Here is a 72,089-nt window from a genome sequence, read left to right on the forward strand (position 1 = left end):
ACATTGAGGTACAGTGCCTTCGGAATGTATTCAGACCCCTTGACTTTTTCCACATTTTGATATGTTACATTGTTATGTTACTCTCTGTGGAGATGGGAGAATCTTCCAGAAGGACAACCATCTCTGCAGCACTCCACCAATCAGGCCTTTATGGAAGAGTGGCCAGATGGAAGCCACTCCTCAGTAAAAGGCACATGACAGCCCGCTTGGAGTTTTCCAAAAGGCACCTAAAGACTCTCAGATCATGAGAAACAAGATTCTCTGGTCTGATGAAACCAAGATTGAACTCTTTGGCCTGAATGCCAAGCGTGACGTCAGGAGGAAACCTGGCACCATCTCTATGGTGAAGCATGGTGGTGGCAGCATCATGCTTTGGGGATGTTTTTCAGCTGCAGGGACTGGGAGACTAGTCAGGATCGAGGCAAAGATGAACGGAGAAAAGTACAGAGAGATCCTTGATGAAAACCTGCTCCAGAGCGCTCAGGACCTCAGACTGGGGAGAAGGTTCACCTTCCAACAGGACAACGACCCTAAGCACACAGTCAAGACAATGCAGGAATGGCTTCGGGGCAAGTCTCTGAATGTCCATGAGTGGCCCAGCCAGAGCACGGACTTGAACCCGATCAAACATCTCTGGAGAGATCTGAAAATAGCTGTGCAGCAACGGTCCCCATCCAACCTGACAGAGCTTGAGAAGATCTGCAGAGAAGAATGGGAGAAACTCCCCAAATACACTTGTAGTGTCACACCCAAGAAGGATCGAGGCTGTAATCGCTGCCAAAGTGCTTCAACAAAGTATTGAGTAAAGGGTCTGAATACTTATGTAAATTGAATATTTCTTTTTTTTTTTTTTTTTTTTTTAAATAAATGAGCAAACATTTCTTAAAACCTATTTTTGCTTTGTCATTATGGGGTATTGTGTGAAGATTGAGGGGAAAAAAACAATTTCATACATTTTATAATAAGGCTTGTAGTGGTTATTTCTGTATTATCAAATGAGGAGAGACAAACTTATCACACAAGTCAGAGTTATACTTAAACTAAATCTTCACTCACTTATTAATAACGGAGCAGGTCAATACAACACACACATACAAGGTGAATCGATTGAGTGCTCGAATAATACAGAGACGCAAGGTGTTTATATAGAAACCCAGGAACTGCTTAGTCATGATTGGTTCCACCCCTCCCAGCAGATCAAGGCATCCTAAGCTTCCTTGCTTTCTTCTTGTGGCCAGGTGTATCGGGTCAGAGCAGACAAACAAGTGATGATGGCAGTTCCATTTACTCCCTTCTCCACCAAGATAGCCTCCGTTCTCTTCTATCTCCCCACAGCTGTGCCCTTGGAAGACAGTAAAAGAACAGGACGGGCTGAAGAACTGTGGTCTCTTCTCAGAGGCTCTATGTCTTATGCCGTGTGACCAGGTTACTCAGAAGCAAAGAGACATTGAAACAATACAGGTCTACCTGTTCCTCGAGCTTATCTCTATCTCATGTCCTTGACTACACGCCCAAACCAGCTGCGGGGAGTGAACGTGGAAGAGAGGAACCATCCTTTCTCAGAAGCACAGCATTGACACGGAATAAATGTCTTTACTATTTGTTAAGCATATTCAATTGTTAAGTATTAATATTAAACAAATCAGGTAAATAGTGATTATTCTCTCACAGACTGTAACCTAACAAAATGTGGAAAAAGTCAAGGGGTCTGAATACTTTCCGAAGGCACTGTAGGTTACAGTATCTAGCTCCTGAGTGGCGCAGCGGTCTAAGGCACTGCATCAGTGCTTGAGGTGTCACTACAGACAGATGGTTTGAATCCAGCCTGGTTCGAATCCAGGCTGTACAACAACCGGCCGTGATTGGGAGTCCCATAGGGCGGCGCCCAGCTTCATCCAGGTTTGGCTGGTGTAGGCTGTTATTGTAAATAAGAATTTCTTCTTAATTAACTGACTTGAATAAAGGTTACATTTAAAAAATAATTTTCTGAGATGTTTACAACCTTCTGGATTGACAGCTCCTTTAAGAACCAACATCTCACATTTGGAAAGATTTAATACAAAACCTGAGATTTTGGAGAACTGCTTAACAATATCCAATGCCAATCTAGCCTGTGACACATTTTTCTAAAAAAGTGATGTGTCATCTGTCAGTTGGAATATCTTGAGCGCTCTGGCCTGGAATGTAATGCCTTCAGATTGACTGTGATAAACTAATGAGCATAAGGTTTGAGATACTAAAAAAATAAAAATAAAAGTGAGATTGGACAACTTTGTCGTATTCCTTTGTAAATGTTAAACCTTGAGGATGTTCCATGACAGAGTTTGATACAGCTATTGGCACCATTATGCAGCGTTCTAATAGCATCCACAACAACAACTGCCAAACTTCCAATGCTTAAGACAATCAAAGATAAAACTGTGACTAACGGTATCAAATGCTTTCTGAATATCCAAAAATAAGATAACACGGAAGTCATCCAATAGATCACAATACTTAACCATTGTACATGTCAACTTCAATGCGGTAGGGTCGCCCCAAGGATCCCGAATAGCACGGACCATTTCGCGAACGGCGTTGTAAACTTTCTTTCCCAGCATGCACTTTGACCCAACCCCCGGAAATAGTTGAATGTTTGCTAGTAATTTAACTAGCTAGCAAAAGCTACCTAATCGATTTCACGAAGCGAACAACAGCATTCAGGTAATGTCGTCTTGTTTATAGCTAGCTACTTTTCGTAGGACCAACTATCATTTACAGCTGACTTGTTATACAAAGTTCAAGTTTGGTTATATCGACTAACTTACTAGCTAGCGCTGAACAGAAGCAACATTGGCGAGTTATAATAGCTACTACAATTGCTAACTGGATATTTAGTTTAGCCTCATGACATGTCATGACTCAGGAAAATTGATAATCGACACCTATAATTGGTGAGTGAAAATAAAAACTGAGGTGTATGAGGTTGCTTGTGTTTCTAGTATAACTAACGTTAGGTAGCGAGTATAGTTATCTAACTAGTTAAATTACATTGTCTTAGTTAGTTAGCAAATAACTTGATGTCATGCATGGCTAAATCAAATTAGTGTTTGCAGCTGTGTCAACTTGGCCACAATCTCTGACCACACGTCAGTCAGTGCAGGGCTCTCAACCATGTTCCTGGAGAGCTAACGTTAACCTCCTGTAGATGTTCAATCCAACTCTCGTTTTAACTAACCTGATTCAGTTTATCAACCAGCTAATTATTAGAATCAGGTGCGCTAGATTAGGATTGACGCGAGAACATACGGTAGCTCTCCAGGAACAGGGTTGGAGAGCCTTGCATCAGTGTGGATAGAGGGATGGAGCCAAATAACCTTGGAGGTAACGTGAACTAGCTAGACCAGACATGGGCAAACTACGGCCCGCGGGCCACATACGGCCCGTTAGGCTTTTTAATCCGGCCCGCCGAACTTGTCCAAATTATAGTAAAAACCTCCTTTTTTTCCCCTTTCCCTGCAATGCCCACGTTTCCCCAATAGATGGCGCACTCAAAACACATTGACCGTTGTTGGAGTGGCGCGTATTTCTCTTTATTTCACTTTAATTTTCACTTCGTTTCACGTCACCATTAAGCCCTTCTGTGAAAATGAGCGGACCAAAGAGAAGGAAAGTGGACAGCGAATGCCGAGTGTTTAATAAGGAGTGGACAACAAAATACTTCTTCACTGAAGTCCGATCAACGGCTGTATGTCTGATATGCCAAGAAGCTGTTGCGGTTTTCAAAGAGTACAATATCAGCCGTCACTTTGCCACGAAGCATGCAAACTATGCTAGCAAGCAGTCAACACAAGAACGGGCGGCGAAATAGTATGTAAATGCCATATCTTGCATATTCCTTGAGACAAATTTATTAACTGATAAGGGCTATTTTTCACATTTGAAAGACAGTTAATAAATTGGGTTGTAGTGTTCTTACTGTGCTATGAGGTTTGCACACACTACATTTAATGCTTTAGTATATCCGGCCCAAACACTCCCTCCAAATGCTCCTGGCCCGGCCCCTCTGTCAAATTTTAGAACCCATTGTGGCCCGCGAGTCAAAAAGTTTGCCCACCCCTGAGCTAGACAAAGCAGCCTTTCAGTTGAACAGATTGGTCAAAGTGGCAACTAACTAGTCAATCTACGTATCTGTATGTTTTTGCTGATATAATTGTATACATGAATAGTTTATTTCTGGAAACGCTGTTATTTTCACATTGTTCTTTTTCCACTGAAATGTTTGCTTATGGGTACCTACATGTCTGTAAAATTAATGTTTTCACATTTTTAATTCGTAGATTTTAGATGTGTATTAATTTATTTTTTTTTGCGAAACGTTGTCACTTGTTTAGGTGGGATGGAATGTTCGTATTCTGTATTTGACAATGATATGTGGTTGTCTCCGCTATCTTAAGATCAAAGTGGCTCTTGATAAGATCATCTACTAAATGACCACGTTTACATACAAATATCCAGTTTTTATTCGAGATACTCAAGTATTCTTGTGTTTGATTTGACGCATTTAATGAACATCATATCCCGTTTACAATATCCCGAAAAAGCTTGCATCCCGGTTATGAGAAACTCAGAGAAGATGCCTGGGATATGTTGCTCTTTGATATTAGGTATACTATGGCATGTAAACGTCTTGTTTTTCGTGGTCTGCTCAGGTTCCCCTATCATGTGATGTTTGTCAAACAAGTCACTTCAAAAAGTAGGCTACCTGCTCAGTTTGATCCACCATAAATATTCATTTAGCTGATACTCCCTACTGGACCATGTAGTCTACTGGCTTAGGCTACTTTCACCCCAAATTTAATTTGTTTTTGCTTATTTATTTCATTCGGTAGGCCATTTGTTTAACTATAATTAGAAGAGAAGCTGCGTCTAGGCCTGTCCTAACTTGTTGCCCTGGAAGACTAATAAAGCAGTGCTCACCAGAATAATGTATTACATTGATAGAATGAATGCATTAGCAATCTAGTTAACACCGGTAAAGTTGTCTGTTTTTACTTCTTCTAGGTAGTACTCTCACAGAACAAGGACGTATCTTAGGCAAATGGATCCTCCTCATCAATCCAAGGGAGGCAACAGGCCTCGGGATGGCAAACGTGGACCAAGCCAGTCCACTGTCCCTCATCAGAAAGATGCCTATGCCAGACTCCTCAGCCAGCATCACAGCAGCAAGTTCAGATCCTACCTGGACCAGTATGTCCAACAACAGGGGGAAGAGAGGGGGCCGAGCGAACAGAGGCAGGGATTAGCATACAGCGAAAAACAAGACATACCGCAGAGAAAAAGGGACCAGGCGTTTATCGAGTGCTCTGACTCGAGTGACTTCTCTCCTTCGCCTATGAAAGGTAAGGGAGGCGAAGAGAGCTCTCTGTCCTTGTACATGGACAAGCTGAATAGTCGGGGAGCCCTGCAGGAGCCGGAGAGGAGGCAGGGGGTTTCCGACAAGCAGCGACGCGGGGAGAGGAGGGACACCAACACCAGTCAGGATGGAGATGTGGAGTCCGGAGAGGAGTTTGCCTCCCTCAAACAGAGGGACTCCCAGCACCAACAACAGATAAGAAACAAAGACTACAAAGACCATGCTTACAAAGTGCCCACAAGTAACCAAGGGAACAAGGACATGAGTTATGGGGCATCCCCCCCGAAAGCCTTCTCATCTTTCCCAGCTCAGGCGCAAGAGAAGAAGAAGTCCAAGAAGAAGAATGTGCCAAAGACCAACGCAGATAACAAGAGCGGTGGGCCCATGTATCCTGACTTCAATGCAGACATGTCAACATCCCCCCTTAACAAATCCAAAAACATGCAACCACAAGGTAAAAAATGCTCTTGACTAAGTGAATATACTTTTTGAATTACCTTGACCTCAAAGTTGTCGTATGTGATCAAGCTTTTGCGAACAGTTGCATTTGCTTGTTGAAGATGTAGGTGTTGGATTGTAATCGGACTTGTATTTTCATCCTCAGGTGCCACTACGCCTTCTGACAAGGGTAAGAAGACTAGAGGAAGCCAAGGAGGATCAAAGAAGCAAGTGTTTGAAGCGTACATGACCACAGAGGACGTTTCCCACGGCCTGAAGAGAGGAGAGCTCATTCAGGTGAAACTAGACGTTCTAAGACTAGACCTTCATTAAAAACATATATAGATATATGATTAGTGTGAATTATTGTATCAAACCAAGTAACCACACTAATTTAACCGGTTACTTGTTTACCAAAGATCAGGAAATTCTGACCTAAGGCTTTATCGGTCAAAGATTATGTAACACGATGGCGTGACAAGTTAAGCCTACTAATGGAAACATTTCCGTACTCTTTTCAGGGATCCATAAGAATCAACCCCAAAAAGTACCACGAGGCTTTCATTGCAGCACCGGTGAGTGTGTCAATAGAAATATACACTAGTTTATAGGTGTTGGCAGTAATATTTGTCTAATGGGACTGTGCATCTCTGCAGGATGGCAAGCGGGATATCTTCCTGGATGGAACCGCAGCCCGCAACAGGGCCCTGAACGGGGATGTGGTAGTGGTGCAAGTTTTCCCTCAGGAGCAGTGGAAGGTGAGCTCCATGGAGGAAGATTCCGCCTCAGCATAAATACACTGTGTACACAACGTTAAGAACACCTTCCTAATACTGAGTCGCATCCCCCCTCTTGCCCTCAGAACAGCCTCAATTCGTTGGGGCATGGACTCTACAAGGTGTCTAAAGCGTTCCACAGGGATGCTGGCCCGTGTCGACTCCAGTAATTCCCACAGTTTTGTAAATTTGACTGGATGTCCTTTGGGTGGTGGACCATTCTTGATACACACGGGAAACTGTTGAGCATGAAAAACCCAGCAGCGTTGCAGTTCTTGACATACACTGGTGCACCTACTACCATACCCCGTTCAACGGCACTTAATGGCAGACACACAATCCATGTCTCAATTGTCTCAAAGCATAAAAGTCCTTTAGTGTGTCTCCTCTCCTTCATCTACGTTGGTTGAAGCGGATTTAGCAAGTCCCATCAATAAGCGATCATAGCTTTCACCTGGTCCATCTATGTCATGGAAAGAGCAGGTGTTTTGTACACTTGGTGTAGAGCAGCTATATCATATGCACTGCTATGTAAAGGAGTATCAGTGTTTCCCCTACATTCAAGAATATTCAAGTAGGTTTAGATGGGTTACGACCAACTGTCAGTGGTTATGACCAACGATGTCTATGGTTATGGCACTTAAGTTTGTGAACCACTCATTTATATCCACTAAAGCAATAACTTGTCATGCTCTTCATAATATACCATTTACCCGCTGTTAGGTTCAATCTAGATTTATTCACCTCACTGGATGTTGCACCGGCAAAAGACCCCTACACGTCACACAAGCACATATATTTATATTTTCTGACTAAGCCCCCCCTTCCAGGCCCCCTTTGTACTCCTTCTGCTCAAATACAATGCACATAGATCATTCCATCTAACCCGACGATCACTACTGCCAGGTTAATTACACTGTTACAAACAGACCAACACTGGCTCAAGTCAGATCGTCTCCAACACTGCTGATGCACAGTGGCTATCCTAAAAACAGAACTAAGTGGTTGTGCGTGTACAGGTTGTGAAGTCAGACAGCGAAGGCGTGAGCGAACCAGAGACCCAGTCTGGGAGGAGCCAGACACCAGGAAAGAAGACCAAACGCCCCCCCAGTCCTGATGTCATTGTGGAAGCCGAGACTGAAGCTGAGGAACAACTGGCCAAGAGGGTGGAGAACATCAGCCTCAACGTCACAGGTACAGGCTTTTCCCCTCAGCAGGTTTAATGAAACCACACACTTTTATGGCAAGAGTTCTCAAAACTGTGTAGAGCAAATCCATTTGACAAAAATAGGAAATCGACACCGATTAATAACTTCCAGCACTTTCCCCAATTAATTTTGCTGTTCTGCCTCTGCAGAAGATGGAATTAAAAAAGAGATACTCCAAAGGACTGCTAAGGTAAGCAGTTTTATTTTGAAAATGGATCCTTATGGCTGCTGTGCTATTGCATGAAGAAAGACCTACTCCTAGTCACAAACATTTTAAAAGAAAACGTACTGATTTCCAACAAACATCTCGCTCAATAGAAACAATTGCATTGAGACCTATCCTTCTGTCAAAGGGTTCGCTTCTCTTTGTTTTAGTTGTTTTTCTTCCATTAGTCAAAATCGATGTTCTTGTGTCCTCCATCTGCACCTTCTCTCTCCTAGGTGGTGTACATAGTGGAGCAGAAGCACTCGCGGGCCGCCACAGGCTTCCTCAAGTTCCTCCCGGACAAGCCCTTTGCCATGTTCTCTCCTGTTGACCACCGCGTTCCACGGGTAAATGTTCCCCTGCCAGATTGCCCCCATGACTTTTGCTCCCGCCCGGGAGACTACGCCAACATCCTGTTCATCGTCCGCATCACCAGCTGGCCAGACGACAGCAACTTTGCCGAGGGGTATGTAATGAGTCACTGCCTCACTGTAGGGAATTGTCTGTATCCCTACCCCGTAACATTGTCTCGTTCGTTTATACTTCCCCTCACGCATAAGTGTTTGACTTTATGGCTCGTAAAATAATTCTAGAGTTTATTAGGTACACCCATCTATTACAGGGTCGGACCCCCCCCCTTGCCTCTAAACCAGCCTGAATTCTTCAGGGCATGGAAATGTTGGTATCAAGGGGCCAAAGAAGTACCAGGGAAAACATTCCCCACGCCATTACACCACCGCCACCAGCCTGTACTGTTGACACCAGGCAGGATGGAGCCATGGGCTCATGCTGCTTAGGGCAAATCCTGGTTCTGCCAGCAGCATGACGCAACGGGGAACGGGGATTCGTTGGACCAAGTAATGTTTTTCCACTCCTCAATTGTAAAGTGTTGGTGATCGCGTGCCTCCTGGAGCCGCTTCTTGTTTTTAGCTGATAGGAGTGGAACCCGGTGTGGTCGTCTGCTGCAATAGCCCATCCGTAACAAGGACCGACGAGTTGTGCGTTCCAAGATGCGGTTCTGCACACCACTGTTGTACTGCGCCGTTTGTGGCCCGTCTGTTAGCTTGCACGATTTGTCAGTCTCCTTCGACCTCTCATCATGCTGTTTTCGCCCATAGGACTGCCACTGGTTGGATTTTTTTGAGGGTTTGCCGCACCATTCGCGGTGAACCCTAGACACTGTCGTGCGTGGAAAAGTAGGGCTGACTCCATTTAGTCGACTGATCGATTGTCTGGTCGATAGCTGCTCAAGACGCCTGTCTGCTTCACGCCTGTGAGTGGACTAATCCTTTGCGGAGGCCTTGGGGATGGCACTGTCCATTCTAAGACGTGCTACTGAAATTGCATATGGATAGATTATGTAAGGATGATGGTGCCACACTAATTAAAAATTATATTTTATAACAAATAGCCTTTATCCTACGTTGGATAGCGGTCGCTGTCCGCGGTTCTGAAACATCAGTGTGCTGTTGAATTGGCGCCTTTTCCTAGACCATGTTGCTGTGTGCATAATAGCAAAGTTAACCTGCATATTGGTGTTGAGAACAATGCGGCGGAAGCAGCAGCCGAATGAGGAGATGAGAAAACAGCTCTTGCCTTATTTTTCTAAGAAAAGTGAGGAGCGGGGATACCCCAACTTACTTAGGTCTAATCAATAGCCTAACTGTTAAATGTGCCTGACTTTATAAATCATTCATATATAGCTACAGAAATAAGACAGATCATGCTTCTGTTGCTTGTTTTGAATGTTTGTTTAATAGCCTACTGATTCTGTGAGCTCCAAGCCTCACGCAACCACATGTTTGATAAAGCAATTGCACAATTTTTCTGTTTTTATTCTTTGCCATACTGTAATAAAGGCTTTTCACTTTTTTTGTTGTTGGAACGACCTCTTTGGTATGACTTTTCTCACCACCTGTTTGGCCAATATGCATGCTGCGCTTGCTCCTTAACTTATTTTTCTTGATCCTCAGTTTCCACAACTAGTCAAATTTCTTCCCCACATCGGACTTCCCCTTTCCCTCCTGAGCAACCATTTTGCTGTCGCGTGTTTGAGTTTTATAACCAATTTATTGATGGGCTATATGTTAGGCACCAGTGGTCACGATGCGTACATGTCACGTAAAGAGAGCAAGGGTTGAGCGAACGGGGAATGTTTTTCCTTAAATGAAGGATTTCGGTAAAATAACTTTTCAGTCTGGCTTATGTTGCAGCAACACGGACAGCGCGATTTTTAATATATATTTTTATATATAACACTGCAGCAAATCTGAGCCAGACACAATGAAGTCAATTGCAGTTGGACTCCCTCTAAAGTAATTTGTCTGTCCTAATTATTTAATCAAACAGTGTGATTAAAGCATCCGACAAGCTGAAAAAAATACAATCGATTGGTCAAAAGAACAGACGACGTGCTGTCGACCCACGGTTTTAATTTTCTCATGGACAGCCCTAGTGAAAATCCCATGAGGCCGGACGTTTTAGAGGTACCGGAACCGGCGCACCTGGCACAGACGATCCTACCACGCTCAAAATCTCTTAGGTCACTCGTTTCGCCCATTCTACCTTTCAATGGAAATGTAACTGAATGCCTCTGACTGCCTGCTTTATATCGCACCCACCGCCACATGACTCACTGTCTGTGGGAGCTAACCTTTTTGGTGAATGGGGTGGTATACCTACCCACTGAGTAAGTGCTTGTCTGTGAATTCTAGTAGGGGATGGTGCACTTGTGCTTCTAGAGGATCAGCTCTATGACACTCATTAGCTATGTAATACACTTATATAAAGTTACATCGAAGCACACATCTTGCCCATATCTATCGGATGCTGACAGTCCTCCTTATGTCTTCCCCCCCTCAGTCGACTTGCTAAGACTCTGGGCCAGGCCGGGGAGATTGAGCCGGAGACCGAGGGCATCTTGATAGAGTACGATGTGGACTTCTCCGAGTTCTCTGTCGAGGTGCTGGGCTGCCTGCCCCAGAAGCTGCCCTGGACCATCCCCCCTGAGGAGTTCGGCAACAGGAGAGACCTGAGGTGAGTAGAGGACGCTCACAAATACGGCATCCATATCAGGAAGTCGTCAGTTCTGACAACTCCCTCAGTTGTCATTGACGCCGTACACAAAGGCTCTCGCATGCCCAATTCCAATGGAGCCACTCAATGTACATATGTATTGCGCCATTGTCCTTGCCTTTTTGTAAGTACTAATTTGACGCAACTGAAGAGGTGAAGACAACACTCATATGCGGAGTTATTGTTTTCTATTCAGGAAAGAATGCATATTCACAATTGACCCAGCTACCGCCAGAGACCTGGATGATGCGTTGTCTTGCAAACCACTGCCCGATGGTAAGCCATTTTGTTCCTTTGGAAATAAAGCATTGGGAATGCAATTGTGATTATTTATTAATGCAGCCGTGTTTTGAATTTACTCATGTTTTTATTGACTTGTGGAAATCATCAGTGACAATGTTCTCTCTTTGTTAGGCAACTTTGAGCTGGGCGTCCACATTGCTGACGTGAGCTATTTCATGGAAGAAGGCAATGCGCTGGACTTCATCGCCAGTCGGCGAGCCACCAGTGTCTACATGGTTCAAAAGGTCTTCGTTTGTTATTACTAAATTATTCATGTATTAGTCATTTGATAAGAATGAATGTATTATTGGAGCAAGTAAGTTCTGACTATTATATAATTACCAGCTGGGCATACTGTAAGTTAACTGTTGACGTTGGCCTGTGCCACTCCCAGGTGATCCCCATGTTGCCTCGTCTGCTGTGTGAGGAGCTGTGCAGTCTAAACCCCCTGACTGACAGACTCACCTTCTCAGTCATTTGGAAGATCACCCCTGAGGGCAAGGTACAACACCTTCATACTAAGTATGCTAGTGTGGCCATAGAAACAGGAAGCCGTGGCACTGTTTCTATCAGATGGATGCATTGTGTAATTGTATTGCATGGAATAAAAAAAAAATATATATATATATTATACTATACAGTGTATTCAGACCCTTTCCCGTCTTGCACATTTTGTTACGTTAGTCTTATTCTAAAATGGATTAAAAAATAAATAAAATCCTCAATCTACACAATACCCCATAATGACAAAGTGAAAACAGAAGTTTGCTAATTTATACAAAATAGAAAACACCTTATTTACTTAAGTATTCAGACCCTTGGCTATGAGACTCAATTGAGCTCGGGTAAATCCTGTTTCCATTGATCATCCTTGAAATGTTTCTACAAGTTGATTGGAGTTCACCTGTGGTACATTCAATTGATTGAACATGATTTGGAAAGACGTGTGTGTATTTATAAGTAAGGTCCCACAGTTGACACTGCATGTCAGAGCAAAAACCAAGCCATGAGGTTGAAGAAATTGTCCGTAGAGCTGCGAGACAGGATTCTGTCGAGGCACAGGGGAGGGGAAGGGTACCAAAAAAATGTCTGCAGCATTGAAGGTCCCCAAGAACACAGTGGCCTCCATCATTCTTAAATGGAAGAAGTTTGGAACCACCAAGATTCTTCCTAGAGCTGGCCGCCCGGCCCAACTGATAAATCGGGGGAGAAGGGCCTTGGTCAGGGAGGGGACCAAGAACCCTATGCTTCTGCTGTGGAGATGGGAGAACATTCTGGAGGAAAACTGGCACCATCCCTACGGTGACGCATGATGGTGGCGACAGCAGCAGCATGCTGTGGGGATATTTTTCAGCTGCAGGGACTGGGAGTCTAGTCGGGGTCGAAGGAAAGAACAGAGCAAAGTACAGAGAGATCCTTGATGAAAACCTGCTCCAGAGCACTCAGGACCTCCGACTGGGGAGAAGGTTCACCTTCCAACAGGACAACGACCCTAAGCACTCAGCCAAGACAATGCAGGAGTTGCTTCGGGACAAGTCTCTGAATGTCCTTGGGTGGCCCGGACTTGAACCCAATCGAACATCTCTGGAGAGACCTGTAAATAGCTGTGTAGCAACGCTCCCCATCCAACTTGACAGAGCTTGAGAGGATCTGCAGAGAAGATTGGGAGAAACTCCCCAAATACAGGTGTGCCAAACTTGTAGCTTCATACCCAAAAAGACTCTAAGCTGTAATCACTGCCAAAAGGTGCTTCAACAAAGTACTGAGTAAAGGGTCTGAATACTTGTATAACCTGAAATATCACATTTACATATTTATAAAAAATTCTAGAAACCTGATTTTGTTTTGTCATAATGGGGTATTGTGATGTAGCTTGATTTAAAAACAACCATTTAATACAGTTTTTGATTAAGGCTGTAACATAACAAAATGGGGAAAAAGTCAATGGGTCTGAATACTTCCCAAATGCACTGTATGCAGATGTGTGGCACATTCACCACACTCCATCTCTACCCCTCTAGATCCTGAGTGAGTGGTTCGGTCGCTCGGTGATCCGCTCGTGCATCAAGCTGAGCTATGACCACGCCCAGAGCATGATCGAGGCCCCTGACAAGCTGTTCCAGGCAGATGAGCTGCCCCCCTGTGCCGCCGAGCACCCCATGGATGAGATCCACCAGGCCGTGCTCAACCTGCACTCCATCGCAAAGAGGCTCCGTGCCCAGCGCTTCCAGGGCGGCGCCCTCCGCCTTGACCAGGTCAGAGGGCGCTGCATAGTATAGGACAGCTGTGTCATGCCATTTTTGTGCTGTTGCCAGAAGGTCTCGGAATAGGAGTGCTGATATTGGATCAGTTTAGACTTGTAGATCACAATGAATGAACAGGGGACCTGATCCAAGATCTGCACTGCTACCCTGAGACACTTTTTGAATCTAAAGATTTACAAAACATTTGTCTATTTTTACCATGTGGAATGAGTAGTGAGGATTGTAGTGAAAGGACTGAGAGATCTCAGAATGATGACTATAATCTCCTTTGTTTTTGCAGTTGAAGCTGTCTTTCACTCTAGACAGAGAGACAAGCATGCCCCAGGGCTGCTATGTCTACCAGTACAGGGACAGCAACAAGTAAGTCAACCCCACACAATACACACACACCGAGTGTACGAAACATTAGGAACACCTGCTCCTTCCATGACGTAGACTGACCAGGCGAATCCATGTAAAAGCCGTGATCCCTTATTGATGTCACTTGTTAAACCCACGTCAGAGTAGATGAAGGGGAGGAGACGGTACACCAGTTTGAGTCAAGAACTGCAGCGCTACTGGGTATTTCACTATTAATAGTTTACAGTGTGTATCAAGAATGGTCCACCACGCAAAGGACATCCAGCCAACTTGACACAACTGTGGGAAGCATTGGAGTCAACATTGACCAGCATCCCTGTGGAAAGCTTTCAACGCCTTGTAGAGTCCATGACCAGCGAATTGAGGCTGTTCTGAGGGCCAAAGGGTGTGCAACTCAATATTAGGAAGGTGTTCCTAATGTTTTGTACACTCGGTGTACGTGCATACATACCCAAAGAGTCGGCTCCCTAAGCAAGCTAACGGAATTAAAGTGAGCTTAACGGCGACGGTGCTCTGATGGAGATCCAATCCGATTCTACAGAATGTCTTGCCTGTCAACTTTTTGTTTGAATGCTTTTCTCGCTGTCTTCTCTCCCAGGTTGGTAGAGGAGTTCATGTTGCTGGCCAACATGGCCACGGCCCACCAGATCTACCGCTCCTTCCCCAACAAGGCCCTGCTGCGACGCCACCCCCCGCCCCAGACCAAGATGGTGGACGACCTGCAGGAGTTCTGCGACCAGATGGGCCTCAACATCGACTTCTCCACGGCCGGGACGCTCCATGTGGGTATCTCCAACTCCCAGCATGCACTCTAAAACACAACAAGTCTGTCTATGGGAGGCTTTCTCAAAAATAACAGAAATGCAGAATACAACTTTTTAAAACAAATGTTCACGTATGTTTTAAGTGGGTTTGTTTATTTTTTAACTTGTCCCTTGTCCTTACCATCTCCTCCACATCGCTGCTCATATATTAATACACAATGTACACACTCATTCTCTGACGCACATAAATTCAGCCGGAATGCATTCTACCCCCCCTCCCCCCATAGAAAAGTTTGAATGAGACCCTTGGTGATGACGAGTACACCAGCGCCAGGAAAGAGGTCCTGACCCACATGTGCTCCAGACCAATGCAGGTTAGTGTGTGCCACTACCGTCGTCTCTCTATACTGCTGCCTTAGCAGTCCTATCGCTGGTATCTCTTTCTTGTGTCCCTCCATTGGCTTCCTGTATCGGTTGTATCAGTCCACCGCTAGTCTACTGGGGCTCTAGCTCTATGTATATCTGGATTGTCCCCATGTGTTTTCCTCTTGGGCTGCCCCCAGCTAGCCAAACATGTCCAAAATATTTAGCAAATATATTTGTGTTATACTGGTTAATGTCAATGGGGTCTTGTTGTAGGCTACCTTCTACTCTCTCTCTAACCTATTTTGCTTTTGAGCCAACTTTAGAAATGTCACTGTGACCAATGATATGTGAATGCTTCCCTCCCCAGATGGCGATGTATTTCTGTACGGGGGTGTTGAAGGAGGAACTCCTGTTCCGTCACTACGCCCTCAACGTACCCTTCTACACCCACTTCACCTCGCCCATACGGCGCTACGCTGACGTCATAGTCCACAGGCTGCTGGCCGCCTCTCTGGGTGGGTGGCGAGACACTGTGCTGTGTGTGCGTTTTACCCCATAGAGGACACTGGCTTCGTTGTGTTAAGAGGGGTGGACCGAGGACAGCGGGTCTCTCAGCTGTGTGGTAGCACCCAGAGAAAATGTGGCTCTGGTGGTGGAATAGCAATGTGGTAAAAGACAAAAGCGTCCCTTAGATTCCAAAACACCCTGAATCTGAGCTGATGTTTTTTCTTTGTCCCGGTGTCTGTCTGAGATTCACTACTTTTTGATGGTGTTGTGCTGCCATCTCTGTAAGAGAGAAGTAGTTCAAGTTGACTCCAGTGTGTGTCGTTTTGCCTGTCTTGTCTTTACAATTCTTTGCTTATTTCTGGTTTGTGTAGGCTGTGGTCCTCACCTAGAGTTGAAAGGGGAGGAGGTGCAGAAGCAGTCGTCCCACTGCAACGACAAGAAGACGGCCTCTAAGAGAGTCCAAGAGCTCAGCTCAGAGCTGTTCTTCAGTGTGTTCGTCAAGGTACACCCAAGACCCTGCATAATGTTCCCACTAGAGCAGGCGTGTTGAACTCTCACCTTATCAGGCCCGGAGCCTGCTGGTTTTCTCTTCTACCTGATCATTAATTGCACCCACCTGGTGTCCCAGGTTTAAATCGGTCCCTGATGAGAGAGGAACAATGAGAAAATCCAGTGGAACCGGCTTTGACGTTCGGAGTTGCATTTGAGGGCCCTATACCAAATATGGTTTGAAATACTATTTGTTTTATTTCAAATACTATGAGCATTTAATTGAGCCTGCTTAGTCTTAGATCGGTGGTGTACTTTTGGGGCTGGTCTATTGGTTCCATTAGACCAGGCAACGTTAATCGAGTGCATCTGAACTATTTGAAAGAAAACAAATGCTATTTGAACCCAAAGCTGTAACACACTCATATCTCCAGTTAGGATTTAGCCCCTGGTGTTGCATTCAGCGTGGCACTGTGCAGAATGTTATTTGCCCCCTTCCCCCTGCAGGAGAGTGGTCCTCTGGACTCTGAGGCCATGGTGATGGGAATTCTGGACCAGGCCTTCGACGTCCTCGTGCTGCGCTACGGGGTGCAGAAACGCATCTACTGCAAAGTGAGTGCCACTCGAACAATTGCCGTATTCATTTTGTGTGACGATACCAGATTTGATTTTGAGATTTGTCTACTGCTTGGGTCCGTATAGTGCCAAACACGACGGATGCTGATTTGGGGCACACCGTATCAACTTTTCAAATGTTTCTTTATTTTATTGGACAAGTTCAGAAAGAACCTTTTATTTCTGACAGTTGTCTTCAATTTTGTGCCGTGTGAACACGACCCAGGTTACCATTCATAAGTGACTAATCTTTCCATCAGATACCACATCAAGCTTTATGGTCCTATCTATAGTCATTATCGTGTACTATGATATACATAAGGTCCAACAATGGTTTAGAGAGAGAAGAATTGTTAGGTAAACATTGTTTTGTCGTCATTTCATAACTTTACACCCCAAGACCTTGGCTGACACATACAGCATGATCTCATCCATTTGTCAACTATTGCACTACACAACTACTTAAAAGGAGCTTTAGTCAAATTTGAATGACATTTATGGATACTAAGTTGAATGGAATCGGGTTCATATTCAATAGACATCAAACGGTAGAAAATGGACTGAAACGGGGAGGGACTACCTGAACTAATTTTCTGTTTTCTGTTGCAAAACATTTAATTTAATTTTTGTTACGTGCCCTAATGAACACAACCCAGATCTATGATAGAGTAAATTATTCTCCTGTTTTGAATGAACCGAATGTATGCGGAGGTGTGTAGTTGATGTGTTAAGTTGTGTTGTCATGTTCTTCAGGGTCTACATGGCCTGGAGACGTTCCACTTCCACAAGGTGGGGAAAAAGGGGGAGTTGACTCTGGTGTGGGCTGCAGAGGAACCCGGGAAGCCTAGCGTACGGCAGGTAAGACCTAGGGATCGTGCCAAATGACTTCTTTTTTTCGCTTAAAAAAATTATAATAACCGCCATCTAATAGTTTTCCTATAAAATGATTAGAACATTTCATAAAAATCCAAGTGAAATCCTATTGCGTGGTATGTCTGCTAAGGGGCAATGAAGTTCTACCGCAGTTGTACAGTAGTCTTAGGCATCTTCAATCTGCTTTGTAGCTGCCCGACCGGGCAGGTGACATCTTGTCCCGAAGACAACCGTTGAGTGTTCCTTCCATTTGTTATGTGCATTAGTGACTCACCACAAAAAAGAAACCTAGCCAAGTGATCACAGGTCTTCTCCCTGCATTCTCTTTTCCCTCTGGTACGTCTCACAAAATTTCTATCTGACCGCTCCCTCAACGCAAGATCGCCTCACCCAAGCTCCCATTAGGCTTATGGAAATTACTGCTTACAGAAAGGGATGTAGCCTCCCGAGTGGCGCAACGGTTTAAGGGACTGCATCGCACTGCTAGAGGCCCGGGTTCATTCCTGGGCTGTGCCACAACCGGCTGTGGTCGGGAGTCCCATAGGGCGGTGCATAATTTGGTCCGGGTTAGGGGAGGGTTTGTCTGGGGGGGACTTGGCTCCTTCTGGCGGGCCGTGTTAAGCTGGCAGGTGTTAAGGAGCGCGGTTAGGCGGGTCATGTTTCAGAGGACGAGTGACTCCACCTCTCCCGAGCGCGTTGGGGAGTTACAGCGATGAGACAAAATTTAAAAAGGGGGGGGGTTAGAAAAAATATGGGATACACAAGCAAAACTCTAGATGAGATACAGGTGTGTGTTTTGGTTGGATTGTTTTGAAGGCGCTAGACCGCTAGGACATTTTTAAGCAGATTCTCTTAAACAGTAGAGCATTGAAGCCCAACCCCATATTAAACTATCTGCTGAATGCCAACAGAATGTTATTATTTTGAGTGTCCTCTGTCACTAACAGAGGGTTGTCCTGTTCCGGTCTCTCCTTCTAGGAGATCTCCATCTTTAGTCTGGTGGACGTGCAGCTGAGGGCAGACGGAGCGCCTATGAAATACAGCGCTGTCATCAAGAGGCCTAATGAGACGGCGTGATGAATACTCTCATGTGCCCCGAATAACTAACACACACACACACACCATATCACACATTCTCTGACAAACACACACAGCACTGCCGAAGAAGCTTTGCCAGTATTTTGACATTGACTACACAAACACACAGGTTCTTGCATGTTTTTTTAAAATATGTATTAGAAAAGCAACTTTTTCGTCGTTTAACTTTACAGTTCAGTTACCATTGTTACCACCGAGGCTGGACCGTAGCACTGGTATTGTTGTAGGGCCTGGCTGCTTAACTGTCAAAGCGCCAAGACTGTGAAATTAACTTTTTATTTTGCAGTTTTTACCTTTTTTATGAGGTCATTTTTAGATATTATAATTATATACACAGTCAATCTGTGAAGATGATGGCTTAAACTATTTTTGGTTTAAAATAAGTTTTATTGAAGCTGTGTTCTATTAATGTTAAGTGTACTGTAACTGGTTGTTTCAGTCGCAATGCAGTTGTCGTTGTTTATTTGTAGCTGTAACCTAGCAAGAGCTTGTATGCTTTTCCACTTCAATTCATAGTATGACACTCGTCTCCACATTAATCTACTTTAAAGGCTCGACGAAGCGTTCGTTAACCGTTTTCGGAAGAACTTTGTGGAGGCTGCAGTTATTTTAAAAGTGAATTCACACAATGAATAACGTCTGACTTTTTGCCAAATGCTTTGCCACCCTTTTATGTAGCAAGACATTTTTGTGTGTCTTGTGTAGTTGTTTAAAGTGAGACCTGAAATCCTTGTTGGCGGAACTGTTCCTGAGTAAAAAGATGAACCTACCCCATCCACTAATATACCGCTGTTTATATTTTTATGTCAGTGCATGCTGGTGTTTACAGTGCAGATTCTACGCATGCTAATCCATTGTATCTCAAAGTTGTCAAGCGTGTGACTCGACTTTTATCGTGACAGTTTTGGCAGTGACTCTAAAATAATGGCGTACAATGCTGCTGTGAACTACCGTGTGAACGTGAGGCCTTGACCATTTTGTCTCCCATAAAATCCTTCTAATGGCATGCATGTCCAAAAAAATACTGACACTTTTTCTTTGATGTCTTTCATCTCAAGATCTCAGTATTGTACATGACAGTAATGATTTATAAATCCTTTATTGTTTTGGAGGACAGCCATGTTAGTGGTCTTGCTCCATAAGCAGGTGTGCCTTTTTCCGTGACATTGTTTTACTCTAGAAATAAAAGCAATCTGTATTGGTTTACATTGTACATGCAGTTAAGCAAATATGTATTAAGACCATAAATGTTCTGCAAATTGTAAGGTGCCAGTAGCAAGTAACTCCTTTAAACTCTTGATACCATGTTCAAACTCACAAATCAGATGTTGATAAAGTAGTATATTTCTAACTAGTAGCTGTAACTCACTCCTAAATTTCTGTTTTGTCTTTGTGACCAGATAGGAATTACAATCTGGGTTTAAAAAAGAACAAATGTTTTTTTCTTCAATAACTAATAAGCCTTTTTACTAAGTAAAGATTTTTTTTTGCTTAAAGATGAGCAAAAACAACCCATTTCCAGAGCTTTCTATTTAGAGGGGGCTGTTTTTTTTTGGTGCGTTTTAAAAGCTTGTGATTGTCTTTTGTAATCGGGTCGCCGAGAGCAATTGAGTAGTGGGACTTTAACAGGAAAGGGAGAGCTAGGCGGTCAGTCCACACAATACCTTCTTTCCTTTGCGCTTGTTTTACGTAATATATTCCATTCATTTTGCCCACGTAATCTATGCCTTACATGAAAATAAGTTGAGCTTTAAAAGGGTACTGCCTTTTCTTTTTCAGATGTAAGATTTAGGATTCAAGAATCTTTTCATTGATTAGATTATTTTTATTTTTTTACTGCGCTCCCCGTTCCATTTGTGTAATGAAGGTGTACTTGCATTGCCTGCTCATGGTGATGCCAATGTATAGACTGCAGTGGTTGTCAATGTCTCAAACCTGTATTTACAGGGTCCACGATAACAGGGTTATATTCAATAGGAAGAGAATGTAATGAAACATGGATATACCACAAGAACTTGTCCAATAAGAACATTTTTGTTTACCTTTGCAAAACATTTAGCTTAATTGTGCTCTACTGAACATGATCCAGGTGTTGTCCTGTGGCTTGGGGAGTGGGAGAACTGTGCTGTGTTAACATGTTATACTATCCAACTGGACACAAAATATTAATGTATTAGCAGTGATCACATAGGAATTAGTTTAAAAGTGTACTTGATGTGGCTGGCCCCTGTAAACCAAATAAACATCGGCTTCACTAAATTACTGTCCATTTTGTACCGTACTGAATTTAAAAAATGATTCAACATTTAATAAAGGGTGTACCTATGTGAATTTTTACAAAATCAGTTAGAGGGCTCTTGTGCAATAAAGATGGAGAAATTAGTGTGTCGAAGTTGAAATGGTAAAGCATTGGTATTTGTCATTCGACTTCACAGCAATCCCCACACCCTCCTAATCATCATGACAAGGAAGGAAAGTTATTAGTTACTACAAAGGACTGACTGTGCCCAAAGGGTAGTGACTATTGAGGTTAAAAGCAACAATGACTGATTATGGTTGTCTTACCTAGGCTACCTTAGTTGAATGCACTAAATCGCTTTGGGTAAGAATATCTGCAGAATGACAATGTCATTTTAGAAAACTGACATAAAAATTTGGCTCATTTGTGTTTTGAGATTAGCGGTATGCTGGCATGCCATAGTCGCTAGTGGGAGTCTAACTCTTTCCACAGTCTTCACATTTTGCGGCCTTAAAATTCTAAATGTTTTCTTATTGATCTACACAACCTACTCCACGTTTTCAAAGTGATCCATTTTTTTTATTGTCCAAATTACTAAGAAATACAAAATGAGAATGTTTATTGCGTAGGTCCAGTGCAGCCATTTTTATCTCAATGTCAAATTATGTCTGGGTTACAATTAAGTACCTTACTGTGATTGTTTTCAATTAAAATGGTCAAAAAACACAGCTTCTCAGCGAAGAGCAATTTCTCAACCAATACTTTAGCTAGGACTGTCTGGGAGTGGTCTGAGTTGGGAGGGGAAAACTGAAAACTAGCTTTTATTGGCAGAAAGGTTTGGTGCTCTTATTGGTCTATAAACTAATTTACCTCCTGGTCACCAGACAGTCCAAAACTCCAGCCCACCAAACACCTCTTACACTATAATGGCATTATCATAATTTACTAAATTTCACAGTATTATTCCAACCTCCGTGTGGAGATGTATACAAAACATTAAGAACACCTGCTCTCCATGACATGGACTGACCAGGTAAATCCAGGTGAAAGCTATGATCCCTTATTGATGTCACTTGTTAAATCCACTTCAATCGGAGTAGATGAAGAGGAGACAAATGCGGTTATTTGTATTTTTTAAGCCTTGAGACAATTGAGACATGTATTGTGTATGTGTGCCATTCAGAGGGTGAATGGGCAAGACAACAAATGGAAGTGCCTTTGAACTGGGTATGGTAGTAGATGCCAGGCGCACCGGTTTGTGTCAAGAACTGCGACACTGCTGGGTTTTTCACTCTCACTAGTTTCCTGTGTGTATCAAGAATGGTCCACTACCTAAAGGACATCCAGCCATTTTGACACAACTATGGGAAGCATTTGAATAACATTGTACCAACCTTACACAACGCTTAGGGCAACATATATAAATTGTTCTTTGTCGAAATTGCACTACCTCAGTCAATTTGGTTGGGGATCATTGATGGACAGCAATATTCAAACCTTGTCGCAGATTTATAGAACTTTCCACTCAAAAACCTATATTTTGGTATTTGTTTCACTAGTCCATTGTTGACATATTCCCAAAAATGTTTTGCTTGTCAGTACTCAAGTTTTCAAGGTATGCAACTTTCAAAATACTGAAATCATCCCTGTATGATACATTTTGCATCAGATGATGCAAAACATCGCATTATATGATTACACAAATGTTTGTCAGACACACCAGAATTACTTTCCAAGAGGTGTTGTGGTCTAGTCTTAGTCCTACGTCCTGACTTAAATTTGCTTGAAAATCAGACAAGGTTTGAATATTGCTGTCCATCAGTGATGCCCAACGAAATTTATTGAGCTTGAGCAAATTTGTCAAAAACAATGGATACAGTATGTTTGCACAACGTTGGTAGAATATTACTCAATGATTCCCAGCAGTAATGGCTGCCAAAGGTGCTTCCACCAAATATTAACTCTGGGTTGTGAAGATATACACAATCAAGACCATTAATAATTTGGAAAATGTTTTATATATTTCATTAACTTTGAAAATGTGGAATAGGTTGTGTAGATCCGTAGGAAAAAAATACAAATGAATCCCTTTTTAGATGTAATATTTAGGCAGCAAAATGTGAAGACTGTACAAGGGGTCTGTAGACTTTCACTAAGTATTAATATGACATAACCGTAGCAATCTCTAGAAAGGATGTATTACCCTATGGATACACAGCTCAGTAAAACGATACTGAATTGTGTAAACAATTTATCAAGATGGCAGATTGCCGAAATTGTTTTATCAGGGGTTTCGTAGACAACGGGGCTTTTTAGGAGATAGAAATGTGTTGTACAGAACTTACATGACTCTGAGATCTTTATATTTGACTCTGACATGATTGTGTCAGAAATAGGTATATATATATATACACCTATCTGGAACATTGTCAAGGTTTCACCCTCATGAATCATGAGCCAACAGGGTTCCATGACATCATGGAGGAGGAGACTATCAAATGTAAGTTAATAAATTAAAGATTGTATGTAGCAACTCCCATGTATACACCCAGGTCTATCTGTATCTTTCCTCTGCCCCATTGCTCACACGCACTCATTTACTGACCATATCCACCGTGTACCGCTCCTAGAAACTCCATGCGAAGATGACTATATAAACTAGAGAATCCTCCCTGGAGATAAGCACAATATGAGCCTGATAAGATTATTTAGATTGTAGCCACTGACTGTATATCAAGGTGAAGGTCAATGGCAACAGTGCACTGGATGAACCCATAGCCAAAATGGGTGTGGACTCGATCTTAACGTTGCGGCTTAATATATTGGCGTCTTGCAGTTTTCACAATTTCTTCTCAAATAAGTAGAAATTTGAGAATTTTGGGGGGGGGTCTTCACACCTTGTTATTGGATTTGGAACATTGCAGAGCACATTTTATTTTTTGTTGGGGGGAGGGTGACTTAAAGGGACAATCAGCAGTCATCCATTTTTGGACTGATACATGAATAATACGTACCCATTGATTCTTGAAGAATATAACTTACAAATGCTCAGTTCAACCATCGTACACTGTATCTCCAAACATGGTTAAAACTATCATTTTGATATCATTGATTATCAGTTCTTGCATCTATAACTCTGTCTATGAATTTGAGAGTGGTTACATTTCTCCAGCCACAACCCTCAGCTTTTTTAATTTAGAAAGTGAAAACAAATGGCATTGACAAAGTGAAAATAAATGGCATTGACAAAATGATTGGCACCCAGGAGCTAATGCTTGGTTGCACAGCCTTTGGCTAAGATAACTGCCTACAAACATTTCTTGTAGCCATCAAAGAGCTTGCGCCACCTTTCTACCGGCAATTTGGCCCACTCTCTAGTGGCAAACTGCTCCATATCTTTTCAGACCTCTCCGTAGGTTTTTGATGGGATTCAAATCTGGACTCATCGCTGACAAATTTCTTAAATTTCAATTTATTTGACAAAAAAATTGGGAATTTTTTAAGAAATGTGCGATTGTGCCATATTAGACCGCAACAGTATACTTACAAAGGTGAAAACACTGCATCAATTTGTGTATCAGGTTTTCAGCAGTAAAAAGAAGAACAGCTGACATCATAGCTTACTTACAGTAAACACATTAGCTTACCCTGACCCTTATTCAACCCATGTAAAAAAAAATCAGTTCTTGACCTCTTACAAAGCTAATAGGGTCAGGGCAGTGACTAGAGCCACAGGGAGTTGTTCATTTCGTTTCCTAATTTAATTTCCTTCCAATAAGCAATCCAGGATATTGACATACCTTTATGATGTTCTTATCAGAACTGGTTACATCAACTTCACTCATTTGTATGTAATATGACTCGTCTGGCGCCTCATCAGGTGTATATCACCTGTTTTGTTTTCTAATTCCACAATGAAATCTGCCCTCAATCTGGACCCCATTAGTTTCATATCATTTGTGTTCAGTGAAGAAACAATTACTATTTTACAATCATGGACAAACAATACTAGTTCCAGGGCACCACAGAGTTTAGATGTCAGTCTGGAGTAGTTTGCTGTTGCTCGGTGAGATGTGCTCTTTGAACGGGACACAGTGCTTGTTGTAGGAAATAAATGGTCTGTCAGTGTGTGTGTGGTGACGCACAAGTCTTATTATCTAGAGGGAATTCCTCAACTAATCGTTATCAGAGTGACACAGGCAGGTGTGGGGACCGGTCTCCCTCCTAGTACTGTATTAGATGGCTAACTATCTCAGTGATTTACTACTTAATTCGTGTTGTAATACTGAGACCAGTGTCATCTGACTTCAACCCATAGGTCCAAAGGGCACTCCCATAAGTGGTCCTAGCTCACAAACTCTATCTAACATGTTTTGAAGTTGTAGATTTTTAAATATATTATTATTGTGTTTCCACTATTAATGGTTAGAAGCAGGCCCAGAATTGAAGGGCAAATTGAGCCAAACACATTAGGAGAATGAGTGGGTAGGAGGTGACTTTGCTCCTGTCTTCAGCTGTGAGTCTGCAGCATGACAGATCAAAGTCAAAGTGCCATAAAGGAGATGTGTCAAGGGTGCCACCCACTTCCTTGTTCCTTGTGGTATCCAGGTGGGTTGGAGTGAACGTCAGCTAACAAACAGTTGAGCTCCACAACAACTGCACAGGACTTACTGAAGGACTGGGATTTCAATGAGGACCATCACTTGAGTTGCTATACGTAAGATGGCTGATATGTTTTTTGTGTGTGGTTGTTTTGGTGTAGAGTAACGATGTGCAGTCATTTCAGTCACCCTTATAGAATCGTTAGGCTGAATGGTGTAGAGTAACGATGTGCAGTCATTTCAGTCATGCTTATAGAGAAAGGTAGCAGATTTATTGACTTCAGTTCTGTATTGTTTCCCATGTATAGTATGTTGTTGGTATGGATGATTGTAATTATTGCGCCCCATTGTCACCATATAATCACCATTGGATCTTAAAAATGGAATGACAGCGAAGTCTTTCATACAACATTGAGAAGACACACTGAGATCACACTACGTCCAGACTTATGTAGTCCACAGATATTTTTTTGAAAATGCATGACTTTTGTCTTTCTTGTTTCTTGAATTTAGGGAATAGGAGGGTTGTATTATGGTGATGTTGAGAAAGGTAAGATCCTCAACATAATCTTTGTTGACTATTTGATCAATGTAACCTGAATGCCATGCTTTGATTATGAAGGTTTTTGAAATGTAATGTAATCAACACTTCCATTGCCTAGTCATTCTATGGAGAATCTCTGCCAATTGTGTCTGGAAGTGATCATCTAGGGGTTGGAGTCAATGCCATTGACATTCATTTCAGGAAATGGCTTGAAATGGGAAATCCTTAGTCTTTTCCCATATCTGTTTGCGCTGCACATATAACAAGAGACAGCACAAACAGTGATCTTTAGCACACTTGCAATCTTGATGCTCCACAAATGATTTATTGGCTCTCATACTCGTTTACATTTGAGTCATTTAGCAGACACTCTTACCCAGAGCGACTTAGTTAGTTCATTCGTCTTAAGATACCGTGGCTAGATGGGACAACCACCTATCTCAGTCATAGTAAGTACATTTCTCCTCAATGAAGTAGCTCTCAGCAGTCAGAGCTAGTTAGAGGTGAAAGAAGTCAAGTGCTCGTGTTAGTTCACGAAAGGCTCTTATATTTATCTTTATTTTCACCAGTTTGGTGGAATTACAAGCACGCTACTTTCTTCAACTGAATTAAATGAAGGGTAAAAGCTGCATTCTTTCGATGTATGACCCTGACCCACTGTGCTCCTTGCTTTCAGGGTGAGTGGGTGTGGGTGGACCCTGGTATCGGGGTGCCCATCGGAGCCCGGGTCAAATTGACCGAAACTGGACACCAGCTACTGGTGGATGATGAAGGAAAGGTGACCATGGCATTTCTTTATTACATGTATTGTGTTGAATTGTGTGTCTATTGTGTTTGAATATACTGTTGGTCTCAAATGTAAATGCATGTAACCTTTATTTAACTTGGCAAGTCAGTTAAGAACAAATTCTTATTTGCAATGACGGCCTACCCCGGTCAAACTCGGACGACGCTGGGCGAATTGTGCACCGCCCTATGGGACTCCCAATCAAGGCTGGATGTGATACAGCCTGGATCGAACCAGGGACTGTAGTGACGCCTCTTGCACTAAGATGCAGTGCCTTAGACCGCTTCGCCACTCGGGAGCTCCAAATGAGCTCAAGATCTAAGTCATTACCTGTAGGGAAAACTACTATATCTCATTGACTATAGAAGTTATGCACTCTAGAATGTTGACATCATGTCTTTCTACTGTACTTCCATAGACAATGATCTTGCAATCTGCTTTGGTCAGTCATACGGCAGTATAATGCCAAACCCCCAAACTTAAATGGATGGTTTAAAACCAAAGCCTAAGTTTTCAGACCTTCAGACCTCAAAAAAGTTACGTTATATGTAACCAAAGATTTCTAACAAATCCTACATTGATGTCAATGGAAGATTTGCCAGAAAGTTCACATCGCACCGCCATATAACTTCCTGAATTGTGCTATGTCATTCCAGGAACACAGGCTCTCCCAGAAGGAGGAGGGCTCCATCAGGGTGATGCACCCCACCTCAGTGGAGGGGGTGGACGACATGATCCGCCTGGGGGACCTCAACGAGGCCGGGCTCCTCAGGAACCTGCTGGTCCGACACAGGCAGGGCATCATCTATGTGAGTCCCCTAATGGATTATAATGTACTACACCCACATGACAAAATACGATAGTGCACTATGGTATGAATATTATTGTATTCACTGACAGCAAAAACACTACGTTGAATATTGTAGTATACTGTAGTATAACAGTTACCTATAGTATAATACTGTAGTAAAATCAAACTGTAGTACATACTATAGTAATTCATGTAGTGTTTTTGCAGATTGTAGCATACTGTGAAAACGTGATCACATGTGAAGTGTTCCAAAAACACTATTTTTCACATGGTTTCACGTGAAATCATGGGGTTTTTATGTAATGGTGAACATTTCAATGTGTGCTTGTGAGTGTCTCTGTATGAATGAGCATTCATGTATGATGTGCATGAGTTTGTTTGTGTTGTAATTGGCAGTAGGTGGTGGTATGTACATCAAATTGAGGGAAGTACTACATAAAAAACTATTACATGATTAGTTGATGTTATTACACTATTCATCAAAAAAGTTGTTAAAGTTATTACGTTGACCAATCAACATTGTATTACATCACCCAGCAAGTTATTACATTAACTGGTTTTACTACTTAAAAAATAGAAATTGTATTACAAATAGAAAAGTTATTGCATTAACTAGTGTTATAACATTAGCCGCTGTTACAGGGTGCTCCAAAAGCATGTGGGCGGCACAAGCCTAAATCGCTGTTATTGTGCTGTGTCCAGACCTACACAGGCTCTGTGCTGGTGGCAGTCAACCCCTACCAAGAGCTTCCTCTCTATACAGCCGACCAAGTGAGGCTGTACCACGGGCGTAGGCTGGGTGAGCTGCCCCCGCACGTCTTTGCCATCGCAGATACCTGCTACTTCAACATGCGCCGCCACAACCGAGACCAGTGTTGCATCATTAGGTGAGGCCAAAAGTACATCTATCCCAGATGGGCAACGTTCCGCTTTTGACTCCCAAGTCATTCGGAAACAAAAGGAAACCAAGGCAGAAGCGGCACATATTCCAATGTTGTGGAAGATGCTCTTTGGAGTGGTTCAGTTATACTTTTTATATTGACATTTACACTGGAATTAAACTGAAATCCAAGAATATGACACACTATCTCTTTCTTCCTGTTAGTGGGGAGTCAGGTGCAGGGAAGACAGAGAGCACCAAGCTGGTTCTTCAGTTCCTTGCTGCAGTAAGTGGACAGCACTCCTGGATAGAGCAGCAGATACTGGAGGCTAACCCTATACTGGAAGGTAGCATCTCTTTACTATTAAAATATCTCTCTCTCACATTATCGCAACTGTTGCTACCCATGACACACTTCCCATTTCTGCGTTCCCCCAGCATTTGGGAATGCCAAAACAATTCGCAACGATAACTCCAGCCGCTTTGGGAAATACGTGGAAATCTTCTTCAACAAAGATGGCGCCATAGAAGGGGCTCGCATGGAACAGTACTTACTGGAGAAGTCTCGTGTCTGCCATCAGGTGTGGAAGCACAGGCTGTAAAATCAAAATAATTGGTGAACCAGGACGTTTTGCTGTTGTCCTTATATTTTAATGAAATGTAGAAATCTCATAGCTAATTGCCTGAAAGTGAGTTGATTTCAAAACTATGTAAACTATATCTCACAAACAACAGGTTTATCTCATTTAAGTCTGATTGACATGCTTTGTTCGTACTTGAAAGAGGACCAAATCCATTAATGGATTGTCCAGTAACCAGGCAAAATGGTGTAATGTCAAGAGATGTTGTCTCTCATACTCATTTACATTTTAGTCATTTAGCAGACACTCTTATCCAGAGCGACTTACAGTTAGTTGTAACACTACTGTTCCTTTTTACTAATTAACCCTAGGCCATGGAGGAGCGGAACTACCACATATTCTACTGCATGTTAGCGGGGATGACGGCAGAACAGAAGAAAACACTGTGTTTGGGAAATGCCGCTGAATTCAGCTACCTCAAGAGGGTAATAGCAACGCACTACTAAAACATCATCACTTACAGGTTTTACCACTTAAAGTCATACATCTTCCTCATTAAGGACATTTTTACTGAGTACAACTAAGTTTTACTGACGTCCTCTTTCCTGACGTCCTCTTTACAATGCTCCTAGGAAACTGCCCCAGAGCTGGAAAAACAAACTCATGTATGATTTATGATTTGCTTTAGTATCACCATTGAAGAGAGATTGGGTGATAGTAGCTGTAACTTTGTAGAGTGCTGTAGCCCCTAACAAATATGATTTGCTTTAGGATCACCATTGAAGAGAGAGGTGGGTCGATAGTAGGGCTGTTGTGGTGACCGTATTACCTCCACACCTGCAGTCACAGTCATGAAGGCAGTCAAATTCCACATGACCATTTAGTCACAGTAATTAGGCTTCTCCAAGCTCTGATGCTGCTGATGGTCATTAGTAGCCTACCAAACTTGCCAACTGCCTCGTACTCAGCACTCTATTGTCCCTCTAATCACTCTGGCATCAATTCAAATGTAATCAAAAATTGAATCAAACACTTCATGAGAGCCCATGAGCTAATGTTGCGCAACATTTCTATAGGCTATGCAATTGCGCGAGAAAACAGAGTGATGGCCTCTATTAAAAAGAGGAGGATCCCATCAGTTCTCGAAAGGCTAGGCCTACTATATTTATTTCTCAACTTCCCTAATATTAAGCACATTGCTTCTCTTTACAACAGGAGTATAGCCTACCGTAAAAAATTATAATGAACCACATGAAAAGCGTCCTCCATTCGCTATTTAAGTGCAGAGATGACATGTATTTTTTCCCCTGCCCCTGTTTCGAGACAGGTGCATGATAATGGTCCATTCTAAATCAAAACGAATGTCACACATATATTATTTAGTACATGTAAAGACAAGATTAAATCAAGATTAGTCTGATGGGTGACAATATTAGCCTATCACTTGTGAATTATAAATTATCACTTGTGAATGATGCCCAGCGTCAGGCAAGAAACAATTACTTTTTAAACACTTTTTCAAATCATGTACCCTAGCCCATAGACCTATATGTTTTGATAAGGTTTGTATCACAACTAAAGTGGTCAAATAACATTAAAATTAAGCAGATTAATCCGCTTCTACAAGGGGTGTAGAGCCTAACTGGCATACATAAGCAGAGTTTCAAGTTTGGGCAAGATCATTTTCACCATAAAAATGAAACTTTATAATATAAGCATTACATGCATAATTGCATTTGTGGTCACTTTTGATAATGGTGTTTTCCAGCTAATGGAACATTCGCACTTATAACCTACTGCCGTGTGCACATTGCTGCGCTTATAATTTGAAGAAATAGCCTAATAGTTTATCAACATTTTAAGCTAAACATTCTGATCTGTTGCATCAGCGTCATTGCATAAAAACGTTTTTTTTAAAAATGCTAGTGGTTGTATTAATTTGGGATTTATCGCATCCCACAACTGTCTCAGACTATGTTTGGAATATGTATTTCTCGCACAGAATAGAATAGGTCAACATTGTACTATGAGGGATGGTAGATTGACAGAGGCTAGTGCTTTTGCTGTTCGTTAGGCCTACTCATCTTGTTGGCTGACGAAAAGTAAATGTGGACAGTTCTTCCAATATCTTCAATATGCACCTTGGAATTGGATAAGAACGCACGCAGTTGCGTCCCCAATGTGTCTGTCTTCACTTGTAGCCTGTGAGAAAGACCCAGTCACGTGATGGAGAGCCCGTGTGAGTGAGAGGTGCTTCGGAGCAAGCAGCACTCAGGGTGAAGGGCTTCAAAAGGCATGGATTTTTTTAGGGTGCATTATGGCCACACAAAGGGGATGCCGCCAGACAATTCACGGCATTATCAAGTGCTTGTCAAACTGTGAATGAGAGACTGATGAAGTGTGTACAGCCAGCGCAAAAAACAAAGCAGAGCTGATGCCTTTCAAGCGACTTTTTTCTAATCATCATTAGAGTCGTATCATGCAGCCTTACAATGTATTAAAAATCAAAACATATAGCCCTAAGTTTGTAGAACAACTAAAGTTACATGAATAACTTAAATTAAGCATATAGGAGTACCTATTTCGTTGTTAACCTCTCAACACAGAATAGCCGCATGTGCGCACTCCCTCAAATCGTTTGGAGAAAAGATCCTTTCTATTTTATTCAGCTTTGTTCAATTGTATTCTTCATACTATAAAATAATATAAAATAATGCCAAATCTTGTCTGCTAAATAACTAGTGTAGCCCACAGCCATATGGCATAGCCAGATCAGGGCCTAACATAAAGACAACTCAGAGTATGCTATTCTGTTCTTCTGAAATGGATTACATTTTCTTCATATCATGTTTCTTTAGACCTGTCTAAAATAAATTATGGATTTATTGTGAAGGTGTAGGCTACATGGATGTATTAGACTTTTTAAAATGTAGACGTTCCAAAGGTCCACATCAGTGGCTTGTGTGGAAGCCAGGAGATGCTAAATGTGTTTGTGTTAATTAAAGGTAATTACCGTGATACCGATAGTTATTTGCTTGACAATCACCGGCTGTCGTGACCGCCACAGCCCTTGTCGATAGTAGCTGTAATTAAGTAGAGAGATGGGGCAATAGCTACAACCTACAGTATAACCTCTGACCCTGTGTTCTATAGGGTGACTGTATTGTCTGCGATGGACGTGACGATGCTAAGGACTATATCCGTATCCGCATGGCCCTGAAGATCCTCACTTTCACTGAGACCCACTGCTGGGAGATCCTCAAGCTGCTTGCTGCACTCCTCCACCTGGGCAATGTCAGCTTCGAAGGTGGGGTCCTCTCTGGGTGTATGACTCAGTTAATGTCTGAGTGTATGATCTATGACCGGAGTTCTTATGGAACATGACCTGCGCCTTGTCATCCCCCCCCAACCCCAATGGCCAAATGTATTGAGACCCTAAAATACTTGAATGTTGAAAGGAAAGGGGGATGGATACTTAGTCAGTTGTACAACTGAAATGTTTATGTTGTTGTTTTTTTCTATGTGAAAGCTGTGATTGACCAAGTTTTCTTTTGTTATTTGCCTTGCAGCCGCCATCTTGAATAACATGGAGAGCTCTGATGTCAGTTTGTCGGATCACTTTACCCTTGCTGCCAAATTGCTGGAGGTATGTATGTTTATTGGCATTTTTATTCTTTGCTGGTATGTTCTGTAATAACTTATAAACTGGGATGTTCGAGCCCTGAAAGCTTATTGGCTGAAAGCCGTGGTATATCAGACCATATACCATGGGTGTGACAAAACATGTATTTTTACTGCTCTAATTACTTTGGTAACCAGTTTATAATAGCAATAAGGCACCTCGAGGGTTTGTGACATATGGCCAATATACCACGGCTAAGGGCTGTGTCCTAACGCTCCGCGTTGCATCATGCATAAGAACAGCCCTTAGCCGTGGTGTATTGGCCATATACCATACCCCCTCATGCCTTATTGCTTAAATATACAGTCGTTTATATATTTTTTTAAATTACTTAAGCTTTATTTAACTAGGCAAGTCAGTTAAGAACAAATTCTTATTTGCAATGACGGCCTACTATATACATCGTCTTTGTCTGTTTCCTACAGGTGCAGCCTGCGGCTCTGGCTGTGAGCCTGACCTACCGCTCCTTCATGACCAACAGAGAGCGAGTGTCCAAACCCCTCAACTCTGAACAGGCAGCCGACTCCAGGGACGCCTTCGTCAAGGTAATGAGGCCGCTCCTGTTTGAAGGTACCAAAGCAAGATAGACAATAGGCTATCGCCTGTAACAAGAGAGAAGGCATAAACATAAATATTCACAAAGGCACATAGGTCCGAATCCTAACTTGAGATCCGTGGGCGAATGGACGTAACTCAAGTTTTTCGCACAAGTCTTCCATTGACATCAATACATGATTTATTTGATTGTTGAGTTAAACATGCACATTTCAAGTTAGGATTTGGTCCATATGCTACTCAAGTGTACAGAATGTGTGTTGTTTGTGTCTTCAGGCGATATATGGCAAACTCTTCATCTGGATCGTTGGGAGAATCAACAGTGCCATCCATAAGACTCCCACCAACGGTCCCAAAAACGTCCGTAACTCCCGTAACTCCATCGGATTGCTGGACATCTTTGGTTTCGAGAACTTCGACTCAAACAGGTATGCCAGTCAATGTCAAATACTAATTTCCCTTGTCGTTTGTGTGTGCAACATACTCTTTGTATGTCCTTCATCCTCTCTCCCTGATGGTATATAACCAACCAGTCAATAACACAAACCTTTCCCCCATGCTTTCTCGCAGCTTTGAACAGCTATGCATCAACTTTGCCAATGAGCAGCTGCAGCAGTTTTTTGTGCGTCATGTGTTCAAGCTGGAGCAGGAGGAGTACACCAAGGAGGACATTGTTTGGAAGAACATCACCTTTAGCGACAACACGGACACCCTTGATCTCCTCGCTGTGAAGCCCCTCAACGTGTTGGCCCTGATCGATGAGGAGAGCCACTTTCCCAAGGTAAACAATCTCAAATTCCTCTAGTCAACCATGTTGCGGTGGCAGTCTGAATTGGTGAGGTTTGTGACAACCTTGAATGTTTCTTTCAGGGCACAGATGTCACCATGCTGAACAAGATGAACCGGACTCATGCGAAGTGCAACCGGTACATTCCATCCAAGAACACCCACGACATGGAGTTTGGGATCCGCCATTTTGCTGGGGTTGTTCACTACGACTCAAAAGGTAAACAGAAAAAAAAGGGATCACACCTATACAACATTAGTTGATTCGCTCAAACATAGGAGTGTGATCAATTGGATATTGTCAAGTTTTTGGGGGAGGGGGGCACCATTTGATCCTGTCTGCTTTTCCTTCAGGATTCCTGGAGAAGAACAGAGATGCTCTTAACTCAGACATCCTCAAGTTGATTGACGCATCCACCAACAAGCTGCTGCAACAGCTCTTTGAGAAGGAGCTCTCTGCAAATGTGGTGAAGAACCTTGCAAGCAACAACAGGATCGTTATGACACCCAAGAGTTCTATACGGGTTTGTAGCTGTTGTTACTATTAAGATTCTGACTCTCATGCCAACTCCCATTAGCTACATCCACCAGTTTCTTCACGTAGCTTTCCTGCAGAGATAGTCACTGACAACGGTCCAAAAATCCACGCAGTTGACATTGTGATTTCTCTCCCTGCAGGTGGCCCAGACGGATGGCAGGAGGCAGGTGTCCACGCTGAGCGGTCAGTTCCGTCAGTCCCTGGACTCCCTCATGAATGCCCTGTCCAAATGCCAGCCCCATTTCATCCGCTGCTTCAAACCCAACGACGATAAGAAGTCCATGGTGAATAAGGCAGCCATTTTGTAGCACTGGTCCAGATACAGGAAGACATGATTTATTGTTTTGTAGTACTGGGCCAGATACAGGAAGACATGATTAATCGTTTTGTAGCACTGGGCCAGATACAGAAAGACATGATTAATCGTTTTGTAGCACTGGGCCAGATACAGGAAGACATGATTCATCGTTTTGTAGCACTGGGCCAGATACAGGAAGACATGATTAATCAGTTTGTAGCACTGGGCCAGATACAGGAAGACATGATTCATTGTTTTATAGCACTGGGCCAGATACAGGAAGACATGATTCATTATAAAATTTACGGTGCAATGTCACAATCGGTAGAGGTCAAACTCACACAAAACAGAAACCATATAGGCCGTTATACAGAATGAAAATGGGACAATTCCACGAAAGTCCAATTTGTCCATACTACAGTGCACTCCACTCTACTAGTCAAGCTTAGGAATGTCTCTGTCTTCAGGTTTTTGACAGAAACCTGTGCATACGTCAGCTGCGGTATTCTGGAATGATTGATACCATCAAAATCCGGAAACTGGGATTTCCAATCCGTCACACGTTCAAACAGTTTCTGCAGCGGTACAGAGTGCTTCTGAATACAACCGTCTGTGACCCCAAAACTGTGAGACATATACCTTCATTATTTTGAATATGATGATGATGATGGAGGATGAAGATGACAACAATGATGATGATATTTGTTAGCACAAAAAGCTCCACGGTTACAATTGCTTTTAGTGGGGTGGTTATGGTTCCCAATATCCTTCTCCTTGTCCTAACTCAGGAGTCAGCAGCAGCCTGCTGCAATGCCATCTGCAAGGCCGTGATCACAGGCCAGGATGGCTGGAAGATCGGCACGACTAAGATTTTTCTAAAGGTACAGTTATATCTACCACACTAGACAACCACAAACATTGGCAAGTTGTAACAGTAGTGATGGAATCCCAAATATCTGTCACAAGAAGCAATTCAAAGATGCTGGAATGATGTCGGTAACCCTCCCCCAAAAAGGTCCATATTCATCCTCTATAACCGGTTTTCACTTTCTTCCCACTCAGGATGCCCATGACTCCCTACTAGAGCGGGAGAGAGAGCGAGAGCTCAATAGGAAAGCCCTCATCATCCAGAGGGTCATGCTTGGCCAAAGAGACAGGTAAGGGATGAACACTGAGACACACAGCTTGGGCAGAACACAGGATAGAGAATGGGCGGGCGACGTGTCATACCTGACACAGGTTTGGGATGTTGTGGGACCTTACATAGCACACTGGCAGTGTTCATTGACATGGTGTTCTCTGTTATTCTCTAACACCCCAATCTAAAGCTTTACCCCAGTTACCCAGTTGTTCCTATTGTAATACAGTAGTTGTTAACAGTCAGTGATATTCCAGTTTTGTTTAAATGTATTCCTCTTGTAGGAAGAGCTTTGTGAAGAAAAGGAGAGCTGCCGTGGTTATACAGAAGCGATGGAGAGGTTATAGAGAGAAAAAAGAATACAGAAAAGTAAGTCACTGGCAGTCAAGGTCTAGTAATATCACGTCAACATGAGCACGGTAAGGAGTCAACTCAGATACACTTCTGAAGACAAACTGAGATGATATTGATTCATTGCCGTAGCTTAGGAGTGCACGGTATTGTGCTGATGGAGATTTGCTCATATCTACTTTTTTATAGACTAGATCAACTTTTAACGTGTCTTTCGGTTTACTCTCTTTTGTTCACATTTACCTGCTGCTTCTGGAATAATTTCTACTCCTCTCTGTCTCGTTCAATCAGCTCCAGCTTGGCTTTGAGCGTCTGCAGTCTAAGATCCGTGGCCGTCTGGCCCAAGGGCATTACCTGAAGGAGCTGGCGGCGGCCGTCACAATGCAGTCCCAGGTGCGCGGGTACCTAGCCAGGAAGAGTTATAAGAGCAAGAGAGAAGCTGTGACAGTCCTCCAGGCCCACACCAGAGGCATGCTGGCTAGGAAGACCACCAACAAGATGAAGACCGATGTGAGTTCTGACATTTGAGAAAAGTGGGTTTGTGCACCTGTGTGTGCAATTGTGTGAGTTCAATATAATAATGTGTGTGTGTGTGTTAGTTCTTCCTATCTGCCCAGGAGCGGGAGGCGAGGGAGCGGTCAGCCGCGGAGCTCCAGCAGAGGCTAGAGGACGTCCTCAGCCAATCACAAGAGGCTGCTGCCAAGCCGGAGCCAGTCAGTGAGCAGGAAATGGTGGAAACCATGTTTGGCTTCCTGCCCAACAAAGTGGCAGTAGGAGGACGGGAGGGACCAGCTCCCGAGGGCTTTGAGGTTAGGCTCACAACCAATGGTTGATCTCCACAGTATATCAACATAGGCTTCTTGCTCAATGATTAACACTGCTAATAGAATGACCAAATTCACCAAATCGTTTCTTCTCATTGAAGAAGCATTATACTATTTTACATTCTCTACAACTTAAAGAAAATAAAAGAAATTAACTGAGTATCCAACTGCACTCTCCCTACCCGTCCTCAGGACTTGGAGAGAACGCGGACCGTCCCAGAGGTGATTGAGGAGAGCCGAGAGGAGAGTCCAGTAGAAAGCCCAGCTCCGGTAGTAATACAAGTACCAGTACCAGCACTAGCTCGGACTGTACCAGCTCCAGAACCAGTACCAATCGCAGTACCAGAGGAGCAACCAGTGGTGAACTACGATGATGAGAATGAGGAGTTCTCCTTCACCAAGTTCAGTGCTCTGCACTTCCAGGGCTCTGCTACCCACAGTCACATCACCCAGAGGCTGCGGCAGCCCTTGCTCTACCACGAAGACGAGGGAGACGCACTGGTGAGTACTCAATATCAGGCTTCAGTGTGGTAATCTCAGAGGAATCCAAAGCAAGTATGACATTTGTCTTCCTCAATAACATATTCCATATTATCCTCTCATCTTTTCTCTTTGTGTACCCTACTTTCTCCTCTCCTTATTCCCTTTCCTCTGTTTTCCTTCCTATTATCTTTTATTATTTTTGTCCCTCACCTTTTTTTTTTCTCCCTTTCTTTTTTCTTCCCTTCCCCACTTTCTCATCTGCACCTCTCCTCTCCAGGCCTGTCTGACAGTGTGGTGGATCATACTGAGGTTCATGGGGGACATAGCTGAGCCAAAACTGATCAACCAGGAGCCCTCCGCCCCCACTCCCATCCAGAATAACCTGGGCCAGAGGCAGAACAGGAGGCTCAGCAACCTGGTGGGCCTGGATCAGGTACTGTACATTAGGACTTGACCTCAAATTCAATTCAATTTCGTTCAACATGACTTTATTCATCCCTGATTGTCATTTTACATGCTTCCAATAGGTTACTGTTGTTACTGAGTTTTTGCTGACTGAATTGACCCACTATAACAGTTTGCCAGATGTCTAAATATAATAGATGTCATATCCATTTATCCATCAGAAAATACTAAGGAAAAATAGAAAGAAACAAGGAACGGGGAATAGAAAAGCTTCGACCATTATAGAGGAGGTATGCTACATAAATATTATTTTGTCCTAAGAACAAAAATTAAGCGGAATATCCATGATGCAACAACACAGGATAATTGGCTTTTTGTGCTTTTCACCTCCTCCAGTCAGAGACTATGACGGAGGAGAAAGACATTCTGATTGGAGAGGGGCGCACTTTGGATCGGCCAATATCCGACCTTGAAAAACTGCATATTATTGTTGGATACGCCCTATCCAGACGAGATATAAGGTACCAAACCGAATTACCACATGTAAACAATGTTACCCAGAAATGTCCCAGTTATCAATGTCTAGAAAGGTGATTTGCTTTAATACCAAAACTGTTCAGTTCAGAACTGATTGTAGATTACAGCTACAGTTGCAATGCAAATGAATTGGATCCATCTAAACTGATAGATATCTACTTGAGCCCTGTCTGTCCTTGTTTGTCCATGTAGGGATGAGATCTATTGTCAGATCATTAAACAGCTGGTGAACAATAAGAACCAGAAGAGTTCTCTCAGAGGCTGGGTCCTCCTCTCTATCTGTTTGGGCATCTTCCCCCCAACAGAACTCCTTATGCAGGTTAGTCTAAAGTTGTCATTTTTGAACTTATGGCTATTCTGTATGTCTTAAGGCGCTGTGTTTTTATTCATAATCATTTTATGCATAATCAATCAATTACATACACTGTAATTATATTGTGTTCAATTCTATTCTGTTTGATTCTATTCCACAGTACCTGGAGAGCTTCCTGGGCAGAGGACCAAGTAGCTACGGTCCGTACTGTGCTGAGCGTCTGCGTCGCATCGTTGCCAATGGGGAGCGAGGTGAACCACCCTGTTGGATAGAGCTCCAGGTAAGACACAACATCCGAGACATACAGATACTCATCTGCGTGCCATCTCCCTTCTGACACAATGCAACAGAATGGGAGGGGTAGGCCTGTCAGGACTCAAATCCCGGGACCTTTCGACTGTCGATCCAACACCGTAGCCAAAGAAGCTTACATCTCTTGACATTGTTGCTAGGTGTGGACTACTGCTGCTGTCAAGCAGTGTCAGCATTACAGGTCACGGACAGTATTCTTGACTCGGGTTTGGTAAGACGACAAAGAAACAGAAACATACCGGCACCCACACTATACCATGAGAGGTTGCATCAGAGTTATCTGGGAGAAAGTTGCTGAACTACAGCTATATTAACCATTGTTAATGTCTGACCTGTAAAATCGATCCATTCTCTGTTTTTGCTCTGCCAACATACCTTTATGGCGGCGGGTTCAGTCTTGTGTGCAATTGGCAAATAAAGTGATCTTAGTCTTAATCTTGTGACAGTGACTGTATTGGTAAGGAGACATATACAGTATATATACAGAGCATTATAGGTACTGTAGTAGTACATCATGCTACAAGGACTACTTCTTACAACGCCTCCATCTTCTCATGTGTAGGCTGTCAAGACCAAGAAGACCACGCAAGTGTCTGTGGCCTTGATGGACAGCCTTAGCGTCAGCCTGCCTGTAGACTCAGCCTGTACCTCGGCCGAGGTGTGCCAGGCTCTGGCCAAGAAAGTCAACATCAAGGACATCTACGGATTCTCTCTCTACATCGGCTTCTGTGAGAAGGTGCAAATCAAATCCAATCAAGTTGTGTTTGTCACATGCGCCGAATACAACAGGTGTAGACCTTACAGTGAAATGCTTACTTACAAGCCCTTAACCAACAATGCTTTAAGAAGTTAAGAAAATATGGATAATAATTAAACTGCAGCAGTAATATAACAAGCGAGGCTATATACAGGGGGTACCGGTACAGAGTCAATGTGCGGGGGCACCGGTTAGTCAAGGTAATATGTACATGTAGGTAGAGTTAAAGTGACTATGCATAGATTAAAAACAATGTTTAGGGGAGGAAACGCCCAAGGGTTTTGGGCACACCTAGCCATGCAACTAAAAGAAGTACACATTAACAAAGAAGAGACATAATGAATACAGCAGTGTCAATAGGTTATCTTCATATTCGCTTGGCTAGGGGATACATTACTGTGGTATCCTGGTTCTGGGCATCGTGCCTTCTGGATTGAGACATTTATTGTGTCAGTTGAATATTAAGAAGGAACATTTAAAAAGGATTTTGAAATTAGTCTTAACATCATTTGACTACCATTTATTAGCATATTCGCTAGCTTTCAGAACTTGCATTGGCTAGCCCCGTAACATGTTTTGACTAGCCCTGTGACATGTTTTGTCACTGTTCTGTTTCCAGGTGTGGTCCCTGGGCAGTGGCGGGAGGCACGTGATGGACGCCATCTCGCAGTGCGAGCAGGAAGTGAGACGGAAGGGCGAGGAGGAGCAGCACGCCCCCTGGAGACTCTACTTCCGCAAGGAGCTGTTCACACCCTGGCATGATTCCTCGATAGATGCAGTCAGCACGGATCTCATCTACAGACAGGTCATCAGAGGCCTCAAGTCTGGGGAGTACCATTCTGAGAAGGTGAGCCCACCCACCCAGACGATGTGGATATCATATCACTGATACAACAATGGTGTAATTGTGAAAGTGGCCTCCACGTCTCTCTCGAGGTAGATTGACTATGAACCAAGCGTGGATCTTAGGAGTCACATTGTTTCACTGAACTCTGTGACAAGTCATGAAAGAAAAACAATTACCACTATTGTTGAAAAAAATGAAGATATAAAGACTGTTTGAAGTGGATTATTTATTGTTTTACCCCCTTTTCGTGATATCCAATTGGTAGTTCCAGTCTTGTCCCATCGCTGCGACTCGTGAGAGGTGAAGGTCAAGGGCCATCCATCCTCAAAACACAACCCTGCCAAGCCGCACTGCTTCTTGACACACTGCTCGCTTAAGCCAGCCGCAGCAATGTGTCAGAGGAAACACCTTCAAGCTGGCGACCGTTGTCAGCTTGCAGGTGCCCGGCCCGCCACAAGGAGTCGTTAGAGCGCAATGGGTCAAAGAAATCCCTGGCCGGCCAAACCATCCCATAATCCGGATGACGCTGGGCCAATTGTGCACCGCCTCATGGGTCTCCCAGTCACGGCCGGCTGTGACACAGCCTGGGATCGAACCCGGGGCTGTAGTCACGCCTCAAGCACTGCGATGCAGTGCCTTAGACCGCTGCGCCACTCGGGAGGCCTGAAGTGGAAATTCTATTAACTAAACAAGACTGTCTTTCTTTATAATTGGACCTAAACAGATGTTTTATTTTATTTTTTGTCATCCAGGAGGATGACTTTGTGCAGCTCGCAGCAATGTACTACTATGTGACGTTTGGGTCTGCCATCAGTGGAGAGAATGCCAAGAAGGTGGTGGAGGAATGCATCACTACTGAACTTATTGAGACCAAGTCACAAGGGAAATTGATTCAGCTGGTCAACGCAGCACACACACAGGTAAACTGCTACTCACTGGTGCAATAAGTAATGGCAAGACAATTTGTATTATATTTTAAAAAATCCTGCAATTAAATTTGAATTAGTGTATGTTATCCCAATCAAGTATGGTGAAGTTAAGTAATGTAAAGTAAAAAGTTAAGTTAAGTTACTGTTAAGTTATGTAGAGTAGAATAAAGTTGATGCCAGACAAGATGTATCAACAAATAATCATCCTAATCATTCTTACAGGGTCCTTACATAAACAGCAGAAGGAGCACAGACAGCGTGAAGGGGGACGTGGTTGACTATGCTCGTCAGAAATGGCCCATTTACTTCTCGAAGTTCCACGAGGTTACGCAAATGTCCGGTAAGTCTAACAGGAATATGTTTGCAATGTAACAGGTGAGGTTGGTTTCATTTCACATGATGAACCTTTTACAGTAGCTGGTTTACATCAGGCAAAATAGAAATGTTCTTTGTTAAAGATGATTTTATTACTAAGGTATTTACATATCCACAGGGCCTCCTCTACCCAAAAGCAATTTTATTGTGGCCATCAACTGGAATGGGATCTCCTTCCAGGATGAGAAAGAGAAGAAGCTCCTTGAGCTGTCCTACCCAGAGGTGACTGGGGTGAACAAGTCCAGGTATGGACAAGGCCCTGTTCAAATATTTCAGAAATGCGTCCTTGTTTCTTTCCTTCCTTCCTTCTGTTAGGTTCTAATTCTCAGAGTAAAAAACTCAACAGACATTATGAAAGCTTAACCTCTCTAGGTGGGGTGGGACGTTACCACTGGCCAACATCCAGTGAAATTGCAGAGCGCCAAATTCAAAAACAGAAATACTCATTATAAAAATGTATGAAACATACAAGTGTTATACATCGGTTTAAAGATTAACTTCTTGTTAATCCAACCACGGTGTCAGATTTCAAAAAGACTTTACGGCGAAAGCAAACCATGCGATTATCTGAGAACAGCGCCCAGCAGACAAATCATTACAAACAGTAACCAGCCAAGTAGACGAGTAACAAAAGTCAGAAATAGCGATAAAATTAATCACTTACCTTTGATGATCTTCATATGGTTACACTCACAAAACTCCCAGTTACCCAATAAATGTTTGTTTTGTTTGATCAAGTCTTTCTTTATATCCAAAAACCTCAGTTTTGTTAGTGCGTTTTGTTCAGTAAAACACTGTCTCAAACAACATCCAGTGAAATTGCAGAGCGTGAAACTCAACAAAACAGAAATTCTCATAATAAACATACATAAAAGATACAAATGTTATACACCAGCTTAAAGATAAACTTCTTGTTAATCCAACCGCTGTGTCAGATTTCAAAAAGGCTTTACGGCGAAAGCAAACCATGCGATTATCTGAGAACAGCGCCCAGCAGACAAATCATTACAAACAGTTAGCAGCCAAGAAGAGGAGTAACAAAAGTCAGAAATAGCGATAACATTTATCCCTTACCTTTGATGATCTCCATATGGTTGCACTCCGAAGACTCCATGTTACACAATAAATGTTTGTTTTGTTCGATAATGTCCCTCTTTATGTCCAAAAACCTCAGTTTTGTTGGTGCGTTTTGTTCAGTATTCCATTGGAACAAAGCGCGGTCACAAAATACAGACGAAAAATCTAAAAAGTACCATAAAGGTTTGTAGAAACATGTCAAACGATGTTTATAATCAATCCTCAAGTTGTTTTTATCATTAATAATCAATCATATTTCAACCGGACAATATCTTCGTCAATAGAAAAGGAGAAACAAGAAAGGCGCACTCCTGGTCACGCGCTGGCTTCATGTCTGGAAATTTCCACTGTCCACTCATTGAAAGTGCTGTTTCTCCCTCATTTATCAGAGTAAAAGCCTTAAACAATGCCTAAAGACTGGCCACCTGTTGTGGAAGGCATAGAGATCGTGAACTGCATCCCGGGTGGCGCAGTGGTCTAGGGCACTGCATCTCAGTGCTAGCTGCGCCACCAGAGTCTCTGGGTTCGCGCCCAGGCTGGGCTGGGTTCGCGCCCAGGCTCTGTCGCAGCCGGCCGCAACCGGGAGGTCCGTGGGGCGACGCACAATTGGCATAGCGTCGTCCGGGTTAGGGAGGGTTTGGCCGGTAGGGATATCCTTGTCTCAGTATGTAAAATGTAATAAAATGTATGCACTCTACTGTAAGTCGCTCTGGATAAGAGCGTCTGCTAAATGACTAAAATGTCAAAAAAAAAATAAGTCTTTGTATGGTGGATAGGCTTTCAATGGAAAAACAGGCATTTCAAAATAAAGGCACTTCTTGGATGGATTTTCCTCAGGTTTTCGCCTGCCATGTCAGTTCTGTTATACTCACAGACATTATTTTAACAGTTTTGGAAACTTTAGAGTGGTTTCTATCCAAATCTACCAATTATATGCATATCCTAGCTTCTGGACCTGAGTAGCAGGCAGTTTACTTTGAGCATGCTTTTCATCCAAAATTCCGAATGCTGCCCCCTACCCTAGTGAGGTAAACCAAGTTTATTATTCCCAGAGGATCAATACAGCTGCATTAGACAAAGACATTTTCACACAGCACTGATATTTAACTATGCCGAGTCTCCTCCTACACATCTGAACAGCCAATGCATCTCTGTTGCTAGACAGAACCTTAGCGATATCTGTTCTTCCGCACTTCATCTGACCTGACCTCTGCCCCAAAGTGCTCACTCCTCCCCAACTCACGGCTGTTATGGTGACTGGTACCAGACTGTGTCTCTTCTCCTCCCAGAGGATCCCTCCCATAGGATCCCTGATGGCTAACAATAACATATCCTGACATAATGTAAACGTTAGACATGAATAAGTATATTTCATATTCTCAGAACCCAACACTTCCTTCCTTCAAGTGATCACTGATCTGAGTTGGTTGGATTTGTGGAAGCAATAGAGGGCTAAATGTACTTTCACCTATACAATCACTTATGGATCTGTACTTACCTCAAGGAAACAAGAAAGGATGCATTTGTTAAGTTTTCAAACAGGGCCCAGAATACACAATCCAACCTAGTTTTCTACAGTGGCAGTTTATTATTCAGTTGTCAAGTAGTGGTGGTCGTCACCGTTCACATACTCCCTCATACCGACACCCGATCCACCATGAAGTTATCACATATATTTCACATACACTTCACACATGTTTCACATACACTTCACATGTTTCACATACACTTCACATGTTTCACATACGTTTCATATGTTCCTCAGTGATGACGGCAGGATCGACAGCGGTCAGTCTGTGAGCCTGGCCACACTGAGAGGGCAGTTCCTACTGCAGTCTGTGGATGCAGGAGAGATGGCTGACCTGATCCAGTGGTACCTGGAGGGCCTGAGGGAGCGCTCCATCTACGCAGTGGCCCTGCAGGACGTCAACAAACAGGGTTAGGAGTATGACGATGAATCACTTGATCACTCACCTCACAGCTTAGATTTGACTGATTTTGGATAAGTTTGGCTTGGGTTAAGCTGTGTATCTGTGAGCTACAAAGGGTTAGCTAGATGGATGTATTTGGCAGAATCATAGTATATCAACAGACAGTGTATGAGTGTGACAACTCGTGGTTCACCTATTTGGATGAGATAGGCAAAGGCCATGCTGTATAGCACTGCTTAAGACGGTTGTGTATCTGGATGTATTCCATAGAATCCTAATGCTGTAAATTGTACTGTAAAACAATGACAGCACAGTTAGTAGGTAGTCAGTGTTTAATAAAACAAGTATATCCAAAAAGGACCGTTCATATACAGTAGGTGTTTTTGGCTGGGGATCATGCATGACCAGCATGGTTCGTCTTATGTACGTGGGTGAGTTACTTATGTCTCCCTCTCTCTCGCTTTCTCACACGGAAGACGACCCCACGTTGCTGAGCTACAAGAGAGGGGACGTGCTGGTCATCGTGAAGGACGGAGAGTACTCCCCCGACCGGGGATGGATCAAAGGCACTAACGAGCACACTGGGAACACCGGCGCCATCTCCATGGACACGGTCCTGGTTCTGCCAACCCTTGAAAAGCCCAGCGATACCACACTGGTAAGAAGGTTCTAGACTCAAACAGAAGGTTCTAGACTTAGTTCAAACACTTATTCGTATGGTTAGAAGAATTGGTCGTGGGACAGTAACCTGGTCCCAGATCTATTTGTGCTGTCTTTAGAACAGCATAGAAGTTGGCAAGACAACACAAACAGATCTGGGACCAGGCTAAAATAAACAGTGCTCACATTGTACAAACGCAGAAGAGGGTGATTAAAAATGGGATGGGACTATATTGAGATACGAAACATAGTGCCAATGGGGATGTGCAAGGGTGAATGATAAGATTCTCATATGTAAGATAATAATGGCACATGGCTGCATTCCATTCCAGATTGTTGTCCTTTGAACTGCTGTCTGTCATTCCCCTGTAGAGATTAGATAGGGAAAACAATATAATGGAACCTTGGTGGGGTACAGCTAACCAGTTGGAATGCTGCCCATAGGGATGGGCGAACTTGTGACCATTGTTACGCTTACGGTGGGGCAAGTCCACATCATGTCCAGTCCCCATTCTTAGGAGGATTGTGGCAGGGGAAGACCACCCTCTTGTGGTCGAACTAAAGTTGTGTTTTTGTTTGGTTGAACCATCAGAGTCTGCTGAATCTGAGCCCAGACCAGAAGAAGACAGTGGCTCAGAACGCCCACGAAAGGGAAGAAGCAATCTCCCCCGTCTCACTGAAAGAGTTTGCCATTGAGTACTTTAGGTAGAGAAAACCCTTCAATAAATCCACTCCGAAATCCACTCTCACTTTTATTTCTATTACAGATGCAACCACTGACTAACCATTCCAAATGTAATAATTACCATGATGTTTTTTAATGATTCCAATGTTACAGTAACCTGACCAATTACCTCACTACTACATTTGACATGGTTTACAGTCTATTTTACAGTTACACTTTATTCTCAAGGCAGCAACTTAACTTTTTTTTTCTTTGTTTCCCCAGGAAGCCTGGTAAAGAGGGCGGCCGTGGGGCGCAGGCCAGAGGGGCAGGCAGGGAGAAACTGTGGGCTGCCTCCAAAGAACCCATCAAACAGCCCCTACTGAAGAGTCTGGTGGGCAACACTGACTTTAGCCATCTGGCCTGCATCTCCTTCACTGATATCCTTCACTGAAATACTTTATTTGTTAAAGGGGAAGTTCAGGATTTTGCAACTTGGTGTTAAATGGTTCCTCAACCCTGAAAGTAGTCTATATGCCAAGATAAACTGTAAACCATGGTTCAGTCTTCTTTAAACAGCCACTACAAACTTCAGCTATCTTTAGCTACCAATCAATTGAAATGATAGGTTCTTGTGTTCATGTATTTTTTTAAATGGCCAAATCACCTCTAAAGGCCCAGTGCAGTCAAAAATGTGGTTATCCTGTATTTTATATATATTTCCACATATGAGGTTGGAATAATACTGTGAAATTGGGAAAATTATGCAAGAGCTGTTTAAAAGGACCACCTGAAATGTCATCCTGTTTTGGTGGGATGGAGTTTTGTGCTGCATGGTGACATCACCAGGCGGTATAAATTAACAGACCAAAAACAAAGAGAGTTTCAAACCTCTCTGCCTATAACAGCTAGTTTTCAGGTTTCATATCCCTCCTATTAGGCTTCTCCAATTAGACCCCACCACTCCCAGACAACCCTAGCAAAATTCTTGCTTGAGAAATGGCTTTTCTTTTTGCCCAATTTAATTGAAAACAATCACAGTTAGATACTTAATTGTTATCCAGAAATTATTTGATATTGGGGAAAAAGCATCTGCATTGGACCTTTAAATCTGGAATCCTTAATGGTAAAACTACCATGTCCCTTTGCGTTATTACAACAACAAAGAAGTTACTGCAAACCACTAACACTGTTTCCCACTCAGAAATCATTGCACGTGCGATAGAACAGCAGCATATGTACTGCATTTATTTATTATTTTTACCTTGATGCATGATTCTCCCCGGCTCTGCTTCATCTACAAAACAAAAAAAATAACAATGGCCGTGGGGCTGACAATGGCGCTGTTTCCCCCTTCTGTAGATTCCACCTTTTGAGTAACATCAAACAAAATATGGAGTTGATTTAGCCATGAAATGTTGCCTAATTGCACACATTGCACACCCCTATCTCTACCATATATTTTTAGCTAGCTGTGGCTAAACTCATCTGAAATTTGTAGTGGCTGTTTAGAGAATACCGAACGACGGATTACAGTTTTTCCTGGCCCATAGATTACTTTCAGGGTGAAAAACCATCTAATATCAAGTTGTAAAATCCTGAACTTCCCCTTTAATTTAGAGCCATTTGTTGATGTTCATGTTGATAGTGAGGCTAACACTGGATATATTTTAGTTTCTGAAGAAGACACTAGGGACTGATTATACCTGTGTTTATTAGAACTGAAGACCTCTAAAAGTGAATAAAAATAATAATAATTCAGTGGAGTAGCATTTACCGAATTACCCTACAAAAATGTCTTCCTGTTGTCCTTAACCTTTCCCTCACCTATCCTAAAGTACATGGGAGATTACCCTATCAAACAGGTGCGCCAGCCCATAGAGCTGACTGACCAGATCTTTGGTCCGGCCACTCAGCATGTACCTTTACAGGACGAGGTCTACTGCCAGATCATGAGGCAGATGACCAGTAACAGCAGCAGGTATGTGTGGTAATGAGAAACAATAAACTGTCATGTCAGCTATTGCACAAGTATTACTAGGAAATAATACACCCACCAAGTTGTCAGTATATATATATGTGTGTATGTTGCTCGATTTTTTTATTCTATGATAAAAATGCTCTCTCTCTATTGCTATCTTTCCCTTCTCTCTCTACTCTCTTCCCTCTCTCTCTCACCCCCCCATTATCTCCATCTTCCCCCTCTTTCTCTCTCTCCCTCTCTCTCTCCCTCTCTCAGGATGAGTGTAGACTATGGTTGGCAGCTCATGTGGCTGTGCACCGGCCTTTTCCCACCCAGCCAGACCCTGCTGAGGTACACCCAGCGTTTCCTAGAGTCACGGCCCAGAGAGCCCCTGGCTGCAGACTGCCTGCAACGGCTACAAATGCTCCTCAGGTACGGCTCCAAAACACACTGCAGTGAATTTGGGGGGCGACTGGGACTCGAACCAATGCCCCTGTGAATACAACACCTAAGCCAAGTTACCAAGAGGTCTCAATCTGAATCACCTGGACAAGGTTTCTGGTGTTGTGCTAACGATGCTACAATATCTGGTATTGAGGTATTACGTACTAAAACGAGTGGGGGGAAATTAACGCTACCGTTCTCTGGTTGTAGTATGGAGCCCAGGAAGCTGCCTCCCCATCAGGTGGAGGTGGATGCCATTCAACAGAACAGCAACCAAATCTTCCATAAAATCCACTTCCCCAATGACTCAACTGAGGTGATCCACAAGCTTCCATTGTACTTGTCTAGTACAGTTATCTTATGTCTATCCCTATCTAATGTATCTTGTCTTGTGTGTTACTCTTTCATTTAGCTCTTCGAGGTGACTTCAACAACTAGGATTCGTGACCTTGTTCGTAACATTGCCTACAAGCTCATTCTGGCCTCAGCTGACGGTTACGGTCTCTTCATTAAAACGCCAAACAAGGTTGATTGCAAGTTCTTATCACAACGTTTTGGAGATAAAAAAAACAAACATTTTCAAGCCACTGCTTAAGTTTGTGTTGGTAGTGCGAATGAGTGTACGTAAAGATTTTCTTGCTTTGTTGCTTTCAGGTGATGAGCTTGGAGGATCAAAACTACTTCTTTGACAGTTTGAGGCAGAGCACAGACCAACCTAAGAAAACAAAGAAAGTCAGAGAGGCAAGAAAAGGTGGTAAAACAGAGGGTAAGGCACAGTATTGAATTGAACAGATACAATGAACATGTAGCCATCAGTGCTTTAAGATGGTAGCGCCAAAAAAAACAAACAGGCAAAAGCATAATTGAATGTATGCAAAAGATCAAAGTAAACCCTTACACCCACCAAGTTGTCAGTGGATTGAAACTGCTATGCTATGCTATGCTATGCTATGCTATGCTAAAAGGTCTGAGGGTCACTGTTTTTCAGGAGTTCCGGCCACCATGCCCTACCTGGTCATCTTCATGAGGAAGCTGTGGTTCAACGTGACCCCTGGAAGAGACCTGACCTCTGACCTTACTTTCCACTTCCCACAGGTCGAGCAGAAAACACACATACACATACGTGCACACACACACACACACGCACCCATCCATCCACCCAGTTCTTCACCACCACTCATACACAAACCTCTCCCCCTCAGGAGTTGCCAAAGTACCTGCGTGGCTACCACAAGTGTACCAAGGAGGAGATGATCAGCCTGGCTGGCCTGCTGTTCAGGGTCAAAGTGGACACGGACAGATCCCAGTTTGTCATGATTCCCAAGATGCTGAAGGAGCTGGTGCCGGCTGATGAGATGAAAACCATGTCCCCAGAGGACTGGAAGAAGGTAGGAGGAGGGAGAGGGAGAAGAGGAGGAGGAAGAGGGAGAGGAGGAGGAGGAGGAGGAGGGAGAGGAGGAGGAGGAGGAGGAAGATGACACAAATATGACTTTTACAGTTGAAGTCGGAAGTTTACAAACACTTAGGTTGGAGTCATTAAAACTCGTTTTTCAACCACTCCACAAATTTCTTGTTAACAAACTATAGTTTTGGCAAGTCGGTTAGGACATCTACTTTGTGCATGATACAAGTCATTTTTCCAGCAATTGTTTACAGACAGATTATTTCACTTATCATTCACTGTATCACAATTCCAGTGGGTCAGAAGTTTACATACACTAAGTTGACTGTGCCTTTAATGGAAAATTCCAGAAAATCATGTCATGGCTTTAGAAGCTTCTGATAGGCTAATTGACATCATTTGAGTTAATTGGAGGTGTACCTGTTAATTAATGTATTTCAAGGCCTACCTTCAAAATCATTGCCTCTTTGCTTGACATCGTGGGAAAATCAAAAGAAATCAGCCAAGACCCCAGAAAAATATTTGTGGACCTCCACAAGTCTGGTTCATCCTTGGGAGCAGTTTCCAAACGCCTGAAGGTACTACATTCATCTGTACCAACAATAGTACGCAAGTATAAACACCATGGGACCACGCAGCCGTCATACCGCTCAGGAAGGAGACGCGTTCTGTCTCCTAGAGATGAAGTTACTTTGGTGCGAAAAGTGCACATTTTTTATTATTTTTATTTCACCTTTATTTAACCAGGTAAGCTAGTTGAGAACAAGTTCTCATTTACAACTGCAACCTGGCCAAGATAAAGCAAAGCAGTGCGACACAAACAACAACACAGAGTTACACATGGAATAAACAAGCGTAAAGTCAATAACACAATAGAAAAAAAATAAAGTATATATACAGTGTGTGCAAATGAGCGGATGGTGATGTGCAAGTAGAAATACTGGTGTGCAAAAGAGCAGAAAAGTAAATAAAAACAATATGGGGATGAGGTAGGTAGATTGGGTGGGCTATTTACAGATGGGCTATGTACAGCTGCAGCGATCAGTTAGTTGCTCAGATAGCTGATGTTTAAATCAATCCCAGAACAACAGCAAAGGACCTTGTGAAAATGCTGGAGGAAACAGGTACAAAATTATCTATATCCAATGTAAAACGAGTCCTATATCGACATAACCTGAAAGGCCGCTCAGCAAGGAAGAAGCTGCTGCTCCAAAACTGCCATAAAAAAGCCAGACTACGATTTGCAACTGCACATGAGGATAAAGATTTTTGGAGAAGTGTCCTCTGGTCTGATGAAACAAAAATAGAACTGTTTGGCCATAATGACCATCGTTATGTTTGGAGGAAAATGGGGGAGGCTTGCAAGCCGTGAACCACGGTGGTGGTTTCATCATGTTGTGGGGGTGCTTTGCTGCAGGAGGGACTGGTGCACGTCACAAAATAGATGGCATCATGAGGAAGGAAAAGTATGTGGATATATTGAAGCAACGTCTCAAGACATCAGTCAGGAAGTTAAAGCTTGGTCGCAAATGGGTCTTCCAAATGGACAATGACCCCAAGCATACTTCCAAACTTGTGGCAAAATGGCTTAAGGAGAACAAAGTCAAGGTGTGGCCATCACAAAGCCCTGACCTTAATCGTATAGAAAATGTGTGGGCAGAACTGAAAACGCATGTGCGAGCAAGGAGGCCTACAAACCTGACTCAGTTACACCAGCTCTGTCAGGAGGAATGGGACAAAATTCACCCAACTTATTGTGGGAAGCTTGTGGAAGGCTACCCAAAACGTTTGACCCAAGTTAAACAATTTAAAGGCAATGCTACCAAATACGAATTGAGTGTATGTAAACTTCTGACCCACTGGGAATGTGATGAAAGAAATAAAAGCTGAAATAAATCATTCTCTCTACTATTATTCTGACATTTCACATTCTTAAAATAAAGTGGTGATCCTAACTGACCTAAGACAGGGAATTTTTACTGGGATTAAATGTTAGAAATTGTGAAAAACTGAGTTTAAATGTATTTGGCTAAGGTGTATGTAAACTTCCGACTTCAACTGTATTTCTATCTATTGTACACTGCTACACTGTCAGTCCTTCTCATGTTATTTCGCTTTATATTTGGAATGCTCTCCATTACTAAGTGGTGGGAAAAGTATCCAATTGTGATACTTGAGTAAAAGTATAGCTACCTTTTATGAAAAGTTACTCAAAGTGAAAGTCACCCAGTAAAATAAAAGTAAAAGTATAAATTATTTCAAATTCCTTATATTAAGCAAAGCAGACGCAACCATTTTCTTGTTTTTAAAAATGAACAGATAGCCAACACTCAAACATGGTTTACATATTATGCATGTGTGTTTAGTGAGTCCGCCAGATCAGAGGCAGTAGGGACGACTACGGATGTTCTCTTGATAAGTGCTTGAAACGGATGTTCTCTTGATAAGTGCTTGATTTGGACCATTTTCCTGTCCAGCTAAGCATTCAAAACGAGTAACGAGTACTTTTGGGTGTCAGGGAGAATGTATGGAGTAAAGAGTAAATAGTTTTCTGTAGGAATGTAGAAAGTAGAAGTTGTCAAAAAAATAAAAAGTAAAGTACAGATATTTCAAAAAAACTACTTAAGTAGTTCTTTGAAGTATTTGTATTAAAGTACTTTACACCACTGCCATTACTAAGCAGATGGCTCATTCCAATAAAGGATTCTTTCTGCAATTAGAACTACCATCATGACCTCAAGTCTAGTTATTCAGCCAATACCCCAACAGTGTACTAATAGTGCATCACATGACACATTTTGCCCAGATTTATATCATACATATGGTAATGATTGAAAGCATATAGTAGTAAAGAAATACTGAAACTCGTATTTCTGAATCTTTCTGTTTTCTTCTTCCCTTAAAGCACATAATCTCCTCCTACAACAAGCAAGCCGGGATCACCTTGGACGAGGCTAAAGTGGCCTTCCTAAAAGGCATCTGCCACTGGCCGACGTTCGGCTGTGCTTTCTTTGAAGTAAAGGTACGTTGGGAGATAGCTCAAGTCAAGGTAGCTTAGTGGTTAAGATTGTTGGGCGTTGCTGGTTCAAATCCCTGAGCTGACTAGGTGAAAAATCTGTCAATGTGCACTTCAGCAAGCCACTTAACCCTTTGTCAAATCAAAAAAGTCAAATCAAATCAATCTTTATTTGTCACATGCGCCGAATACAACAAGTGTAGGCTTTACCGTGAAATGCTTACTTACAAGCCCTTAACCAACAGCGCAGTTCAAGAAGAGGAAAATATTTACCAAGTAGACTAAAATAAAAAGTAATAATAAAAAGTAACACAATAAGAATAATGAGGCTCTGGATAAGATGTAAATTTGAAAAGTATGCATGTTGACACATCAAACGTTGCATGCCAGTGTTGACTTTCTGTATGCTCTTGCTTCACAGCAAACCTCTGAACCGAGTTACCCGAGTATTGTCCAGATTGCAATCAGCAAGCAAGGAGTCAGCTTTATCGACCCCAAAACAAAGGTAAAAGCGCTATAGTTGTGGATGATTACTTCCATTTTATCACCATTATCAGATCGTTTGACTTACATCTAGAGGGCATTTACTGCCAGATGGTCATACGCAGTAACTATGCTGACCTTTCCTTAAAATCACAAATCTGAAATGCTTACATGTGAACTCCATACGCTGCGCCACAACACCAAGCTAGGATCCCACTTGTGACACCATCAGCACTATAAAGTATTGACCTTCCCTGTTTAACCAAACATGACCTTTTGATCTTACCCTAAACCTCAGGAGTTGCTGGTCATGCACCCGTTCAACCGCATCACCAATTGGTCTAGCGGGAGCACCTACTTCCACATGACCATTGGCAACCTGGTCAAAGGGAACACATTCCTTTGTGAGACCTCATTGGTAAGTGGCCATTACGTCTTCGCTGTCAAACGAGAGGCAAAATGAGAGATGTTACCTCCTATAAACCAGTACGTGTACATTTTGTGTGAATCCAAAGTGCTGATAGTGTTTGTTGAGGGCGTACTAAGTTATCTTCACAAACGCTTGTATTGTAGTGACTTATTCACTGGATAATGTGACTTAACTTTGCCTCAATGTGCATACCCCAACAACTGTGTTTGTCTCCTCTTCAGGGTTACAAAATGGATGACCTCCTATCATCTTATGTGAACATGTACGAGATGCAGAGGCAGGCTGTACGACCCAGAAATAACTCCATGTTCCCTACCTAATGCCTGCTGGGAAATAGGGAGGACAAGGCAGATTAATTTATAAAACAGTAAACCAAGCATGAAGGGAAACCCAATGGATACAACTTGTAATTTGACGGAGAGATTACTTTTCATTTGGTCTAAACCCCTTTGCATAGCTTTGTAATGGTTGCCATATTGAATTGGCACTGTGCCTTGTCTTGTGTGTGAAAGGCTTCTCATAACAATTTTGAATACCAGTATCCACAGTGTGGAACTAGAAAAAATGACAAATCATGTGTATATACAAATAAGGCTTGCCTCACTGAACAAAATTAATAAAGCATTTTTGAATTATGAGATGGCAGCTCACGTTGTTTATGTGCATAAATTGGACATTTTTTTAATTAAAATGTTGTACTTTTTTATTGGCCCATCCACCAACTCTTCAGAGGACAAAGCTACTTTGTGTTATGTTGTTTTTACAGCTTTTGTGTGACATACACACATTTTACATACATGGCACCTTCATACACAGAACTTACATAACAAATATATTGTTTTTTATATATATACACATTACATTTGGGTAGATAGTACTCAGACATCTCTGGTATACATTATTATCTATAGTGTTTTCAGTAATAACTACTACCAATCATGAGCTTTTTAATCCCACCCCTCAGCTCCTCAATTTTTTTACCAATGAAACTCTTAAACATATTCATGTTGACATGGAGGTCCAGATAAGGCGGAGGCCAAGTGGTTCATTTTAGGGAAGATGTTGTTGTTAAGAATTGGCAGGAGATGTGGAATCCGGGGTGGACTGGCTGTAGGTCAGTTCAGGCAAATGCTAGATGGGATGGTCCATTTTTAGCCTCGTGGGCCAGATTAAATTGGGGGGTTTTGAGCATTATCATTATTTGCCTAGTAATGGGGGCCTTGAGGCAAAAAAATGGGCAGGTGTGGGGGGCCTTGAGGGAAGGAATGGGCCAGTTTGTTAGAAATGCCCGGGCTGATTTCTCGTCCCATTCCACCCCTGTGTGGGATAAAGAGGGAAAGGGCTGAAATCTTTATAAGATCCTGGGAAAGGTGGGGCAGGGAGGTCATCAGGTAGACAGAAGGGAGACCATCATTTCTAGGCCAAGAGTGGGTCATATTAGGTTGAAAGCATACTACATTGAATAGCATAGGCAGCACCCATCTAGGAGGTGAGATTATGGCCAGGTGGAGACAATGGAACATGTCAGCAATATGGGAGGGAAAGGGAGCGCATTTTCTTTTTCAAAAGGAGGCCAGAGGACGGAGGAGAGAGGATGCAAGTTGATCAAATCTAATTGAGAAAAGGCCCATGTGGACTACGCTAGCCTGAAATATAGAAGCTGATTTGCTAACATTACACTCCTTGTACTCCATGTCATTGCTAAACAGACTGGTACCCAGATTAAATATCAACTGAATACCTCTCTCAGTCCACTATCTGAAAATTACAGTCGTTGCGTGTATTTTTCAATTAGCATTTATCAGCAGCTGCCATTGAGATTTTTGGGGCACTAGAGAAAGCAGTAGAGGAGTACCGGGAGGAAAATGATCAGCTACCTATGTCATCTACTAATGCAGCTAGCTACAGTTCTACTCAATCAAAGTGTTTAGGAAATATTTTTTTATCTGCGATAATTGACTGCATCACGGACAGCGTTTTGAAATGGCATGTCATGGCACTAGGCCAGGGAATGTCTAAAGCTGTAACATACGCGATAGGCCTCTGTTCCTCTCTACTTCCTTCCAGACACCCTGCCACTCTCTCTTCCCATCTCTGTAGAGGAGGTATCCCCTGGACAGCAGCACTGTGAGCAGCAGTGCAGCCGCAGTGTGGGGCAGGTGGACCCAGAGCCCACACAGATTACAGGGGAACAGTAGGAACTCAGGACCAGTCAGGAGGAAGAGCAGCAAGGACTGGAGGCTGAGTTATTCAGTTATTCATTCACTCAGCCTGAGGAAAACCAAGACAGTGACTCTTAACCAGTTGATCTCAAACCTTTTGATATCCACCTACAGTCTCGACATTCCCTGTGACCCTCCAGATAACCAAAACAATGCTTGCAGCCACAGCTTAGTCATAAGCAGTGACCTAGTAAACCCACCTGTAAACCAAAGACCCATGTCTGACTCTGTCACAGCGGGAAATCGTACCCCTGCCCCATTTGTGGCAAGACCTTCAAACCTAAAGGGGAGAACCTATTTAGCTGTGGTGACTGTGGAAAAAGCTTCAATCGCAAGGTAAACCTGAAAGCACATACACTGAGTGCACAAAACATTCGGGAATACCTGCTTTTTCCATGACATCGACTGACCAGGTGAATCCAGGTGAAAGCTATGATACCTTATTAATGTCACCTGTTAAATCCACTTCAATCAGTGTCGTTGAAGGGGAGGAGACAGGTTGCAGAGTGGCACACTCTACAAGGTATTGAAAGCGTTCTACAGGGATGCTGGCCCAGGTTGACTCCAATGCTTCTCACAGTTGTGTCCAGTTGGCTGAATGTCCTTTGGGTCGTGGACCATTCTTGGTACACATGGGAAACTTTTGATCCTAGGTTTACAAAGTTTACAAACACTTAGGTTGGAGTCATTAAAACTAGTTTTTCAACCACTCCACAAATTTCTTGTTAACAAACTATAGTTTTGGCAAGTCAGTTAGGACATCTATGACACAAGTCATTTTTCCAACAATTGTTTACAGACAGATTACTTCACTTATAATTCACTGTATCACAATTCCAGTGGGTCAGAAGTTTTCATACACTAAGTTGACTGTGCCTTTGGGCTCTGGAGCAACGAACCGCCCTTGCTGTCTCTGCCTGTCCGGTTCCCCTCTCTCCACTGGGATTCTCTGCCTCTAACCCTATTACAGGGGCTCCACTGGCTTACTGGTGCTCTTTCATGCCGTCCCTAGGAGGGGTGCGTCACTTGAGTGGGTTGAGTTACTGACGTGATCTTCCTGTCTGGGTTGGCGCCCCCCCCCCCCCCCCCCCCCCTTGGTTTGTGCTGTGGTGGAGATCTTTGTGGGCTATACTCGGCCTTGTCTCAGGATGGTAAGTTGGTGGTTGAAGATAACCCTCTAGTGGTGTGGGGGCTGTGCTTTGGCAAAGTGGGTGGGGTTATATCCTTCATGTTTGGCCCTGTCCGGGGGTATCATCGGATGGGGCCACAGTGTCTCCTGACCCCTCCTGTCTCAGCCTCCAGTATTTATGCTGCAGTAGTTTATGTGTCGGGGGGGTGGGTCAGTTGGTTATATCTGTAGTACTTCTCCTGTCTTATCCGGTGTCCTGTGTGAATTTAAGTATGCTCTCTCTAATTCTCTCCTTCTCTCTTTCTTTCTCTCTCTCGGAGGACCTGAGCCCTAGGACCATGCGTCAGGACTACCGGGCATGATGACTCCTTGCTGTCCCCAGTCCACCTGGCCTTGCTGCTGTTCCAGTTTCAACTGTCCCAGACCTGCTGTTTTCAACTCTCTAGAGACCGCAGGAGCGATAGAGATACTCTTAATGATCGGCTATGAAAAGCCAACTGACATTTACTCCTGATTATTATCTGACCATGCTGGTCATTTATGAACATTTGAACATCTTGGCCATGTTCTGTTATAATCTCCACCCGGCACAGCCAGAAGAGGACTGGCCACCCCTCATAGCCTGCTTCCTCTCTAGGTTTCTTCCTAGGTTTTGGCCTTTCTAGGGAGTTTTTCCTAGCCGCCGTGCTTCTACACCTGCATTGCTTGCTGTTTGGGGTTTTAGGCTGGGTTTCTGTACAGCACTTCGAGATATTAGCTGATGTACGAAGGGCTATATAAAATAAACTTGATTTGATTTGATTTAAACAGCTTGGAAAATTCCAGAAAATTATTTAATGGCTTTAGAAGCTTCTGATAGGCTAATTGACATCATTTGAGTCAGTTGGAGGTGTACCTGTGGATGTATTTCAAGGCCTACCTTCAAACTCAGTGCCTCTTTGCTTGACATCATGGGAAAATCTAAAGAAAGATGCCGGAGGAAACGGGTACAAAAGTATCTATATCCACAGTAAAACGAGTCCTATATCGACATAACCTGAAAGGCCGCTCAGCAAGGAAGAAGCCACTGCTCCAAAAACGCCATAAAAAAGCCAAACTACGGTTTGCAACTGCACATGGAGACAAAGATCGTACTTTTTGGAGAAATGTCCTCTGGTCTGATGAAACAAAATAGAACTGTTTGGCCATAATAACCAACATTATGTTTGGAGGAAAAAGGGGAGGCTTGCAAGCCGAAGAACACCATCCCAATCGTGAAGCACGGGGGTGGCAGCATCATGTTATGGGGGTTCTTCGCTGCAGGAGGGACTGGTGCACTTCACAAAATAGATGGCATCATGAGGCAGGAAAATTATGTGGATATATTGAAGCAACATCTCAAGACATCAGTCAGGAAGTTAAAGCTTGGTTGCAAATGGGTATTCCAAATGGACAATGACCCCAAGCATATTTCCAAAGTTGTGGCTAAATGGCTTAAGGACAACAAAGTCAAAGTATTGGAGTGGCCATCACAAAGCCCTGACCTCATCCTATAGAAAATTTGTGGGCAGAACTGAAAAAGCGTGTGTGAGCAAGGAGGCCTACAAACCTGACTCAGTTACACCAGCTCTGTCAGGAGGAATGGGACAAAATTCACCCAACTTATTGTGGGAAGGTTGTGGAAGGCTACCCGAAATGTTTGACCCAAGTTAAACAATTTGAAGGCAATGCTACCAAATACTAATTGAGTGTATGTAAACTTCTGACCCACTGGGAATGTGATGAAAGAAATAAAAGCTGAAATAAATCATTCTCTCTACTATTAGTCTGACTGTCACATTCTTCAAATAAAATGGCGATCCTAACTGACCTGATTAAATGTTAGGAATGATTAAAACTGAGTTTAAATGTATTTGGCTAAGGTGTATGTAAACTTCCGACTTCAACTATACGTACATAACCGCTCATATACCGACTCACACGGGAGAAATCCCTTTAGCTGTGGTCACTATGGAAAAAGGTTCAAGGACAATGAGAACTTAACCAAACATTTTCCGCAAAAGGGCATATACAGATTCACGCAGGGGATAAATTACATGTCTGTGGAAGAGTGACCCAGAAGAGTGACCAGCTAATAACATCCACAAAGAAAGAGGATTGGACAGAAACAGAAACAATACAGAAGATAAGAACAAAAGTATATTTTATCTAAGATGGGAATAAGAAGGCAGGATGTGGACAACGCTTTGAAGAAAGCACAGCAACGTTTTGAATGACAGAGAGGAAATATGGAGGGAGGCTCTCTCGGAGAGAAAGAGAGGTGGACCACAACTCCATAAACATGTACTTACACTCAGTTGATCTCTCTTTTTATGCTGAAATTGTTTACAAAAAATGTATTCAGTGCCAACAAGAGAGAAATGTGTCAAACTACTAAAGGGTAGGACAAAATGCCTGTTGTTTCTTGACTGTCAGATGGTTATGTGTGAAGTATACGTGACCTGGGCTGCATCTCAAATGGCATCCTATCCCCTATTTGCAATTTGGGAGACGCAGCCCTTCCCATCTTCTGGTCCACAGCCAGACCTGCACAGAACATGTGTATTGAAATGCAAGACCGAGTTTATTATTGACTCCTAACATTTTGAGTTTCTCCTAACCACTGCTCTTCTGGGGTTTTTAGGCTGAGTATTTGTAAAGCACTTTGTTACAACTGCTGATGTAAAAAGAGCTTTATAAAATACATTTGATTGACATATTTTAATTTGATGAACCAAGCTGGTCAGAGCCACTAGGAGGCAGTATTTCGTTTTAGTATAACTGCATGTCAAGGGCAAAAACACTGGTGTACAATGGAGCGTTCACACAATGTGGATTTCTCCCTTTTTCCTTTTAATGCTCCCTGAAAACGTTACATTGTAAAGACTGGCGGTCATTGATTCTGGACCGCATAACCCATAATGCTTAGAGACATGACACATACTTTCCCAAAAGCTTTAGCTTCACTCGCTCTTCACTGAGGGATGTTTGGACAATGTTTCGCTGTGTGGAGAGGGGAAATTATGTCAGTGAGAGGTGGGTCCCAGAAGAGTGTGAAGGACGGGCGGTAAAAAACTGAATTTGGACCCAAAGTAAAACAACACTTTGCTTGTGTTAACATTGTGGGTGTATAGTGGGAAAAATAAGTAAAGGAAAACTCATTCTGGAGGTATTTAGGCCTATGTTTTTGCCATCCCCTGTCCTTGCTGAAGGATTCCAAATATGAAAGCTCAACTGTAAAACTCCTGTTCATTCATCATCAACCATATCTGCCCAATGGCCATTTCCCCGAGTGATCATCAATAGACATTGACTAACGTGTCGTTTCTAGTTCCCTAATTAGGTCTACCCAAGTTCTAAATTGGTTCACACTCAGTAAATGGTACGATCACATTAGAACTAAGTGCTCATAAAAAAAAGCTTCATTCCTAATGAGGGAGTGAGCAAATGGGCAAATTAAAAAGGGGCTAGAGGTGCCACTAACAGCTTTTGGCTTTAGTAGGCGAATAGGTGGGGCGAGTTACCTCCCTGCTGATCTAAAGCATTACCTAAGGTCCAAAATATGTTTCAGTTTGACGACAAGAAAAACAAATGTCGCGCGGCTGAGTCAATTCATTTCCCCTTCGGGTGTTTTAGAAATCCCAATAAACTGGAGCAGACCCGGGCTCTGAACGTTATTCCATGTGTCCATTAATCAATAGTGGAAATGTCTGCCCTTGGAAAAGGGAATCAATCTCACCACTGAAAGCGTCACAACAACACACTATGAGCTCAGCTCCAGTGGGGCGCTTCATGGGGACTTAATTGGACACAATCCGAGTTTGGAAGATCAAAACTGGTTTGCGCAAACGTCAAACACAGATGACTGGAAATTACATCGCTTCACAGCATTCCTACCAGCATAGAGCAGAGAGCCCATCCCTTGACAAAAGGCAGTAGACTGAAATGTTGAGTATTTCTTTGTGGTGTCTAATGTTTGGAATAAAAATACATGAATAATTAAGTATGTGTTTTTCTCTTGAATCACTTTCCCCTTTCAAGGATTATACTTTTACAGCACTTCTTGCCAAAGCCAAAGTGAGTTTGAAATGGAGTGCTCTGCATAAGTGCATCTAACGACCCACACCATGTGTTGATAGGCTCAATATAAAGACTCATCTCTAATCTCCACTGCCTGATTCACACGATCATGCCAACCCGAAACATACTGTGCTGGCTCTGGGATTTTCTTTTCACATTGTCATTTCTAGCATGGTTCCAGCAACTATGGTGGATGCCTAACCAGGCCAGTCTATTACAGCTTGGCTTGGCTCAGCATGGTTTGGCTGTAATGTGAAAAGGGGGTTTTCTTGACTTCCAAAGCTCCTCCCACAACACCCACTGCTCTGACATCACTTTTTCCCATCAGTCTTCTAAGCCCACATACTACAACACCTCTTCTAGACTATTAGGCATACGTAGTCAAACGTAAAGGGCCCAAGAAGCCAGAAATGCTACAAAAACGGTGTACATAAATCATTTCCGCGTATAACACATCAACTGATTTGATCCTCTAATCACAATTGACGGAGGACAAGGCAGAGCTTTCAAGTGGTTGAGCAACAAAATAAAATGTATTCTCTCCTGACATGCTAGCCCCACTGCGGAATTTCAACTGTTACCCTGTCAACATTCCTATCCATCATTTAAAGTCTGGGAAAGAGAACCTCGGTTGAAACAACCGCCTTTAAGAGAATCAGAAAGAATGTTGGCAGCTCCTCAAACTACTGCCAGTGAAAGGGGGAAGAGAAACACACTCAGTTCATAAATAAGATTGATAGCTGTGCGGCGTGCACATACCTCCAGTTCCTGTGTTCCCATAGAAGCTTTTCCGCTCCTATTAAATCAGCCATATCTTGCCATCTAATTTCCCTGGCTTATACAAGGGAGGGCCCTGCCAAGTTCATACTTGTTGAGGTGCCAACCTCTATCTAACTATCAACCAACCTACAGTACCTCCTGCCTGTTGGAATGTTGCCTGCCTTGGATGCTTGTGTGTGAAAATCTGGGCACGCCACTTTATTTAAATGTAAATAATTGGGCAATATTTGGTTGTGACCTATATTCACCCACTCAGAAAGACAGCCAAAAGTTAGGTTGAATTTCCAAAGTGTCATTACTATGCTTTCAACCATCTAAAAGCCCAACCAAATTACAATGGAAAAACAATGTCTGATTTTTGGTTTAGTTGTCACCCGAATGTCTATCACTGCGCTTTCAAACGTTTAAAAGCACAGCAAAGTTGAAATGGGAATACAATGTCAGGTATTTTGTTTATTTATACAAGATGAATGTATTATCACTGTGCTTCATCTAATAGCGGAACCAAATAACCTGGATTGCAGTCGAGATTACATTAAAAGTACAGTGCCTATAGAAAGTCTCTGGATTACTTCACATTTGAATATGATACCAAGTGGAATTGAAATTGATTTAAATGTAATTTTTTTAATCATTTTTCACCCCCCTGAGTCAATACCAGTGGCGGTTAGTGCCGTTTATGATGAGGGAGGACAATTTTCATTTTTCATGAACATGGCCTTATTTCTATTACAGCATATTGGATGGCTGTCATTCATATTTAATTCACCCAGTTCAGTGTAACATCAATAGGTTGAGCCTACTATGAGGTTGCTACAACCTAGCCTACGAATCAAAGTTTACAATGTAGGTGCACACAGGTCGAGAGAAAAAGTTGAGGTGACAGACAGTGACACACTCAATAACGCCCTGCCCACTCTTGCCTGCATCTGGCTGACCTACAGTAGGGTGTAATCATAATCCCTTCGCTTGTGGACTTCAATGCACAACAAATTAGCTGTATGTGACCAGGCGATAAAATCTTTCCAAGCCAAACCATGTCATAACCGCTACACACAGTCTACATCGTTGTCACCCTATTAGCTAAAGTAATGTCATAGTCAACATAGCTAATAGAACTAATGTGTTAGTAAACCCGCTACAATCATGCAGTAACGTTACAGTTTATAGTCAGTAAGCAGTTTAGAAGTTACACTGGCGGGCCCAGGTGGCAATGAATTAATACAATTTAAAGCTTACCTTGACTTGGAAGAGTTCCAATGTTGTGTTGGATAGTCATAGCCAGCCAGCTAACATAGCATCCTTCTGTTTGAGCCGGATGTTTGAGTAGGCTAAACTAGTTAGCTAGTTTAATGCATTTGCTAGCTAAATAAGTGAAACCGAAGCGAAAAGCTCTTGCTTCTCCTTCATTTTTCAAGAAATTAATTTCAACTATTGTCTGTCTCTCTCTTTGAGTCAACTACTCATCACATTTTATGCACTGCAGTGCTAGCTAGCTGTAGCTTATGCTTTCAGTATTAGATTAATTCTCTGAGAGAATCTCTGCTGCAAGAGCTCTGATTGGTTGGAGGATGTCCTCCACAAGTTGTTATAATTACTGTGTAAGTCTATGGAAGGGGGTGAGAACCAAGAGCATCCGAGGTTTTGTATTGAAGTCAATGTACCAAGAGGATGGAAGCTAGCTGTCCTCCAGCTACACCATGGTGCTACCCTACAGAGTGCTGTTGAGGCTACTGTAGACCTTCATTGCAAAGCAACAATGTTTTTTAATCTATTATTTGGTGACGTGAATATATTTAGTATAGTTGTATCTAAAAAGGATAACTTTTTAATGTTTTACTATGTTTATTTTTATGAAATTCACTGATGATGATGGTCTTCCCCTTCCTCCTCTGAGGAGCCTCCACTGGCCAATACATGTTAGAAACACATTTGGCAGCGATTACAGCTGTGAGTCTTGGGTAAGTCTCATAAGAGCTTTGCACACCTGTATTGTTCAATATTTGCCCATTATTCTTTACAAAATTCTTCCAGCTCTGTCAAGGTGTTGGGGATCATGGCTAGACAGCCATGTTCAAGTCTTGTCATGGATTTAAGTCAAAACTGTGCCACTCAGGAACATTCACTGTCTTCTTGGTTAGCAACTCCAGTGTAGATTTGGCTTTGTGTGCTAGGTTTTTGTCCTGCTTAAAAGTGAATTTCTCTCAGCATCTGGTGTAAAGCAGACTGAACCGTGCGTTCTTCTAGGATGTTGCCTGTGCTGAGCAACATCCCGTTTCATTTCATCCTGAAAAAGTCCCCAGTACTTGTCGATGTCAAGCATACCCATACCACGATGCAGCCACCACCATGATTGAAAATAAGGAGGCAGTTACTCAGTGATGTGTTGGATTTGCACCAAACATAAGGCTTTGCATTTAGGGCACAAAGTGTATTCCTATGCAGTGTTTTTTTCGTTGCAGTGTTACTTTAGTGGCTTGTTGCATTACATATGCATGTTTTGTATATTCTGTATATTTGTATTCTTATTTTTACTACTGTTATATAGGTCATTATTGTGGAGTCACTACAATGTTGTTGATCCGTCCTCAGTTTTCTCCCATCACAGTCATTGACTTTTGTAGCTGTTTTAAAATCCCCCATGGCCTCATGGTGACTTCTTTAAGCAGTTGTCTTCCTTTCCTGCAGCTCAGTTCAGAAGGACGACTGCGTCTTTGATGTGGTTTAATACATCATCCATAGCATAATTATTAACTTTAACATGCTTAAAGATATTTTTTACTTTACCGTTATTTAATTAGGCAAGTCAGTTAAGAACAAATTCTTATTTACAATGACGGCCTAGGAACAGTGGGTTAACTGCTTAGTTCAGGGGCAGAACGACCATTTTTTTTTTACCTTGTTAGGTCAGGGATTCGATCTAACAACTTTCGGTTACTGGCCCAACACTCTAACCATTAGGCTATTTGTTATTGTTACCCATCTACCAATCACTGCCCTTCTTTATGAGGGGGAAATCTCCCTGGTCTTTGAAGTTGAATCTGTGCTTGAAATTCAATACTTGACTGTGGAAGAGGTAGTCATTCAAAAATCATGTCAACCATATTTCACACAGAGTGAGTCCATATAACTTATTATGTGATTTGTAAAGCCAAATTTTACTTCTGAACTAATTTAGGATTGCCTTAACAAAGGGGGTGGATAATTGTGCAGCAACTATATTTTAGTTATTCATTAACAATTTTCTTTTCACTTTGACATTATGGAATATTTTGAGTAAATCAGTTACAAAAAAATACAATTTAATCTACTTCAATGCCACTTTGTAATGCAACAAAATGTGAAAAAAAAGTTAAATGGGGGTGTAAAACAGGACTAAATCAAATCTAACTTTAAATACATTTTGATTTGATGTAGTCATATTCTTTGACTTAGATTTTTGGTTGAGATGGAGATGTGAATCCGACATATCAATTATTAATTTGCAGACACACTGGAATTAAAGCCAGACTAAGTCAGTGGCGCAGATCTAACTTCCCAAGCAGAAGATACATCTCCTTCAAATGCTGATATATGGTTGCATCAGGGTAGAACAACTGCCCCATCGCTTACAGAGAGCCACGGAAGTTGCAAAACCATACATTTGCACCTCCTATTGCGCCATGTCTCAGGCACCCAAGTGGGCACAAGGCTGTTTGTCTCACCTCAGTCGTGAAGAAGAAAAACTTTGCAGCTGTTTCTGATTCATAAACAATGCCATGCTGATGGGTGGTAACATTCAAATAAAATCATTTGTATATCATATCACAGGAAAAGACACAGCATTAATACAGATTTGCACGAAGTGGGCAGTTCGGATTTGTCACCAAATATATCACACTTTGACTAAAACGAAGACTTACAGTGCATTTCGAAAGTATTCAGACCCCTTCACTTTTTCCACATTTTGTTACATTACAGTTCCAAAATGGATTCATTTTTTAAAATATCATCAATATATACAAAATACCCCATAATGACAAAGCAAAAAATAACAAAAAATGTTAAACAGAAATAGCTTATTTACATAAGTATTCAGACACTTTGCTATGAGACTCGAAATAGAGCTCAGGTGCATCCCGTTCCAATGAATCATCCTTGAGATGTTTCTACAACTTGATTGGAGTCCACCTGTGGTTCATTCAATTGATTGGACATGATTTGGAAATGCACACACCTGCCTATATAAGGTCCCACAGTTGATAGTGCATGTCAGAGTAAAAACCAAGCCATGAGGTTGAAGGAATTGTCCGTAGAGCTCCGAGACAGGATTGTGTTGAGGCACAGATCTGGGGAAGGGTACCAAAAAATGTCTGCAGCATTGAAGGTCCCCAAGAACATAGTGGCCTCCATCATTCAACCACCAAGACTATTCCTAGAGCTGGATGCCCAGGCAAACTGAGCAATCGTGGGAGAAGGGCCTTAGTCAGAGAGGTGACTAAAAAACGATGGTCACTCTGACAGAGCTCCAGAGTTCCTCTGTGGAGATGGGAGAACCTTCCAGAAGGACAACTATCTCTGCAGCACTCCACCAAGGCACATGACAGCCCGCTTGGAGTTTGCCAAAAGGCACCTAAAGGACTCTCAGACCATGAGAAACAAAATTCTCAAGATTTAACTCTTTGGCCTGAATGCCAAGCGTCACGTTTGGAGGAAACCAGGCACCTCTCATCACCTGGCCAATACCATCCCTACGGTGAAGCATGGTGGTGGCAGCATCATGCTGTGAGGATGTTTTTCAGCGGCAGGGATTGGGAGACTAGTCAGGATCGAGGGAAAGATGAACGAAGCAAAATACAGAGAGATCCTTGATGAAAACTTGCTCCAGTGTGCTCAGGACCTCAGACTAGGGGCAAAGGTTCACCTTACAACAGGACAATGACCCTAAGCACACAGCCAAGACAACGCAGGAGTGGCTTCAGCAAGAATCTCTGTATGCCCTTGAGTGGCCCAGCCAGAGCCGGACTTGAACCCGATCGAACATCTCTGAAGAGACCTGAAAATAGCTGTGCAGCGACGCTTCCCATCCAACCTGACAGAGCTTGAGAGGATCTGCAAAGAAGAATGGGAGAAACTCCCCAAATACAGGTGTGCCAAGCCTGTAGAGTCACACCCAAGAAGACTCCAGGCTGTAATCGCTGCCAAAGGCGCTTCAACAAAATACTGAGTAAAGTGTCTGAATACTTATGTAAATGTGGCATTTTTTTTTTTTTTACTTTGCTAACATTTATTTTTTAAACTATTTTTGCTTTGTCATTATGAGGTATTTTGTGTAGATTGATAAGGGAATAAAACAATTTAATACAGTTTTAGAATAAGGCTGTAACGTAACAAAATGTGGAGAAAGTGAAGGGGTTTGAATACTTTCCGAATGCAGTGTATTGACTTAAATCATGGTGCATCATGGGTAAGCTCTGGCCATCATCTTTCAGCTCGAAAAGTGTACTTTTACTGGTGTGGGCGTTTAAAGATACAAATTCAACATATTTTGTAAAAGGTTTGTCTGTTTGTCTGTTGAAATTTGGTTACCATGATGACATAATCGTGTGGTTTAAATTTCACCCCAAAACACAAACTTTTTTTCCAAATCCAATGTATTTCCCACCTAGATTCCATGTCACAATACATTGACAAATGACATTGAAACAATGTTGATTCAATCAGTTTTTGACCAGTTCTGACTTGACTTGAAATGAGTGTCGACAGCTCTGTATCTATGGGTCGGTTGCGCAACTATGGATCGGTTATGGATCAGATGGAACTGAATGAACAACTCAGGATACATAGAGGTCAACATGAAGTCATGGCCACAGCTATCAAGCAACACAGCAGTCATACACACATTACAGTGTTGGCATACTGATAGGTGTAGTCTTGATACTAGTATACAATCTGACCGTTTGACATCCTTGCTCACGAGAGTTAGTCAAAACTATAGAATGGTCTGGCTTGTTTTCCACATTATTATCTGGGAGCTCATAATGACACCCTCGCACACACACGCACACACAGGGCACATTGAGGCACGTGAGTGAACCTCTGGTACTACCATACCCCAGCACATTCTCTGTCATTGTCCTGTACTCAGACACCTTATTGTGGTGTACAGATGAGAGCTATGAAAGCTGGGTCATGGTCAGTAGGGCAACCCCGTAGAAAAACATTTTGCAAAGGACAACAAAAATCGTAGTTCCTATTGGCAAGTTCAAGTAGTACCTTCCCGTTTCACTCAGGTTCAGAACATTGTCAAATAAAATAAAATGTTATTTGTCATGTACACTGTTTAAGGCAGGTATAAAAGGTGCAGTGAAGTGCTTATGTGTGTAATTAATTAATTAATTATTAATTAATTAATTGACAATAATAACAGTCAAGTCAAAAATATCAAGTAATAGAAGAGGTAGTATGCATTGTAATAATGGACTGTTTTTACAATGTATTTAAAACTATAAAGTGAGTACTGACTTGGTGGAATAAATAGTGTATACACTATAACTACATAAGTATGTGGACACCCCTTCAAATTAGTGGATTCGGATATTTCAGCGGCACCTGTTGCAGACAGGTATATGAAATCGAGCACACAAACATTGGCCGTAGAGTGGCCTTACTGATGAGCTCAGTGACTTTCAACGTGGCACCTTCCCAACAAATTAGTTTGTCAAATCTTCCCTGCTAGAGCTGACCTGGTCAACTGTAAGTGCTGTTATTGTGAAGTGGAAACATCTACGAGCAATAACGGCTGAGCCATGAAGTGGTAGGCCACACAAGCACACAAAACGGGACTGACGAGTGCTGAAGGGCATGGCGCGTAAAAAATCATCTGTCATCGGTTGCAACACTCACTACCGCGTTCCAAACTGTCTCTGGAAATGGGTTTCCATGGCCAAGTAGCCACACACAAGCCGAAGATCACCATGCGCAATGCCAGCGTCGGCTGGAGTGGTGTAAAGCTCCTCGCCATTGGACTCTGGAGCAGTGGAAACGCATTCTCTGGAGTGATGAATCACGCTTCACCATCTGGTTGTCCTACGGACAAATCTGGGTTTGGCGGATGCCAGGAGAATGCTACTTGTCCCAATTCATAGTGCCAAGAGTTTGGTGTAGGAGCAATAATGGTCTGGGGCTGTTTTTCATGGTTCAGGCTAGGCCCCTTAGTTCCAGTGAAGGGAAATCTTAATGCTACAGGATACAATGACATTCTAGACTATTCTGTGCTTCCAACTTTTTGGCAACAGTTTCGGAAAGGCCCTTTCCTGTTTCAGGAAATGGTTTGTCGAGATCGGTTTGGAAGGACTTGACTGGCCTGCACAGAGCCATGACCTCAACCCCATCGAACACCTTTGGGATGAATTGAACGCCGACTGCGAGCCAGGCCTAATTGCCCAACCTCACTAATACTCTTGTGGCTGAGTGCAAGCAAGTCCCTGCAGCAGTGTTCCAACATATAGTGTAAAGCCTTCTCAGAAGAGTGGAGGCTGTTATAGCAGCAAAGGGGAGACCAACTACATATTAATGCCCATGATTTTGGAATGAGATGTTCGACATGCAGGTGTCCACATACTTTTGGTCACGCAGTGTAATAGAATAGCAGTATTGAGTGTGTGTGTGTGTGTGTGTGTGTGTGTGTGTGTGTGTGTGTGTGTGTGTGTGTGTGTGTGTGTGTGTGTGTGTGTGCGTGCGTGCGTGCGTGCGTGCGTGCGTGCGTGCGTGCGTGTGTGTGGACGTGTTTAACTATTCTTGTGGGGACCAGAAGTCCCTACAAGAATAGTAAACAAAGTAAAAATTTACCAACTGGGGACATTTTGTTAGTCCCCACAAGGTCAAATGCTATTTCTAGGGGGTTTAGGGTTAAGGTTAGAATTAGTGTTAGGGTTAGAATTAAGTTAAATATTAAGGTTAGGAGCTAGGGTTAGTTGTAGGGTTAGGGTTAGGAGCTAGGGTTAGGTTTAGGGTTAGGATAAAGTTTAGGTTTTTGGGTTAGGGTTAGGGTTAGGGTTAGGGTTAGGGTTAGGGTAAGAGTACTCACCTGTTCAACCTCTCTTTCGTATTGTCTGAGATCCCTTCAGAGGGGGCGACACTCTAGACCCAAACTGTTACAGATCTACAGTTGAAGTCGGAAGTTTACATACGCTTAGGTTGGAGTCATTAAAACTCGTTTTTCAACCACTCCACAAATTTCTTGTTAACAAACTATAGTTTTGGCAAGTCGGTTAGGCGATCTACTTTGTGCATGACACAAGTCATTTTTCCAACAATTGTTAACAGACAGATTATTTAACTTATAATTCACTGTATCACCATTCCAGTGGGTCAGAAGTTTACATACACTAAGTTGACTGTGCCTTTAAACAGCTTGGAAAACTCCAGAAAATGATGTCATGGCTTTAGAAGCTTCTGATAGGCTAATTGACATCATTTGAATCAATTGGAGGTGTACCTGTGGATGTATTTCAAGGCCTACCTTCAAACTCAGTGCCTCATGGGAAAATCAAAAGAAATCAGCCAAGACCTCAGAAAAAAAATTGTAGACCTCCACAAGTCTGGTTCATCCTTGGGAGCAATTTCCAAATGCCTGAATGTACCACGTTCATCTGTACAAACAATAGTACGCAAGTATAAACACCATGGGACCACGCAGACGTCATACCACGCAGGAATGAGACGCGTTCTGTTTCCCAGAGATGAACGTACTCCGGGCTAAGTGCAAATCAATCCCAGAACAACAGCAAAGGACCTTATGAAAGTGCTGGAGGAAACAGGTACACAAGTATCTATATCCACAGTTAAACGAGTCCTATATCGACATAACCTGAAAGGCCACTCAGCAAGGAGAAGCCAATGCTCCAAAACCGTCATAAAAAAGCCAGACTACGGTTTGCAACTGCACATGGGGACAAAGATCGTACTTTTTGGAGAAATGTCCTCTGGTCTGATGAAACAAAAATCGAACTGTTTGGCATTTGGAGGAAAAAGGGGGAGGCTTGCTAGCCGAAGAACACCATCCCAACCGTGAAGCACGGGGGTGGCAGCATCATGTTGTAGGGGTGCAGGAGGGTGCAGCAGGAGGGACTGGTTCACTTCACAAAATAGATGGCATCATGAGGGAGGAAAATGATGTGGATATATTGAAGCATCATCTCAAGACATCAGTCAGGAAGTTAAAGCTTGGTCGCAAATGGGTCTTCCAAATGGACAATGACCCCAAGCATACTTCTAAAGTTGTGGCAAAATGGCTTAAGGACAACAAAGTCAAGGTATTGGAGTGGCCATCACAGAGCCCTGGCCTCAATCCCATAGAACATTTGTTGACAGAACTGAAAAAGCATGTGCGAGCAAGGAGGCCTACAAACCTGACTCAGTTACACCAGCTCTGTCAGGAATGGACCAAAATTCACCCAACTTATTGTGGGAAGGTTGTGGAAGGCTACCCAAAACATTTGACCCAAGTTAAACAATTGAA

General features: G+C 42.7%; 2 protein-coding genes across 2 annotated transcripts; both read left to right on the plus strand.

The window, feature by feature from the left end:
- The first annotated feature begins 2,618 nt into the window (after window positions 1-2,618).
- On the plus strand, window positions 2,619-21,629 carry dis3l2 (DIS3 like 3'-5' exoribonuclease 2). The gene is made up of 21 exons (XM_039003719.1): window positions 2,619-2,703; window positions 5,044-5,849; window positions 6,000-6,130; window positions 6,355-6,408; window positions 6,490-6,591; window positions 7,629-7,803; window positions 7,967-8,007; window positions 8,259-8,488; window positions 10,885-11,058; window positions 11,294-11,373; window positions 11,512-11,624; window positions 11,774-11,881; window positions 13,401-13,634; window positions 13,924-14,003; window positions 14,602-14,785; window positions 15,055-15,141; window positions 15,501-15,648; window positions 16,012-16,142; window positions 16,637-16,741; window positions 17,498-17,602; window positions 18,596-21,629. Exons 2-21 carry the CDS (start codon window positions 5,081-5,083, stop codon window positions 18,692-18,694), a joined length of 3,150 nt encoding a protein of 1,049 aa, XP_038859647.1. The 5' UTR covers window positions 2,619-2,703; window positions 5,044-5,080; the 3' UTR covers window positions 18,695-21,629.
- LOC120056263 (unconventional myosin-VIIa-like) lies at window positions 19,640-54,996 on the plus strand. The gene is made up of 47 exons (XM_039004512.1): window positions 19,640-19,675; window positions 26,776-26,877; window positions 27,543-27,695; window positions 28,400-28,584; window positions 28,803-28,924; window positions 29,016-29,158; window positions 29,530-29,643; window positions 32,312-32,465; window positions 32,728-32,804; window positions 33,266-33,385; window positions 33,672-33,823; window positions 33,966-34,176; window positions 34,266-34,401; window positions 34,536-34,645; window positions 34,869-35,003; window positions 35,485-35,643; window positions 35,806-35,898; window positions 36,080-36,174; window positions 36,440-36,524; window positions 36,798-37,016; window positions 37,106-37,315; window positions 37,523-37,831; window positions 38,091-38,246; window positions 38,440-38,508; window positions 38,615-38,739; window positions 38,948-39,074; window positions 39,229-39,348; window positions 39,943-40,116; window positions 40,757-40,984; window positions 41,737-41,904; window positions 42,136-42,253; window positions 42,407-42,533; window positions 45,131-45,303; window positions 45,773-45,954; window positions 46,549-46,661; window positions 46,906-47,060; window positions 48,448-48,601; window positions 48,860-49,015; window positions 49,238-49,343; window positions 49,440-49,553; window positions 49,682-49,793; window positions 50,016-50,122; window positions 50,230-50,415; window positions 53,335-53,451; window positions 53,867-53,950; window positions 54,227-54,346; window positions 54,580-54,996. The coding sequence occupies exons 1-47, from the start codon at window positions 19,640-19,642 to the stop codon at window positions 54,676-54,678; spliced, it is 6,510 nt and encodes a 2,169-aa protein (XP_038860440.1). The 3' UTR covers window positions 54,679-54,996.
- The last annotated feature ends 17,093 nt before the right edge of the window (window positions 54,997-72,089 follow it).

This window comes from Salvelinus namaycush, chromosome 11 (assembly GCF_016432855.1).
Source record: "Salvelinus namaycush isolate Seneca chromosome 11, SaNama_1.0, whole genome shotgun sequence".
Taxonomy (NCBI): Eukaryota; Metazoa; Chordata; class Actinopteri; order Salmoniformes; family Salmonidae; genus Salvelinus; species Salvelinus namaycush.

Bases quoted from the DNA above. Each gene is read 5' to 3' on its own strand.
- dis3l2 (XM_039003719.1), top strand. From the start codon at position 5,081: ATGGATCCTCCTCATCAATCCAAGGGAGGCAACAGGCCTCGGGATGGC. The intron at 11,625-11,773 runs GTCTTCGTTTGT...TGCCACTCCCAG, and splicing joins GTGTCTACATGGTTCAAAAG to GTGATCCCCATGTTGCCTCG. The intron at 16,143-16,636 runs GTACACCCAAGA...TTCCCCCTGCAG, and splicing joins TCTTCAGTGTGTTCGTCAAG to GAGAGTGGTCCTCTGGACTC.
- LOC120056263 (XM_039004512.1), top strand. From the start codon at position 19,640: ATGGCGTACAATGCTGCTGTGAACTACCGTGTGAAC. The intron at 35,004-35,484 runs GTGAATAAGGCA...CTCTGTCTTCAG, and splicing joins ACGACGATAAGAAGTCCATG to GTTTTTGACAGAAACCTGTG. The intron at 35,644-35,805 runs GTGAGACATATA...GTCCTAACTCAG, and splicing joins CCGTCTGTGACCCCAAAACT to GAGTCAGCAGCAGCCTGCTG.